Source organism: Prionailurus viverrinus, chromosome C1 (assembly GCF_022837055.1).
Source record: "Prionailurus viverrinus isolate Anna chromosome C1, UM_Priviv_1.0, whole genome shotgun sequence".
Lineage (NCBI taxonomy): Eukaryota > Metazoa > Chordata > Mammalia > Carnivora > Felidae > Prionailurus > Prionailurus viverrinus.
Genome location: NC_062568.1, coordinates 141,194,918 through 141,267,006, shown reverse-complemented (window position 1 = coordinate 141,267,006; position 72,089 = coordinate 141,194,918). Strand labels below are relative to the sequence as shown.

The 72,089-nt window shown below is 35.5% G+C and overlaps 1 protein-coding gene and 1 pseudogene across 1 annotated transcript; both read left to right on the top strand.

Annotated features, from left to right (window-relative positions):
• Nucleotides 1-33,529: 33,529 nt before the first annotated feature.
• LOC125171561 (60S ribosomal protein L10-like) lies at nucleotides 33,530-34,079 on the top strand (annotated as a pseudogene).
• Nucleotides 34,080-43,463: 9,384 nt separating this feature from the next.
• On the top strand, nucleotides 43,464-63,383 carry LOC125173795 (calcium-activated chloride channel regulator 1-like). The gene is made up of 14 exons (XM_047873358.1): nucleotides 43,464-43,622; nucleotides 44,640-44,780; nucleotides 44,978-45,125; nucleotides 45,483-45,591; nucleotides 47,820-48,000; nucleotides 51,776-52,003; nucleotides 52,829-53,053; nucleotides 55,447-55,624; nucleotides 56,475-56,575; nucleotides 56,932-57,156; nucleotides 57,446-57,716; nucleotides 58,479-58,649; nucleotides 59,184-59,423; nucleotides 63,043-63,383. The coding sequence occupies exons 1-14, from the start codon at nucleotides 43,464-43,466 to the stop codon at nucleotides 63,381-63,383; spliced, it is 2,718 nt and encodes a 905-aa protein (XP_047729314.1).
• The last annotated feature ends 8,706 nt before the right edge of the window (nucleotides 63,384-72,089 follow it).

The window sequence follows — 72,089 nt, the reverse complement described above, 5'->3', positions numbered from 1 at the left end:
CGGTCGCTCAGCTGACTGAGTCACCCAGGCACCCCTCGAACATTCTTATAACAAAATCTTAATTTATATCTTTAACTAATTTGTTAGTAAGAATTTCTAAAAGAGCATTTTCAGAGACCAGAACTTTTTTCAGGTTTTTAATTGGCACTGGCAATTTATTCACAAGAAAATATTAGCGACCCTTCTTTTTTGTATCAACTATCTATGGCAGTTATTTGCTTCTAAACACTCACCAAAAATAGATAGACTGTCTTTTTAAGATTTTTGTCAATGTTGCAAAAATATGTGTCATTAACTTATTTTTACAAGTGTAGTATCTTTTCCTTGTTTATTAGTTGAACAAAAGTTAATCCTTGGTCTCCTCAAGTTTCCTATGACTGATTCTATTTATCTAGTAAAATTTTCCATTTTATTGAGAGGTTTTAATGGGTTAGTGGAATCTTGTGGTTTTAATTTGCACTCCCTTAATGACTAATTCATTAACATTTTAAAATAGAACAGCAATATTTTCAAATTCTTCTCTGAATCTGACATTAATTCCTGATATTTGTTAAGACCTTATCTATATAATTACAAATGCTTTGTTTGCACATATAAGAAATACATTCTATAACCAAATTTTATCTTTCAAATTTTCATGCAGAAAATAGAAAAACAAATATGTATTAGAGAGCATTCTGGTTTCAAAATGTGTCATTTTCATTGCCCTAAATCAAGCTCATCCAAAGGGCCATGCAAACAAACATTTTGTGGCCATAGTTCCAAAACTGAATTCCATTGAAAAGTAAGATCTAATAGAGGACTATGGTAGGAAAAGAAATGAGGTGTCAGTAATGTCAGTAAAGGAAGCTATCTGGTAGGATAAACAAAAAATGAGGAAGGCTTTAGAGCATAGGTCTGGGAAATGGAAGGGTGTGTAATTTCAGAGATTTAAATTATTAGAATATTTTCTAGGGCCAAGAAAAGAGAAATAATGTTACAAATAGTATTATTTCTTTTTAAATTAGTCTTTAAAAATCCAGATTTATAGAATAATGAACATAAAGGCAGGATTCTATTCAGCAAAGTAAAGGATAACTTTTAATGTCTATGATCATTACATTTTACATTTAAAAAAGGAGAGAAAGTGGGTTTCAGTGAGAATATATTTACCAAAAATGAGGCTTGTTAAGTTCTGAAATGTATTACTTTAATATCTTATGAAGAATTTTCTTGGGCTGCAATTGAAAAATTATGTCAGAGGTGACTTAAATGTTATACAAGTTTATGTAGAAGCTGAAGTCACTTCCAAAGCAATCTACATATTCAATGCAATCCCTGTCCAAATAACACCAGCATTCTTCACAGAACTAGAACAAATAATCCTAAAATTTGTATGGAACCAGAAAAGACCCCTAATAGCCTAAGCAATCCTGAAAAAGAAAACTAAAGCTGGAGGCATCACAATTCCAGACTTCAAGCTGCATTACAAAGCTGTAATCATCAAGACAGTATAGTACTGGCACAAAGCCAGACACATAGATCAATGGAACGGAATACAGAACCCAAAAACGGAGTCACAAACGTATGGCCAACTAATCTTCGACGAAGCAGGAAAGAATATCCAATGGAATAGAGACAGTCTCTTCAGCAAATGGTTTGGGGAAAACTGGACAGTGACATGCAGAAGAATGAAACTGGACCACTTTCTTACATGATACAGAAAAATAAATTTAAAATGGATGAAAGACCTAAATGTAAAACAAGAAGCCATCAAAATCCTAGAGGAGAAAACAGACAAAACCTCTTTGACATTGGCCGCAGCAACTTCTTATTTAACATATCCCCTGAGGCAAGGGAAACAAAAGCAAAAATGAACTATTGGGACATCATCAAGATTAAAAGCTTCTGCAGAGCAAAAGAAACAATCAGCAAAACTAAAAGGCAACTGATGGAATGGGAGAAGATATTTGCAAATGACATATCAAATAAAGGATTAGTATCCAAAATCTATAAAGAACTTATCAAACTCAATACCCAAAAAACAAATTATCCAGTGAAGAAATGGGCAAAGGACATGAATGGACACATTTCCAAAGAAGACATCCAGGTGGCTAACAGACATGAAAAACTGCTCAACATCACTCATCATCAGGGAAATACAAATCAAAACCACAATAAGATACCAAGTCATACCTGTCAGAATGGCTAAAATTAACAATTCAGGCACAACACATGCTAGCAAGGATATGGAGAAAGAGGATCTCCTTTGCCCTGCTGCTGGGAATGCAAACTGGTGAAGCCACTCTGGAAAACAGTATGGAGGTTCCTCAAAAAATTAAAAATGAACTACCCTACAACCCAGCAACTGCACTACTAGGTATTTATCCAAAGGATACAGGAGTGCTGTTTTGAAGGGGCACATGCACCCCAATGTTTATAGCAGCACTATCAACAATAGTCAAAATATGGAAAGAGCCCAAATGTCCATCCATGGATGATTGGATAAAGATGTAGTAAATATATACAATGAAATATTACGTGGCAATCAAAAAGAATGAAATCTTACCATTTGCAACAACATGGATGGAACTAGAGGGTATTATGCTAAGTGAAATTATAGAAACACAAATATCATATGACTTCACTCATGTGGAATTTAAGATACAAAACAGATGAACATAAGGGAAGGGAAGCAAACATAATATAAAAACAGGGAGGGAGACAAACCATAAGAGATTCTTAAATACAGAGAAAAAACTGAGGGTTGCTAAGGGGTTTGGGGTGGGGGAATGGGCTAATTGGACAAGGGGCATTAAGGAGGACACTTGTTGGGTGAGCACTGGGTGTTATATATAGGTAATGAATCACTGGATTCTACTCCTGAAATCATTATTGCACTACATGTTAACTAACTTGGATGTAAATTTTTAAAAATTTATAATTAAAAAATGAAAAAAAATAAGAAGCTGAAGTCATTTTTAAAAGAGAATTTCATGTACAAATTTTTATTTTTCAAGTGAAAAACAATCTTCAAGTTATTTTTGTTTAGGATAAAACTGACAAAGTCACTTTTCATAAGAGTTTTATGTGCAAGTAAATGCAGTTTCATAAGCACCTTTTTACTTGAAAAAAAAAACTACTGACAAACTGTGGTTTTTTCAGACTTAGATATTTTGCAGATTTTTTTTTCAAAAATTTCAATGAGGAGGAAGACAACCAACAGTATTTGTTGCCAATGATAAAATTTGAGTTTTCAAAAATTAGTATTTTGGAAAACTTGCATTATTGCATTCTTGACCGCTTTCTAATACTTAAAGACTTATCTGATAAAGTTGGTGGTGGTATTAATTATTGTGAGTTTTTGATGTTGTATAACAAAATATATCAACATTTGAAGTTCTACATATCTTAGTGAACCAATATTTTTCAAATTACCAATGCATGATATTAACAAATTGTGCAAGGCTAAAAGATCTATTCAAAATATAAAATACACCAATTGATATTTATTTAGCAGAGAATCAATTTCATTGATTTGTGATCTGATTTGTAAATCAGTGGATGTTTAAAAATACTTATTTCTAAAATTTCAGCAAAACTGGTATCACTTAAAATTTAATTACCAATTAATAAATATTTTATTTGTACTATCTTTTCATTAAAATACTCAAAAAACTATTAATAAACAGTAAACAGTTTCTAAGAAGCCATACTTGGCTTGAATTTTAACAATTCATACCTTAACAGCCAGGAAACAATTTGTCGTTGTTGTTGTTGTTATATATATGAACATGTTTGTAGATGAAATGAGGAGCAGTTTAAAAAATTTGAAAGAAGAAAACTAAGGGAAGGATATACAGTATTGAACTATTGAATCACTTCTTCATAGTTATTTATCAAGAATCGATATTTGCTACCTCCCTGAAATGAACTCAGTTTGGAAGTTTGAAATGTATACACATATACATGTAAACACATACAGTTTATATATATCATAGGCGTGATGGGTTAGAAAGACAATTTATGGTATAGGAAAATAAGCATCTTGAAAATTAAATATTTTATAAGACATTATGATTAAACTTCTTTTGGAGAAATTTAGTCAAGTGGCAACTTGGGAATATTTTAGAGGGTTTAATAGGCAGCCAGAAGAATAGTGTTTGAAGTCTATATATACTACTAGTTTACTTTGTACAAATTATTTCAACTTGTATAGCCTCTATTTCCTCATTTATAACATCAATTAACATCTGCCTCTAAGAGTTTCCATGGAAATTGAATGAGATCATATAAGTACTATTTGTGTATACAAAATGCCATTGAAATAGGAAGTGTGGTTATTTAGGATAATTGGAGTCCCAAGAATTGTATATACCATACAATAGGTCTAAGAATCAGGGATAGCTCTTGGTCTGTAAAGAGACCTCACTGTTGAAAAGGTCATGTGGTCTGAGTACTTTTTGAAGTAGTAGTGATACATTTGTGCTGGAAGTAACGCATTATTTTTTTTATATCTACTCAAACAATAATTTAATTATACCTGCTTAACAGGTATTTTACCTTAGTTTAAGGTCCAAATTGTCCAGCCATAAAACAAAATGTTCTCTCAGTAAGTCAACTGTTCTATATACAATAAAACTCACAGAAGCAGTCTTTCTTGTGGTGGGCCTTAACCAGTTAAGCTAACTGGCTGGGCTCAAGACCATCAGCCAGTTCCCTTGCCATTTTTTCTCCTCTAGCAGTTTGGAAGCTATATGCTCTATTTATATTTGTTCTAGAAATTGTAACATGCATGTTTGTCTTAACAAGCTCTAAAGTTAATAAAATTATCTTTTGTTCCAATTAAACAAAGACCCTAGAAAACTTGAATTTCAATCACGCTCCCAATTTATGTTATCATTTTCATATATCCTAAGTCCACATATTTAAAACCACAAGACTTTATTTTTGTTTACAAATAATCAGTGTTTGTTTTTATTTACTCACATTCTTGGATAACTTTGCTCTTCATTCCTTTTTATCTCTCAGATATTCTAACTATAGTTATTTCCTTACCCCCAAGTTGTATTCTTAATAATTATCTTTCTCTCAATTCTTACCTCACAAAATATCCTTTTTACTCATTCTTAAAAATATCTTAAAATCTCTTGGTACATTTAAAAGTGTTCAGCTATATTCTGGTTTCCATTGTTGCTAGTGAGAAGTCATCTGTCACTCTAATTGTTATTTTTGAAAGCATTCTGTCTATTATGCCTTCAGTGTTCTGCCACTTTCACTGTGATGTAATTAAGATTTGGCTTCTTTTTATTTATCTTGCCTGGGATTTTTGGAGTTGGATTGTTTAATATTTGGATTGATTCTTTAATCAGTTCTAAAATTTAGCATCTATTATTTTTTTCCCATTTGTTTCTGCTTCATCTCCCTCTACCTTCCTTTTGGAAGGGTTTAATTGTGTATTAGCACTTCTCCCTCTATCTTCCATGATTTGTGAATATTGAACCATCTTTGCATTCTTAGAATAAATCCTACTTGATCATGGTGAATGATATTTTTAAAGTATTTTTGAATTTGCTGCTAAAATTTTGTTAAAGTTTTTACATCTATGTATATCAAGGATATTGACTTATAATTTTTTGGTAGTGTCTTCAACTTGTTTTGGTATCAGCGTTATGTTGGCCTCATGGAATGAATTTGGAAGCACCCATTCCTCTCCCATTTTTTGAAATAGTTTGAGAAGAATAGGTATTAACACTTCTTTAAATGTTTGGTAGAATTCACCTGTGAACCCATCTGGTCCTGCATCTTTGTTGAAAGTATTTTGATTACTGATTCAATTTCATTACTAGCAATCGGTCTGTTCAAATTTTCTATTTCTTACTGATTCAGTCTTAGAAGACTATACATTTTTAGGAATTTATTTCTCCTAGGTTGTCCAATTTTGGGGGATATAATTTTTTGGTATATACTTTTTAATAGTAGTTTCTATAATCTTTTGGATGTCTGTGGTGTTTGCTTCTCTTGCATTTCTGATTTTATTTATTTGGGTTCTCCATTTTTTTTCTTGATGAATTTGGCTAAAAGTTATCTTTTTTAATATTTTCAAAAAATACTTTTTAGATTCATTGATTTTTTTTCTATTTTTGTCTCTATTTCATTTATTTCCAATCTGATTTTTATTATCTTCCTTCCCATAACATTGAGCTTTGTGTGTTTTTCTTTTTCTAGTTCCTTTAGGTGTAAGGTAGATTGAGAGTTTTCTTGTTTCTTGAGATGGGCATGTACAACTATAAACTTCATTCTTAGAAGTTTTTTGGGAGTCCCAAAGATTTTGAAACTGTGCATTTCTATTTTCATTTCTCTAAAGGTATTTTCAAATTTCCTCTTTTATTTCTTCATTCACTCATTGGTTGTTTAATAGCATGTTGTTCAACCTCCACCTGCTTGTGGGTTGTTTGTTTTTCAATTTTTTTTCTTGTGGCTGATTTCTAGTTTCACATCATTGTGGTGGAAAGGATGCTTGGTATTCAATCTTCTTAAATTTTGTGGCCAAAACAAATTATATATCCTAGAGAATGTTCCATATGCACTTGAAAACAAGGTGTATTATCTTGCTTTTGAGTTAAATGTTCTGTATATATCTGTTAAGGCAATCCAGTCTAATGTGTCATTCAAAGCCATTGTTTCCTGAAAGTTATATTTTCTGAGACAAGATGGTGGCCTAGGAAGATGCTGGGCTCACCGCGTCTGGCTGATCACTTAGATTCCACCCACACCTGCCTAAACAACCCAGAAAACCACCAGAAGACTAGCAGAATGGACTCTCCAGAGCCAAGTGTAGACAAGAGGCCCACGGAAGAGGGTAGGAAGGGTGGAGAGGCGGTGAGTGCTACGCGGACTGCTGGGAGGGAGCCGGGACAGTGGAGGGGCAGCCCGCCCGCAAGGCAGAGCCCCCAAGTCTGGCTTGCAAAAGCCGAGGGGCCAGACTGCGTGAGTTCTGACAGCCAGTGGGACTTAACATCTTGAATGTTAAAAAAGGAACAGCTCTGCTGGGAGAACGGGAAGGCGAGAGGACACCAGGAGGGAGAGGTGTTGAGCCCTGGAAGACAGAGCTCAGCTCAGCAGGGAACAAAGGCGCTGGCCAGCGCCATCTCCCTTGCCCAACCCCTGCCGAAACCACAAAGTTTCTGTCACCAAACTTGCTTGCACCCATGCAAACACCCAACGCTGTGCTTCTGTGGGTCCATCCATAAGATGGGTCTGCCTGCCCCCCTCCCAGTGCTGCAGGGCCCCTCCCGCAGGGGACCACCATGGGCAAGAGAGCTAAGCCTGCCCCTCCCACCCCTGTGCTCTTTGCAGATCCACCCCAGCTAATACACCAGATCCCATAGAAGCAGCACCACAAGCCTGGCAGTGTGCAAGTAGCCCAGACAGGGCCCACACCACTCCACAGTGAGTCCTGCCCCTGGGAAAGGGGAAGATAAGGTACACACCAGTCTGAATGTGGCCCCAGCGGTGGTCTGGGGACAGACATCGGGTCTGACTGTGGCCCTGCCCACCAACACATTTTACTCCAGAGAGCACAGCGGAAGTGCCCTGCAGTTCTGCGCCAGTCCAGGGACTATCCAAAATGATGAAACGGAAGAATTCTCCTCAAAAGAAACTTCAGGAAGTAGCGACAGCTAACGAATTGATCAAAAACTATTTAAGCAATATAACAGAACATGAATTTAAAATAATAGTCATAAAACTAATCGCTGGGCTTGAAAAAAAGTATAGAGGACAACAGAGAATCTATTGCTACAGAGATCAAGGGACTAAGAAACAGTCAGGAGGAGCTAAAAAATGCTATAAATGAGATGCAAAATAAAATAGAGGTGACCACAGCTCGGATTGAAGAGGCAGAGGAGAGAATAGGTGAATTAAAATTATGGAAAAAGAGGAAGCTGAGAAAAAGAGAGAGAAAAAAATCCAGGAGTATGAGGGGAGAATTAGAGAACTAAGTGATGCAATCAAACGGAACAATATCCGTATAATAGGGATTCAAGAGGAGGAAGAGAGAGAAAGGTGCTGAAGATGTACTTGAACAAATCATAGCTGAGAACTTCCCTGATCTGGGGAAGGAAAAAGGAATTGAAATCCAAGAGGCACAGAGAACTCCTTTCAGATGTAACTTGAATTGATCTTCTGCATGATATATCATAGTGAAACTGGAAAAATACAAGGATAAAGAGAAAATTCTGAAAGCAGCTAGGGATAAACACACTCTAACATGTAAAGGGAGACCAATAAGACTAGTGACGGATCTATCTACTGAAACTTGGCAGGCCAGAAAGGAATGGCAGAAAAAATACGCAGCCAAGAATCCTTTATCCAGCAAGTCTGTCATTTAGAATAGGAGAGATAAAGGTCTTCCCAAACAAACAAAAACTGAAGGAATTCATCACACTAAACCAGCCCTAAAAGAGATCCTAAGGGGGATTCTATGAGTGATATGTTTCAAGGACCACAAAGTACCAGAGACAACACTACAAGCATGAACCCTACAGACATAACAATGACTCTAAACCCATATCTTTCTATAATAACACTGAATGTAAATGGACTAAATGCTCCAACCAAAAGATATAGGGCATCAGAATGGATAAAAAACAAGACCCATCTATTTGCTGTCTACAAGAGACTCATTTTAGACTGAGGACACCTTCAGATTGAAAGTGAGGGGATGGAGAACTATGTATCATGCCACTGGAACTCAAAAGAAAGCTGGAGTAGCCATACTTATATCAGATAAACTAGACTTTAAATTAAAGCTGTAACAAGAGATGAAGAAGGGCATTATATAATAATTACAGGGTCTATCCATCAGGAAGAGCTAACAATTATAAATGTCTATGTGCCAAACACGGGAGCCCCCAAATATATAAAACAATTAATCACAAACATAAGCAACCTTATTGATAACAATGTAGTAATTGCAGGGGACTTTAATACTCCACTTACAACAATGGATAGATCATCTAGACACAGGATCAATAAAGAAACAAGGGCCCTGAATGATACATTGGATCAGATGGACTTGACAGATATATTTAGAACGCTGCATCCCAAAGCAACAGAATATACCTTCTTCTCGAGTGCACATGGAACATTCTCCAAGATAGATCACATACTGGGTCACAAAACAGCCCTTCATAAGTATACAAGAATTGAAATCATACTATGCATACTTTCAGATCACAATGTTATGAAGCCTGAAATCAACCACAAGAAAAAGTCTGGAAAACCGCCAAAAGCATGGAGGTTAAAGAACACCCTACTAAAGAATGAATGGGTCAACCAGGCAATTAGAGAAGAAATTAAAAAATATATGGAAACAAATGAAAATGAAAATACAACAATCCAAACGCTTTGGGATGCAGCGAAGGCAGTCCTGAGAGGAAAATACATTGCAGTCCAGGCCTATCTCCAGAAACAAGAAAAATCCCAAATACAAAATCTAACAGCACACCTAAAGGAAATAGAAGCAGAACAGCAAAGACACCTCAAACCCAGCAGAAGAAGAGAAATAATAAAGATCAGAGCAGAAATAAACAATATAGAATCTAAAGAAACTGTAGAGCAGAACAATGAAACCAAGAGTTGGTTTTTTGAAAAAATAAACAAAATTGATAAACCTCTAGCCAGACTTCTCAAAAAGAAAAGGGAGATGACCCAAATAGATAAAATCATAAATGAAAATGGAATTATTACAACCAATCCCTCAGAAATACAATCAATTACCAGGGAATACTATGAAAAATTATATGCCAACAAACTGGACAACCTGGAAGAAATGGACAAATTCCTAAGCACCCACACACTTCCAAAACTCAAACAGGAAGACCTAGAAAACTTGAACAGACCCATAACCAGCGAAGAAATTGAATCAGTTATCAAAAATCTCCCAACAAATAAGAGTCCAGGACCAGATGGCTTCCCAGAGGAATTCTACCAGACATTTAAAGCAGAAATAATACCTATCCTTCTCAAGCTATTCCAAAAAATAGAAAGGGAAGGAAAACTTCCAGACTCATTCTATGAAGCCAGTATTACTTTGATTCCCAAACCAGACAGAGACTCAGTAAAAAAAGAGAACTACAGGCTAATATCCCTGATGAATATGGAGGCAAAAATTCTCAATAAGATACTAGCAAATCAAATTCAACAGCATATACAAAGAATTATACACCATGATCAAGTGGGATTCATTCCTGGGCTGCAGGGCTGGTTCAACATTCGCAAATCAATCCATGTGATACATCACATTAATAAAAGAAAAGATAAGAACCATATGATCCTGTCAATCGATGCAGAAAAAGCATCTGACAAAATTCAGCATCCTTTCTTAATAAAAACCCTCGAGAAAGTCGGGATAGAAGGAACATACTCAAACATCATAAAAGCCATTTATGAAAAGCCCACAGCTAATCTCATCCTCAATGGGGAAAAACTGAAAGTTTTCCCCCTGAGATCAAGAACACAACAGGGATGTCCACTCTCACCGCTGTTGTTTAATATAGTGTTGGAAGTTCTAGCATCAGCAATCAGGCAACAAAAGGAAATCAAAGGCATCAAAATTGGCAATGATGCAGTCAAGCTTTCACTTTTTGCAGATGACATGATATTATACATGGAAAATCCGATAGACTCCACCAAAAGTCTGCTAGAACTGAGACATGAATTCAGCAAAGTCGCAGGATACAAAATCAATGTACAGAAATCAGTTGCATTCTTATACACTAATAATGAAGCAACAGAAAGATAAATAAAGAAACTGATCCCATTCACAATTGCACCAAGAAGCATAAAATACCTAGGAATAAACCTAACCAAAGATGTAAAAGATCTGTATGCTGAAAACTATAGAAAGCTTATGAAGGAAATTGAAGAAGATATAAAGAAATGAAAAAACATCCCATGCTCATGGATTGGAAGAATAAATATTGCTAAACTGTCAATACTACCCAAAGCTATCTACACATTCAATGCAATCCCAATCAAAATTGCACCAGCATTCTTCTCGAAGCTAGAACAAGCAATCCTAAAATTTGTATGGAACCACAAAAGACCCCGTATAGCCAAAGTAATTTTGAAGAAGAAGACCAAAGCAGGAGGCATCACAATCCCAGACTTCAGCCTCTACTACAAAGATGTAATCATCAAGACAGCATGGTATTGGCACAAAAACAGACACATAGACCAATGGAATAGAATAGAAACCCCAGAATTAGACCCACAAAAGTATATCCAACTAATCTTTGACAAAGCAGGAAAGAATACCCAATGGAAAAAAAGACAGTCTCTTTAACAAATGGTGCTGGGAGAACTGGACAGCAACATGCAGAAGGATGAAACTAGACCACTTTCTCACACCATTCACAAAAATAAACTCAAAATGCATAAAGGACCTGAATGTGAGACAGGAAACCATCAAAACCCTAGAGGAGAAAGCAGGAAAAAACCTCTCTGACCTCAGCCGCAGCAATTTCTTACTTGACACATCTCTAAAGGCAAGGTAATTAAAAGCAAAACTGAACTATTGGGACCTCATGAAGATAAAAAGCTTCTACACTGCAAAGGAAACAATCAACAAAACTAAAAGGCAACGAACGGAATGGGAAAAGATACTTGCAAATGACATATCAGACAAAGGACTAGTATCCAAAATCTATAAAGAGCTTACCAAACTCCACACCCGAAAAACAAATAATCCAGTGAATTAATGGGCAGAAAACATGAGTAGACACTTCTCTAAAGAAGACATCCGGATGGCCAACAGGCACATGAGAAGATGCTCAACGTCGCTCCTCATCAGGGAAATCACGCCAGTCAGAGTGGCTAAAATGAACAAATCAGGAGACTATAGATGCTGGAGAGGATGTGGAGAAATAGGAACCCTCTTGCACTGTTGGTGGGAATGCAAACTGGTGCAGCCACTCTGGAAAACAGTGTGGAGGTTCCTCAAAAGATTAAAAATAGATCTATCCTATGACCAGCAATAGCACTGCTAGGAGTTTACCCAAGGGATACAGGAGTGCTGATGCATAGGGGCACTTGTACCCCAATGTTTATAGCAGCACTCTCAACAATAGTCAAATTATGGAAAGAGCCTAAATGTCCATCAACGGATGAATGGATAAAGAAACCGTGGTTTATATACACAACGGAATATACGTAGCAATGGGAAAGAATGAAATATGGCTTTTTGTAGCAACGTGGATGGAACTGGAGAGTGTTATGCTAAGTGAAATAAGCCATACAGAGAAAGACAGATACCATATGTTTTCACTCTTATGTGGATCCTGAGAAACTTAACAAAAGACCATGGTGGAGAGGAAAGAAAAAAAAAAAAAAAAGAAGAAGTTTGAGAGGGAGGGAGCCAAAACATAAGAGACTCTTAAAAACTGAGAGCAAACTGAGGGTTGATGGAGGATGGGAGGGAGGGGAGAGTGGGTGATGGGTACTGAGGAGGGCACCTGTTGTAATGAGCACCGGGTGTTGTATGGAAACCAATTTGACAATAAATTTAATATTTAAAAAATAATAAAAAATAAAAATAAAAAAATAAAGTTATATTTTCTTCTGCTTCTGATCCAAAAAGAAAAACAAAAAACAAAAAACAAAAAACAAAGCCATTGTTTCCTTATTGATTTTCTATTTGGATGATCTGTCCATTGCTATTGTATTACTGTCACTTTCTCCCTTTATATCTATTAATATTTGCTTTATATATTTAGATAGTCCCATGTTGGGTGTGTAGATGTTTGCAATTAGTTATATCCTTTTGTTGGATTGATCTCTGAATCATTATATAATGCCCTTTGTCTCTTGTTATGGTCTGGTTTTTTTTTTAATGTCTATTTTTTAGAGAAAGAGAGTGTGCACAAGCAGAGGAGTGGCAGACAGAGACAGAGAATCCCAAGCAGACTCCCCACTGTCAGCACAGAGCCCAACGCGGGGCTTGAATTCATGAATTGTGAGATTATGATCTGAGCTGAAATCAAGAGTTGGATGCTTAACCGCCTGAGTCACCCAGGTGCCCCTACAGTCTTTGTTTCAAAGACTATTCTGACGTAAGTATTTCTACCCCAGCTGTTTTTTTTTTTCATTTCCATTTGCATGGAATATCTTTTTGATATTCCTTTATTTTGGTTTCTATGTGTTTTTAGGTCTCAGGTGAGTCTTCTATAGGCAACATATACACGGCTCTTGTTTGTTTGTTTTTTTTAAATACACTCAATTATCCTATGTCTTTTGATCTGAGCACATAGTCCATTTACATTTAAGGAAATTATTGATAGGTATGTACTTATTGCCATTTTGTTGATTGTTTTCTGATTGTGTTTGTAGTTCTCTGTTCCTTTCTTCTCTTGATCTCTTGTCATTTGATGATTTGTGTTATGCTTGGATTCCTGTCTCTTTATTTTTTGTGTATCTATTACATTTTTAGTTTGAGGTTACCATGAGGTTCATACATAACATCCTATGTATATAGCAATCTATATTAAGTTGAAGGTTCTTAAATTTGAACACATTCTAAAAGCACTATGTTTTTACTCCTCCCCTCCACATTTTGTGTATATGATATCATATTTTATATCTTTTTTATTTTGTTTGTCCTTGAGTAATTATTGTAAATGTAACTAATTTTACTACTTCTGTTCTTGAACCTTTGTACTAGCTTTAAAAGTGATTGATCTACTACCTTTACTATATCTTTCCTTTTAATGTTTAATTATATATATGACCTACAATAGTGAGCTTTTGTAAACAAGTTCTGATTGTGTGATTCCTAATTACCGTATGATAAAGGCCAAAATCCTTAGTGAAATTAGCAAGGCCTCCACCACATTAAAATCCATTTACTTCATTTTTAGCCTCATCTCTCACTCTGATCAGCTAGTCTTTCTATTTTTCAACTGCCTGAAGCTCTCCTGCCAAACTTTTAGCACATGCTGTTTCCTTTGCTTGAGACACTATTTTCTATTCACCTCTTGAGTTTTAGCTAAAATTTTCTTTCTCAGAGAGACTTTCTTAGAGTAGGTTAGTTCTCCCTGATAGAAGTACCCAAATCAGTTTATACACTAAAATGGTGTATTCAGTGCTCTCTTTTGCATTAGACTTCATGAGTATGTCTGTCTTTTTCAGTTATATCTCCATTAATTAAGCACATGTCAGGTACTTCAATATATTTGCTAAATATTTCTGAACAAAATAAATGGGAGAATAAGTTTAAAACTTCATTTTGAGACAAGCTTTCTCACTTAACTCACTCTCCAAGTGCCTATATAATGCCAGACATAGAACAGGCATTCAGTGCTATCATTAAATTCTATTTTCATAAACATGTTTTATTTATGACTTTCTTGCAATTGAGTACTAAGAATTTAAAATAAAGTTGTTCCAATTCTATACTTTCACATACTTGAATATTTTCTCTAAATATCTTGTGGAATGTTCAGGATTTTTTTCAGACCTACTGATCCAATCTTCTCAAACACCTTTGTTTTCTCCCTCTAGTCTGCCTGATCTCCGACATTTGGAGACTCCTCTCTACCCAGAGTTCTATCTAGCTACATTCTCTGCCTAGGGTGATCTCATCCACTCTTGTAGGTATAAATACCATTTATGGGCTGATGACTCTTAGGCTTGATGTGTATGTCCTGGAGATTCCATATTGATATAACCTATTTCTTCCTGTCATCTTTATCACAGTGACTTTATTGGTATAAGTATCTCAAACCTGACATGTCCTAAGCAGAGTTTTTAAATTTTGTTTCTTAACAATAACAAATTCTTATTCCTTTATGAAGAGATGGAATGATTTTTAGTTACAATAGAATGTAGCAACAGAACAGATATTACATTCATCCCAACTGGTCAATGAAACTTCCTACTAGAAGATATATACCTCTTGGAGCACCTGGGTGGCTCAGTCGGTTAAGCATCCAACTTCAGCTCAGGTCATCATGTCAAGGTTCGTGAGTTTGAGCCCTGCATCAGGCTCTGAGCCTGGAGCCTGCTTCGAAATCTGTGACTCCCTCTCTCTCTGCCCCTCTCCCACTCATGCTCTGTCTCTCTCATCTCTCAATAAATAAATAAATATTTTTTTTAATTAAAAAAGAAGATATACCTCTAAAAGTCAACCAAGCAGCAACAGCCTTACTCCAATAACCACACTTCTGTGGCTGTAGGTCAGTCAATCCTTAAACACACACACTTGTAATATTCCACTATATTCTGAATGCCATGCTCCCAGAAACCCAAAATGATATCAATAGTTTGTTTCTTCAGGGGATACACTTGTAAACAACATTCTCCTTTGCATAACACACAAAAAACTCAAATTTTGCTTTCACTTATTTATGGAGGCCTCTTCCTTTAACAACATCCAAACATGATACTCTCCCAATTTTTCTCATCCTATTATGGCATCATTTTCTTTGAACATTCGCTATAGGTTGTTTAGCACACATCAGTAACTTATATATCAGTAACTCTTAGCAGATCTACCTTCCTAATTTATTCTTCATCTATCTAGTAGAGCATAATGATTAAGTATGTGGATTGAAGCCAGACTACCAGGTTTTCTAGTTACTACACAAGTCACTTAAGCTTTTTTAGCTTTAGAATAATAACAGTACCCACTTCATAGGCTTGGTGAGGGTTAGATAAATCAATACACATAAAATATAGAGAACAATGCATGGCACATAATAAATGGCATATGCAAATTATCATTGTGATTATCACCCTAATCCAAGCCTTAGTATCTATGCAATAACTTCTTAATTAGTGTACCTGCTTCCACCCTTGTCTGGCCAAGATCTAATTATCATGTTGTAGCCAGAATGATCTTTTAAAAAATGAACTCTATTGAATTTACATTTAAAAATATTCCATTTTAAGCATGCATTTCTATAAATCTTGAAACACATACCCATGTAACTATAACCATAGCCAAGATATCGACAAGATATAGAAAATTTTCATTATGCTATATTAAGTTGGCCCTTGAACAACACAGGTTTGATTTCTGTTGGTTCATTTTTTAATAAATAAATTGTAAAATTTATTGGAGATTTGTGGCAATTTTTTGGAGATTTGTGACAATTTAAAAAAACAAATAAGCTGCATAACCTGAAAATGGTGAAAAAATTAATAAAAGTTATCCATGTAATGAATGCATAAAATATGCATGATATATGTACATAATAGTCCATTTTACCATTTACTACCATAAAATATACACAAATCTATTATAAAAAGTTAAAATTTATCAACTCTTATGCACATAAACACCAGACCACATATGGTACCCCTCACAGTTGAGAGAAATCTAAACAGATACAAAGGTGCAATATGAAATAATAACTGCATAAAAGTAACTGTAGCACATCCCATACTGCTGTAATAAGTTTATATTCATTTGTGAGCTCCAGTGTTGTATCTATGTAAAATGTTGTGTGACGCTAATCATCTCTGCATGAGCCATTCATCTCTCCAGTAAATTGCACATCATAGTAAAAAGGGATCTCTCACAGTTCTCATGTATTTTTCATCATGTTTGGTGCAATGCCATAAACCTTGAATAACACATGGCACCCATATGATGTGCTATATAATGTTGCTGGAAGTGTTCCCAAGAAGCAGAGAAAAGTCATAACCTTACAAAAAAAAGTTGAATTGCTTAATATGTACCATAAATTGAGATATATCAGTTAATCCATAACAAATGAGGCAAGAATACAGAATGGAGAAAAGACAGTCTGTTCAATAAATGGCATTGGGAAAATTGGACAGTTACATGCAAAAGAACGAAACTGGACCACTTTTTTTTAATGTTAACTTATTTTTGAGAGGGCAGGGGAGGGTCAGAGAGAGATGGAGACACAGAATCCAAAGTAGGCTCCAGAAAAGACCAAATTGAGACCTGAAACCATAAAACTCCTAAAAGAAAACATAGGCAGTAATCTCTTGGACATCCCTTAGCAACATATTCATGGATACGTCTCCTCACCTAAGGAAAACAAAAGCAAAAATAAACTACTGGGGCTACACCAAAATAAAAAGGTTTTGCACAGCAAAGGAAACGATCAACAAAACAAAAGTCAACCTGGTGCATAGAAGATATTTGCAAATGATAGATATATCTGAAACAGGCTTAATATCCAAAATATATAAAGAACATAAGTTCAACCCCCAAAAACAAATAATCCAATAAAAAATGGGCAGAGGACCTGTTGTCCAAAAAGGACATATAGATGACCAACAGACTCATGAAAAGTTGCTCAGCATCACTAATCATCAGGGAAATGCAAATCAAAACCACAGTATCATTTCACACTGGTTGAATGACTAATATGAAAAAGAAAGAAAAAACAAGTGTTGGCGAGGATGTGGAGGAAGAAGAACTCTCACATACTGTTGGTGGGAATGTAAATTAGTGCAGCCACTCTGGAAAACAATATGGAGTTCCTCAAAAAATTAAAAATAGAAATACCATAGATCCAGTAAATCTACTACTAGGTTTTTACTTAAAGAAAATAAAAATACTAATTCAAAAAAGGTATATGCACCCCTATGTTTATTGCAGCATTATATACCAAAATATGGAAGCAACCCATTAATAGAAGAAGGGATAAAGAAGAAATGGTACTATGTATATACAATATATGTACATACACACATGCACGTATACATACAATGGAATATTACACAGCCATAAAAATAGAATGAGATATTGTCATTTGTGACAGCATGAATGGATCTAAAGGGTATTATGTTAAGTGAAATAAGTCAGATAGAGAAAGGCAAATACCATACAATTTCACTTATATGTAGAATCTAAAAAACAAAACAAATGAACAAACAAAAAGACTCTTAAATACAGAGAAAAAACTGTTAGTTGTTGGAAGGGAGATTGGTGGGGGGATAGGTGAAATAGATAAAGGGAATTAAGAGGTATAAACTTGCAGTTATAAAATACATAAGTCATGGAGATGAAAAGTACAGAATAGAGAAAATAATAATACAGCAATAATGTATGGTGACAAATGGTAACTGTCTTATTATGGTCAATACTGAATAATGTATAGAATTGTTGAATCAAATTAATACAACATTACATGTTAATTATACTTAAATAAAAAATGAAATGACCCAATGAGGAGAAAAAAGATATAACACTGTTTCTAATACTGTATTAGGAATATGACTGCAATAATACTGTGTGCCATAAACATTTTGTAACCATTCATTAGTGTATGGGCAAGGCTGCCATGACGCAATCAGATGACACTAGACTACCATAAAGCAATCATATTACTACTTTGTTATCAATGCATGGATCATTTTACCCATAAATAAATATGACTTTTTCACATTTTCATTTTTGATGTCTAGTGTTCGTAATATGTATAACATCTACACTGTTTTGTATCATATAAGACAACACTGACATATGTACTGGCAGATAGATGATTAATCTTATAAACAGACAACGTAAACTTACACTATGGATAAATACAGTATAGTACTGTAAATGTGTTTTCTCTTACATATGATTTTCTTAATAACATTTTCTTTTTTCCAGCTTACTTTATTGAAAGAATACAGTATATAATACCTATAACATACCAAGTATGTGTTAGTCAACCGTTTATGTTATTAGTAAAGCTTCCAGTAAACAGTAGGCTCTTAGTAGTTAAGTTTTAGGGGAGTCAAAGGTTATATGTGGATTTTTGATTGCCTAGGAGGTCAGTATCCTTAACCCCCACATTGTTCAAGGGTCAGCTGTAGTTTTATTATTTCTTTTTAATCAGTCCTCTTCTCCAATCTTCATCCCCAGGCCACCACTAATTTAATTTCTGTCACTATAAATTAATTTATACTTACTAGAATTTCACATAAATAGAATAGCACATTATGTGTTCTTCAGTGACTGGCTCCTTTTATTTGGCATAATGTTTTGAGATTCATCCATAATGTTGCATGTATCAGTTATTCATTACTCTTTATTGATGAATAATATTCTACTATACAAACACACTTCAATTTGCTTATACATTTACCAGTTGATGAACATTTATTTTTTTCCCTTACTTTATTGGCTATTTTTGTTATTCCCTATTTATTTGGAGTTTGGGGTGGGAAGGGTTATTTATAAATAAATCTCTAATGGACATTTGTGTAGAACTCTTTGAGTGAACATATGTTTTCATTTTACTCAGGTCATTCCAGGAGTGGTATAATAGTAAGTGCATATATTACTTTATGAGAAACTACCAAACTGTTTTCCAACATAGTTTTACTATTTTATATTTCTACCAGGAATGTCTGAGAGTTCCAGTTGCTTCATATTCTTGTATACTTTTGTTATTGATGTTTTTTAAAATTGTAGCCATTGTAATGGTTATATAGTAGTATCACCTTGTGGTTTTAATTTGCATCTCTCTGACGATAAATTATTTTGAGCATCTTTTCATTTTCTTATTAGCTATTTGTATATCTTCTTTTATGAAGTGTCTTTTCAAATATTTCCCCATTTAATTGCTTGCCATCTTATCATTGAATTGAGTTACATACTGAGTTACTTATATGTTCTAGGAATAAGTCTTTAGTCACATATGTGTAATAATATATGTATGTGTCTTTATATATAATTATTAACTATTATATACAGTATTAATATATAATATATAATACATATAAAGTATTTTATACACAATATGTATAATTTTAACTTTCTAAAAAATGTATTTTAAGTATATTTATTTATTTTGAGAAAGAGAGAAGGGGGTAGCAGGGGAGGAGGGACAGAGAGAGAGGGAGAGAAGACCAAGCAAGCTCTGCATTAATAGTGCAGAGCCTAATGAGACTCTAACTCATGAACTGAGGGATCACGACCTGAGCCAAAATCAAGAGTTGGATGCTTAACAGAACAAGCCACCAGTGCCCCTATAATTTTCAATTTTTACTGATGAGCAGAAGGTTTTAATTTTGGTGAAGTCCAATCAATCTAATTTTTATGGTTTGTAATTTTTATGTCCATCTAAAACATTTATCTACCTGAAGGTCATGAACAATTTCTCCAGTTTTCTTCCAGAAGTTTCATAATTTTAGATTCTATATTTAGTTATGTGATCATTTGGAGATAATTTGTTTTTGTATGGCATGAGGTAAGGCACAAGGTTCACTGTGCTTCCATATGGATATTCAGTTATTCAGTATCATTTGTTGAAAAGATAATATTTTTTTTCCTTCTATACATGTCTTTATTTTTTTAAGTTTAGTTTTAAATTTTTTACATTTCTTCTTTTTTTATTAAGTTTTTTTTGTTTAAATTCCAGTTAGTTAACATACAGTGTAATATTAGTTTCAGATATAGAAGAAAACACTATTTTCAATTGATTTATCTTGGCATTTTTGTCAAAAGTCAGTATATGTGTGGGTTTACATCTGAACTCTTAATTTGTTTCATCAATATATATATTTTTCCTTATACCATGTACCAAGATATATGCATCCCTATGTGGTTTTGATTACTTTGACTTTCTAATAAATCCTGAAATCTGGTAGTCTAAGTGTTCTAACTTTGATTTCCTTCAAAACTGTTTCAGCTATCATAGGTCATTTCTTTTCATGTAAATTTTAGAATCAACTTGTCATACCTACAAAAGACTGCTACAAATGTTAAAATTGCATTGAATCTATAGATCAGTTTGGGAGAATTGACTGAGTCTTCTAATCCATGAACATGGTATAATCCTTCAATTATTTTGTACTCTTATTTCTCTTAGCAATGTTTTATAATTTTTAGTGTACAGATCTGGAATATACTTAATTTATTCCTAAGTATTTCATGTTTTTTGAAGATATTATAAGTGATATGACTACGCCAGAATTTGTTTATCCATTCTACTGTGGATTATATTAAAATTGTTGAAAGCTTTTGGTTTTCATTAAGAACACAACCATGTACATTTTTGGCAAGTCTTTTAGTGCATACGTACACACATTTTTTTGGGTTATAAAATTAGGAATAAAATTTCTGATTTTATTCACTGATATGCACATGTTAAACTAGAATAGGTAATGCTCAGCATTTTTCCAAAGTTTGGTTCCCAAATTTGAGGAAAGACATGAATCTACATACTCTAGAAGCTCAATGAGCCTTGAATAGGATAAATTCAAAGACATCCACATTGAAACACATTACAATCAAACAGCTGAAATCCAGAGACAAAGAGAGAATCCTGAAAGCAGCAAGAGAAAAGCAACTCAACATATAAAAGGGATCATCCTAACAAGGTCAATAGCTCATTTCTCATCAGAAACCATAGAAGCTAAGAAAGAAAGAAAGAAAGAAAGAAAGAAAGAAAGAAAGAAAGAAAGAAAACATAAAGGCTAAAAGAACGTGGATGACATATTTAAAGTGCTGAAAGAGGGGCACCTGGGTGGCTCAGTTGGCTAAGCATCCAACTCGACTAGGTCATGATCTTGTGGTTGATGGGTTCGAGCCCCATATTGAGCTCTGTGCTAGCAGCTCAGAGCCTGCAGCCTATTTTGGATTCTGTGTCTCCCTCTCTCTCTTTCCCTCCCCCACTCATGCTCTCTCTCTCTCTCTCTCTCTCTCAAAAGTGAATAAACAAAAAATTTATTAAAGTGCTGAAAGAAAAAACTGTCAATCAAGAATTCCATATAGAGCAAAACTATCCAGAAGAATTGGAAACAAACTAAATGTTCATTAATTGATGAATGGATAAACAAAATGTGGTATATCCATACAATGGAATATTATTTAGCCATAAAAAATTATAAAGTACTGGTACATGCTACAATATGGATGAACCTTGAAAACATTAGGCCAAGTGAAAGACGCTGGACATCAAAGGCTACATATTGAAAGATGCCATTTATACGAAATGTCCAGAATAGGCAAATCTGTACTGATAGAAAGCAGATTAGTCATTACCAGGGCGGGGGGAGGGGAGAAGAAATGGGAAGTTACTGCTTAATAAATATAGAGTTTCCTTCTGGGATGATGAAAATGTTCTAGAATTAAATAGTGATTATTGTTGCACAAGGTTGTGAATGTACCAAAAAGGCATGGACTCAATTATCTACATTCTAGATAATTATTTAAAAAAATGTAATAAAAATAATGTTTTAATGGTAGCTTTGAAGGACACTGTAGCACCTGCAATTAACTCTGGCTACAATGTTTTTCTAAATTTTTTTTTAGTGTTTATTTATTTTTGACAGAGAGAGACAGAGCATGACCAGGAGGGGCAGAGAGAGAGGGCGACACAGAATCCGAAGCAGGCTCCAGGCTCTGAGCTGTCAGCACAGAGCCTGATGCGAGCCTCAAACTCACAGACTGCAAGATCATGACCTGAGCCGAAGTCAGACGCTCAACCGACTGAGCCACCCAGGCACCCCTACAATGTTTTTCTAATTGCAAGTCTTAGCTCATGGATGCCTATCTAATGTATAGTTAAGGCTTTACACTTTAAAATGGTTACAATGGTAAATTTTAAGCTACATGAATTTTACTTCATTAATAAATATGATAGTATTGTATTATAAATAAAAGAATAAAATAAATATTTCTGAGTTCATATGATATGGATAAAAATGAGGAGAAAGGACAAGTCTTACCTAAAGCATTGCTATTAAGAAATATAGAAGGAATGAGGAAATAAATCACCGTTAGAACATCATGGTAATATTATTACAGGAAAAGCCCATATTTTCATATGCTTATTTGCCACCTGTATGGTTTTTTTTTAGTGAAGACATGTTCAGAATATGTTGCTCACTTTTTAAATAGTTATTTGTGTATTTACTGTTGAGATATAAGTTATTTTTTGGATACATGATTTGAAAATATTGTTTTCTGGCACAAAAACAGACACATAGACCAATGGAATAGAATAGAAACCCCAGAACTAGACCCACAAATGTATGGCCAACTCATCTTTGACAAAGCAGGAAAGAACATCCAATGGAAAAAAAGACAGTCTCTTTAACAAATGGTACTGGGAGAACTGGACAGCAACATGCAGAAGGTTGAAACTAGACCACTTTCTCACACCATTCACAAAAATAAACTCAAAATGGATAAAGGACCTGAATGTGAGACAGGAAACCATCAAAACCTTAGAGGAGAAAGCAGGAAAAGACCTCTCTGACCTCAGCCGTAGCAATCTCTTACTCGACACATCCCCAAAGGCAAGGGAATTAAAAGCAAAAGTGAATTACTGGGACCTTATGAAGATAAAAAGCTTCTGCACAGCAAAGGAAACAACCAACAAAACTAAAAGGCAACCAACGGAATGGGAAAAGATATTCGCAAGTGACATCTTGCGACAAAGGGCTAGTATCCAAAATCTATAAAGAGCTCACCAAACTCCACACACAAAAAACAAATAACCCAGTGAAGAAATGGGCAGAAAACATGAATAGACACTTCTCTAAAGAAGACATCCGGATGGCCAACAGGCACATGAAAAGATGTTCAGCGTCGCTCCTTATCAGGGAAATACAAATCAAAACCACACTCAGATATCACCTCACGCCAGTCAGAGTGGCCAAAATGAACAAATCAGGACACTATAGATGCTGGAGAGGATGTGGAGAAATGGGAACCCTCTTGCACTGTTGGTGGGAATGCAAATTGGTGCAGCCGCTCTGGAAAGCAGTGTGGAGGTTCCTCAGAAAATTAAAAATAGACCTACCCTATGACTGCTAGGAATTTATCCAAGGGATACAGGAGTACTGATGCATAGGGGCACTTGTACCCCAATGTTCATAGCAGCACTCTCAACAATAGCCAAATTATGGAAAGAGCCTAAATGTCCATCAACTGATGAATGGATAAAGAAATTGTGGTTTATATACACAATGGAGTACTACGTGGCAATGAGAAAAAATGAAATATGGCCTTTTGTAGCAACGTGGATGGAACTGGAGAGTGTGATGCTAAGTGAAATAAGCCATACAGAGAAAGACAGATACCATATGGTTTCACTCTTATGTGGATCCTGAGAAACTGAACAGGAACCCATGGGGGAGGGGAAGGAAAAAAAAAAGAGGTTAGAGGGGGAGAGAGCCAAAGCATAAGAGACTGTTAAAAACTGAGAACAAACTGAGGGTTGATGGGGGGTGGGAGGGAGGAGAGGGTGGGTGATGGGTATTGAGGAGGGCACCTTTTGGGATGAGCACTGGGTGTTGTATGGAAACCAATTTGACAATAAATTTCATATATAAAAAAAAAGAAGAAAATACTGTTTTCATTTTTTCTTAATGTCTTTTGCAGAGAAAAAATCTTTAACTTTTATAAAGTCAGTTACAATTTTTTCCTTTATAGGATAAGCTTTGGTGTCATAGCTGAAAAATCGTCTCTAAACCCAGGGCATACAGATTTTATCATCTGTTTTCTTCTAGAAATTATATATTTAAATCTATGGTGGATTATTGAGTTAATTTTATATAAGGTTAACAACTTATCTAATGATATGCATCAAGAATAATATTACCTTTTTGCATATTGCTGTGCAATTTTCCCAATACTATTTGTACTTTCCCTTTCAAATTGTCCTTGCACATTTGTCAAAAATTAGTTGACTATATTTGGTGGGTCTATTTCTGGGCTCTCTGTTCTATTATTCTTTGTGTCTATTATTTTACTAACAATACATTCTCTTCATTATTGATGTTTTCTTCACTTAACTATTTTTAATTAATTAGGGATCAATTTATTTCCCCTCAACTTTGTTGAGATATAATTGACAAATAAAACTGAGGATATTTAAAGTAGGCTTCATCATGGTTTAATATACAGGTACATTGTGAAAGGATTTCCTCCATCTAGTTAATTAACACATTCATCTTATCACATGTTTATTGTTTTTGTTTGTGAGAGCATTTAAGTTCTATTTACTGACCAAACTTCAATTATACAATACAGAGTTACCAACTATCATTGCCAATGTATACATCAGATCCTCAGACCTTATGCATTTTAAAGCTGAAAGTTTGTAACCTTTTATCAATCTATCTATGTTTTCCCCATCCCTCAGGCCCTGGCAACAACTTTTCTGCCATCTCTTTATATGACTTTGACTTAAAAACAAATAAGATTCCACATTACAATTGATACCATGCAGTATTTGTCTGGCTTATTTCATTTAGTGTAATGTCTTCAAGGTCCATCTGTGTTGTTTCAAATAACAGGATTTCCTTCTTTCTCATAGCTGAATATTTTATTGTATATTTATCAATGGATAAAGAAGATGTGGGATATATATATGTATCCCACATCTTCTTTATCCATTGATCTTTGATGGACACATAGATTATTTCCATATCTTGGCTCTTGGGAATGCTGCAATGCTGCAGTGAACATGATGGTGCAGATATCTCTTCAAGATCCTGTTTTTTTGTTTGTTTGTTTGTTTCTTTCCTTTGGATATATATCTAGAAGTAGATCATATAGTAGTTATATTATAAATTTTTCAGGGACCTCTATCATGCTTTCCATAGTTGCTGTACCAATTTATATTTCCACCAATAGTGCACAAGGGTTCCTTTTTCTTCACATCCTTGCCAACTTATGTTATCTTTTGACTTTTTAATGATAATCATTCTAAAAGGTTTGAGATGATATCTCATTGTGGTTTTGATTTGAATTCCCCTGATGATTAGCAGTGTTGAGCACCTTGCTATGTACCACTTGGCCATTTGTATATCTTCTTTGGAAAAATGTCTGTTCAGTTCCTCTCCCAATTTTTTTTTTGAGTAGGCTTCATGCCAAGCATGGAGCCCATTACAGGGCCAAACTCACAACCCTGTGATCAAGACCTAAGTTGAGACCAAGAGTCAGATGCTTAACTGCATAAGCCACCCTGGTGTGCCTCTGCCAATTTTTTAATTGGTAATTTTTGCTACTGAGCTGTGTAAGTTTATAAATTTTTTATTTTAACCCTTTATCAGATATATGAATTGAAAATATTTCCCATATTCTGTAGGTTTCCTTTTTATTTTGTTGACGGCTTCTTTTGTTGTGTAGAGGCTTTTTAGTTTGGTATAGTCCCACTTATTTATTTTTGCCTTTGTTGCCTTTGCTTTTACATCATATCCAAAATCATTGTGAAACTGAATGTCATAGAGCTTACTATGTTTTCTTCTAGCTTTATGGTTTCATGTCTTTAATCCATTTTAGTTGATTTTTGTGTATGGTGTAAAACAGGGGTCCAGTTATATTCTTTTGCATGTGGGTGCCCAGTTTTCCCACCACTGTATATTTTGGTTTCTTTGTCATACACTAATTGAGCATGCATGCATGAGTTCATTTATGGGTTCCCTATTCTGTTTCTTTGATCTATGTGTCTGTTTTTGTCCAATATCATACCACTTTGATAATCATAACTCTATGCTATAGTTTTAAGTCAGGATGTGCACTATCTGCTGATTTGATCTTTTTCAAGATTGCTTTGGCTATTCAAGGTCTTTTGTGGTTCCACACAAATTTTAAGATTGTTTTTCTATTTCTTTGGAAAATGACATTAGAATTTTGATAGGGATTGCATTTAATTGCTTTGGGTAGTACGGATATTTTAACTTCCAATTCATGTACATGAAATATCTTTTATTTGTGTCTTCTTCAATGTCTTTTATCAATGTCATAGTTTGCAGTATACTGTGGTTTTATAATAAGTCTTGAAATCAGATGATGTAAGTCCTCTAAGTTTGTTCTTTTTCAGAAAAAAATTTCTTATTATTCTAGTACCTTGGAATTTCCATACAAGTAAATATAAATTTTAGAACAGTCTTCTCACTTTCTACAAAAAAAATTGCTGGAGTTTTGATTGGGATTTTCTAAAATACTTAAAGATCAATTTGGGGGGAAATGGCCATCTTAACAATATCGTGTCTACTGGCTCATAAATGTGATATATCTCTTAATTTATTTAGATCTTAATTTCTCAAAGGAGAGGTTAAGATGGTGGAGGAATAGGGAGACACTAAGTTTGCCTCCTCCCCCAACACAGCTGGATAAATATCAAATTATTCTGAACACCCAAGAAATCAAACAGAAGTTTAGAGATCAAAGCTACAGGTCTACAAACAGAAAAAATGAAGGTAGGAAGTGTAGGGAGTTGATTTGTGAGAGAAAAGAGCTGTAGGTGCTTCAGGAGAGAGGGATCATGATTGTGGAGAGGTGAGCTAAGAGTGAAGAAAATAAAAGAATGAAAACACATGCAGGGGACTGCATAAGAAAGCTGTTACCCAAAAGCATTGATGGGAAAAAGGAGAGGGTTTCAATACTGCCAAGTTTTTTGTTTTTGTTTCTTTTTGTTTTTGTTTTTGCTTTTTTGAGAAAGAGAGAGATCAAGAGCATGCATCAGTTTATAAGAAGGGAAAGAGAATTTTTTTTTTGAGCAAGGGAGAAAGAAAATCTTAAGCAGGGTCCATGCTCAGGGCAGATCCCAACATTGGGCTTGATCTCACAGCCATAAGATCATGATCTGAGCCAAAATCAAGAGTCAGACACTTAATTGACTGAGCCACCCAGGCACACCTACCACTTTTTTTTTTAATAAACAATGGAGTGCAGAGTCTGAAGTTGCGGAGTTAGCACCTATTGCAGCATGGTTGTGACTTCCTGGGATAAGCTGGCACCAGCAACAGTGCAGTGAGACCCCTCACCAGAGATTGGCATAATCTAAGCCATGGAGTTCTCTGAAGTGTGAGGTTTTGAAACACAGCTGCACCTGAGGTAAAACCCAGGAAGGAGGTGCCACAGCTCCCAGGCAGACAGCTCAGACACAGGGTGAAGGCAGGGATCTGATGAAGCTGAGGACACAGGTGGGTGACTACATGTCTGTGAGGGCATGAACTTCCTACTCCAGAGACAGAGAGCAAGGTGAAGCCATTTTCACCCCTAGCCTACTAGCACTGATGGATCTCAGTGAGCTAAACAATGCCACCAACTGGAGAATGGAGCCTTTACACCAAGCCCCGCCCCCCTGCACCCTCCAGGCACATCTCCATTGGGGCAAGTGTAAGAATCAGAGCAGCCAACTTCTCCCTCAGAAGACCAGCACAAGGCCCTTCCACACACTAAGTCTACTGATTATAGAGTGATGCAAAGCTTCAGTCTAGGGGAAACAGGATCCAGCTTCCTTTGGGTGTCATTGATTTGCTTGTTTCTGTTTTTTCTTGGATACAAAAAGAGTACTTTTATTTTATTTTATTTTTTTGATTTTTATTCTTTTTTTTTTGTCTATCACACTTTTCTTAACAAGCAGACCACAACTTACCTAAGATCCAACTTCCTTTATTATTTTTAAGTTACTATTTTTTAATCTTTTATATTATTTTTGAGAGAGAAAGAGACACAGATTGTGAGTTGCAGAGGGGCAGAGAGAGAGGGAGACACAGAATCCAAAGCAGGCTCCAGGCTCTGAGCTGTCAGCACAGAACCCGACTTGGAGATTGAACTCACAACCTGTGAGATCATGACCTGATCCAAAATCAGACACTTAACCTACTGAGCCATCCAGGTGCCACTTTTTAAATTATTAAATTTTTATTTTATTAATGTTATTTTTTCCCTGCAAAGTGACAAGATGGAGGAATTCACTCCAAAAGAAAGAACAGGAAGAAATGACAGACAGGGATTTAATCAATACAGATATAAGTAAGATGTCTGAACTAAATTTAAAACAACAATTATAAGGATTCTAGCTGGGCTTGAAAAAAGCATAGAAGACTCTAGAGAATTAGTTACTGCAGAGATAAGAGTTAAATCTACTCAGGTCAAAATTAATAATGCTATAGCCAAGATGCAAAATCAAATGAATGCCATAACAGTGAGGATGGATGAAGCAGAGAAAACAATTAGTGATATAGAAGAAAAATTTATGGAAAATAGTAAGCTGAAGAGGGAAACAATGGTAAGAGATCATGAAGGCAGACATAGATAACTCAATGACTTATTAAAATGGACTAACATTCATATCATAGGAGTTCCAGAAGATGAAGAGACAGAAAAATGGACAGAAGGTTTATTTGAGCAAACTATAGCTGAAAACTTCCATAATCTGGGGAAGGACACAGACATCAAAATCCAAGAAGCACAGAGAACTCCCACTAAATTAAAAAAAAAAAAAGCCTACCATTGCCAAGGCATATCATGGTCAAATTCACAAAATACACAGACGAGGAAAGAATTCTGAAGGCAAAAAGGGATTAAAAAGGTCCTTAAACTACAAGGGAAGACAGATCAGGTTTGCAACTGACCTGTCCACAGAATTGTGGCAGGCCAGAAGGGAATGGCAGGATATATTCAATGTGCTGAATAAGAATAATATGCAGCCAAGAATACTTCATCCAGCAAGGCTGGTATTCAGAATAGAAAGAGAAATAGTTTCCTGGAGAAACAAAAACTAAAGGAGTTTGTGACCACTAAACCAGCCCTGCAAGAAATATTAAGGAGGACTCTGAGAAGAGGGGGAACAAAAGGCCAAAAGCAACAAAGACTAGAAAGGACTAGAAAGTATCACCAGAAACACCAACTCCACAGTTTAGGTTATGAATACTAAATTCATATCTTTCAATAGTCACTCTGAATGTAAATGGACTAAATGTTCTAATCAAAAAAGAGAGGGTATCACAACGGATAAAAAAAAACAAAAACAAACCAATACATATACATACAATACAATACATACATACATACAATACAATAGGTACATACATACAATACATATACATACATACTGCCTACACAGACTCATTTTAGACCTAAAGATATGGGCAGATTGAAAGTGAAGAGAAGGAGAACCATCTATCATGCTAATGGACACAAAAAGAAAGCCAGAGTATCCATACTTATACCAGATAAACTAGATTTTAAACCGAAGACTGTAACAAAAGATAAAGAAGGGCATTTATCATAATTAAGGGATCAAGCCATCAAGAAGATCTAATCATTGTAAATATTTATGCCGTCAACTCGGAGACCCAAATAGAAGTCGATTAATCACAAACATAAAGAAACTCACTGCTAATAATACATTAATAGTAGGGGAATTTAATAACCCACTTAACAGCACCTACTTGACAGATAATCTAAGCAGAAAATCAACAAGGAAACAATGGCTTTGAATGACACACTAGACCAGATGGACTTAACATATATTTTCAACACATTCCACCCTAAAGTAACAGAATACACACTCTTTTCAAGTGCACATGAAACATTCTCCAGAATAGATCACATACTGGGTCACAAATCAGGCCACAACAAGTACAAAAAGACTGAGATCATACGATGCATATTTTGAGACCACAATGTTATGAAACTTGAAGTCAACCATAAGAAAATTTGGAAAGACCACAAATACATGGAGGGTAAAGAACTTCCTACTGAAGAATGAATGGGTTAACCAGGAAATTAAAGAAGAATTTCTTTTTAAAAAAATACATGGAAGCCAATGAAAATGAAAACACAACAGTTCAAAACCTTTGGGATTCAGCAAAGGCAGTCCTAAGAGGGAAGTATATTGCAATACAGGCCTAACCTCAAGAAGCAAGAAAGGTCTTAAAAACACAACTTAACCTTACACCTAAAGGAGCTAGAAAAGGAACAGCAAACAAAGCCCAAAACCAGCAGAAGAAGGGAAAGCATAAAGGCAGAAGTGAAATAAATGATATGGAAAACAAAAACAAAAACAGAAGAGATCAATAAAACTAAGAGCTGGTTCCTTGAAAGAATTAATAGAATTGATAACCCACTAGCCAGACTTATCCAAAAGAAAAGAGAAAGGACCCAAATAAATAAAAGTCACAAATGAAAGGGGAGAGATCACAAACAACACCTCGGAAATATAAACAATTATAAAGAATAATATGAAAAATTATATGCCAACAAAGTAGGCAACCTAGAAGAAAAGGATAAATTCCTCGAAACATGAAAACTACCAAAACTGAAACAGGAAGAAATAGAAAATTTTAACATACCCATAATGAGCAAGAAAATTGAAACAGAATCAAAAATCTCTCTACAAACAAAAGTCCAGGGCCAGATGGAAATTACACCAGACATTTAAAGGACATTTATTTTTTTTTTAATTTTTTTTTAGCGTTTATTTATTTTTGAGACAGAGAGAGACAGAGCATGAACGGGGGAGGGTCAGAGAGAGAGGGAGACACAGAATCTGAAATAGGCTCCAGGCTCCGAGCTGTCAGCACAGAGCCCACATGGGGCTCAAACTCACGGACCACGATATCATGACCTGAGCCGAAGTGGGAAGCTTAGCTGACTGAGCCACCCAGGCACCCCACTGAGCCACCCAAGTACCCCTTAAAGAAAATTTAATACCTATTCTTCTCAGACTGCTTCAAAAAAAATAGCAATGGAAGGAAAACTTCCAAACTCATTCTACAAGGCCAGCATCACCTTGATTCCAACACCAAAGACCCCACTAAAAAAGAGAATTACAGGCCAATATCCCCGATGAACATGGATGTGAAACTTCCCAACAAGATACTAGCAAATTGAATTAAAAGAGTACATTAAAGGAATTATTCACCAAGATCAAGTGGGATTTATTCCTAGGCTACAAGGCTAGTTCAATACTTGCAAAACAATCAACATGATACACCACATTAATAAAAGAAAGGATAGAGGAGGAGTCAACATGGCAGAGAAGTAGGGGGACCCTAAGTCCCTGCATCCTTCAAAGACAGCAGTACTGAGGCCAGAAGACTTGGAATTCCAGGAATCTGGGCTACAGAGTGACAGAAACATCTGTTGCCCATGGGGACAACTTGGCAGGCCATAGACATTTTTAATCTATTCTACACCTCTTCTGTATCTCTTTCTTTATTTTTTTTTTCTCTCTCTCTCTGGATTAAGCCATGTTGTTTCTCTCATTCTCTACATAGTCATTTTTGTTTCTTTTCTTTTTCCCCACCCCTGTCATTTCTCTCTTTGTATGGGATAAGACATGTTCCACCACCTCCCCCTTTTTTAAAAATTTTCCAGTGTTATTTCAATGAACAAATCAAAGCACACCGGGTGAAGGTCCAAACCACCACTACAAGTAGGAAGATAGAGGAACCAGAGTCACAACAACAGCACACAACACATTCCAAAAAAACACCTCCTAAAGGGCCAGGCCTGGACAGAGTATGACCCCTTATTAATTTAGTAGTGCTTGCAGATGCAGGATACATAACAAGCTATTAAAACACATAAATGACAGAAAACTAGCCAAAATGATGAAATGGAAGAATTCTCCTCAAAAGAAATTCCAGGAAGAAATGACAGCTAGAGAATTGCTCAAAACAGATATAAATAACATATCTGATCAAGAATTTAGAATAATAGTCATAAGATTACTAGCTGGGCTTGAGAAAAGTATAGAAGACAGCAGAGAATCTACTGCTCAGAGATGAAGGAACTAAGACTCATGATGAATTAAGAAACATAAATGAGGTGCAAAATAAACTAGATGCATTGACAGCAAGGATGTAGGAAGAGAGGGGAGGATAAGTGAAATAGAAGATAAAATTATGGAAAATGATAAAGCTGAGAAAAAGAGAGAAAAGAAAATACTTCACCATGAATGGGGAATTAGAGAATTAAGTGATTCGATGAAATGTAATAATATCCATATCATAGGAGTTCCAGAAGAAGAAGAAGAAGAAGAAGAAGAAGAAGAAGAAAGAGAGAGAGAGAGAGAGAGAGAAAGAGAGAGAGAGAGAGAAAGGGGCAGAAAGTTTACTTGAACAAATTATAGCTGAAAACTTCCCTAATCTGAGAAAGGAAGCATACATCCAAATCCAGGAGGCACAGAAAACTCCCTTCAGATTCAACAAGAATAGGTCCTCTCCATAGCATATCATGGTGAAACTGGCAAAATACGAAGACAAAGAGAGAATTCCAAAAGCAGCTAAGGACAAATGGTCCTTAACCTACAAGGGTAGACACATAAGAGTAGTAGCAGACCTGTCCACTGAAACTTGGCAGGCCAGAAGGGAGTGGCAGGAAATATTCAATATGCTGAATAGGAAAAATATGCAGCCAAGAATCCTTTATCCAGCAAGGCAGTCATTCAGAATAGAAAGAGAGATAAAGGCTCTCCCATACAAAAACTGAAGGAGTTCATGACCACTAAACCAGTCCTGCAAGAGATCTTAAGGGGAACTCTGTGAGTGGAATGCTACAAAGACTACAAAAGCCCAGAGACATCACCACAAGCATGAAACCTATAGATAACACAGTGATACCAAATCCATATCTTTCATTAATAACTCTGAATGTAAATGGACTAAATGCCCCAATCAAAAGATATAGGGTATCAGAATGGATAAAAAAAACAAAAACAAAAACAAGATCCATCTATATGCTGTCTATAAGAGACTCATTTTAGACCTGAGGATACCTTCAGATTAAAAGTGGGGGGATGGAGGCTCTTTTCCTTCGGCGCACCACTCAAGATCTTGGTGTCGCCATGGGCCACCGCCCCACCTGGTGTTACTGGTATTGTAAGAACAAGCCATATCCAAAGTCTCATTTCTGCAGAGGTGTCCCTGATGCCAAGTTCCGCATTTTTGACCTGGGGCGTAAGAAGGCAAAAGTGGATGAGTTCCCACTGTGTGGCCACATGGTGTCAGATGAATACGAGCAGCTCTCCTCTGAAGCCCTGGAGGCTGCCCGAATTTGTGCCAACAAGTACATGGTGAAAAGCTGTGGCAAAGATGGTTTTCACATCCGGGTGCGGCTCCACCCTTTCCATGTCATCCGTATCAACAAGATGTTGTCCTGTGCTGGAGCTGACAGGCTCCAGACAGGTATGCGGGGTGCCTTTGGAAAGCCCCAGGGCACAGTGGCCAGGGTCCACATTGGCCAAGTCATCATGTCCATCCGTACCAAGTTGCAGAACAAGGAGCATGTGATTGAGGCCCTATGTAGGGCCAAGTTCAAGTTCCCTGGCCGCCAGAAGATCCACATTTCCAAGAAGTGGGGCTTTACTAAGTTTAACGTGGACGAATTTGAAGACATGGTGGCTGAAAAGCGGCTCACCCCGGTTGGTTGTGGGGTCAAATACATCCCTAATCGTGGCTCCTTGGACAAATGGCAGGCTCTGCACTCATGCGAACCTCAGCACTGCCCTTCCCCATTCATGCCCACCAATAAATCCTGCTTCCTGTCTAACAAAAAAAAAAAAGTGAGGGGATGGAGAACCATCATGCTACTGAAAGTCAAAAGAAAGCTGGAGTAGCCATACTTATATCAGACAAACTAGACTTTAAACTAAAGGCCATAACGAGATGAAGAAGGGCATTATATCATAATTGCATCAAGAATGCTAACAATTATAAACATTTATGTCCCCAACTTGGAATGACCCAAATATTTAAATTAATTAATCACAAACATAAGCAATTGTATCAATAAGAATATGGTAATTGCAGGGGACTTTAATACTCCACTTACAACAATGGGCAGATCATCTAGGCAAAAACCAATAAACAATGGTGTTGAATGATCATTGGACCAGATGGACTTGACAGATGTATTTAAAACTTTTCATCCAAAAGCAGCAGAAAATACATTCTTCTCAAATGCACATGGAACATCTCCAAGATAGATCACATACTGGGTCACAAAACAGCCCTCAATAAATACAAAAGAATTGAGATCATACCACGCATATTTTCAGATCACAATGCTATGAAACTTGAAATCAACCACAAGAAAAATTTGGAAAGCCTCCAAATGCATGGAAGTTAAAGAATATCTTACTAAAGAATGAATGGGCCAACCAGGCAATTAAAGAAAAAATTTAAAAATACACAGGAGCAAATGAAAATGAAAATGCGACACTCCAAGCCCTTTGGAATGCGGCAAAGGCAATCCAGGCCTACTTCAAGAAACAAGAAAAATCCCAAATACAAACCTAACTGCACACCGAAAGGAACTAGAAGCAGAACAGCAAAGAAACCCCAAAGCCAGCAGAAGAAAAGAAACAATAAAGACTAGAGCAGAAATAAATAATATAGAATCCAAAAAAAAAAACAAATCAATGAATCTAAGACCTGGGTTTTTGAAAAAATAGACAAAATTGATAAACCCCTAGCCAGATTTCTCAAAAAGAAAAGAGAGAGAGCCCAACAGATAAAATCACAAATGAAAGAGGAGAGATCACAACCAACACCACAGAAATACAAAAAATTATTAGAGAATACTATGAAAAAGCACATGCCAATAAATTGGACAACCTGAAAGAAATGAACAAGTTCCTAGACACCACACACTACCAAAACTCAAACGGGAAGAAATAGAAAATTTGAACAGACCCATAACTAGTGAAGAAATTGAATCAGTTATCAAAAATCTCCCAACAAATAAGAGTCCTGGACCAGATGGCTTCCCTGAGGAGTTCTGCCAGACATTTAAAGCAGAGTTAATATCTACCCTTCCTCAAGCTGTTCCAAAAAATAAAAAGGAAAGGAAAGCTTCCGTATTCTATGAAGCCAGCATTACCTTGATTCCCAAACCAGACAGAGACCCTGCTAAAAAGGAGAATTACAGGCCAATATCCGTGATGAACATGGATGCGAAAATTCTCAACAAGATACTAGCAAATCAAATTCAACAGTATATCAAAAGAATTATTCACCATGATCAAGTGGAATTCATTCCTGGCCTGCAGGACTGGTTCATTATTCGCAAATCAACCAATGTGATACGTCACATTAATAGAAGAAAGGAAAAGAACCATATGATCCTGCCAATAGCTGCAGAAAAAGCATTTGACAAAATACAGCATCCTTTCTTAATAAAAACCCTCAAGACAGGGGGCGCCTGGGTGGCTCAGTCGGTTAAGCGTCCGACTTCAGCTCAGGTCACGATCTCGCGGTGTGTGAGTTCGAGCCCCTCCTCAGGCTGTGGGCTGATGGCTCAGAGCCTGGAGCCTGCTTCCAATTCTTTGTCTCCCCCTCTCTCTGCCCCTCCCCGGTTCATGCTCTGTCTCTCTCTGTCCCAAAAATAAATAAACGTTAAAAAAAAATAAAAAAAAAACCCTCAAGACAGTTGGGATAAAAGGAACATATCTTAACATCATAAAAGTCATATATGAAAATCCCACAGCTAATATCATCCTCAATGGGGAAAAACAGAGTTTTCCCGAGATCAGGAACATGACAGGGATATCCACTCTCACCACTGTTGTTTAACATAATGTTGGAAGTCCTAGCCTCAGCAATCAGACAAGACAAAATAAAATGCATCCAAATTGGCAAAGAAGAAGTCAAACTTTCACTTTTCACAGATGACATGATATGCTACCTGGAAAACCAGAAAGACTCCACCAAAAAGGTGCTAGAACTGATACATGAATTCAGCAAAGTCGCAGGATACAGAATCAATGTACATAAATTGGTTGTATTTCTATATACCAGTAATGAAGCAACAGAAAGAGAAATCAAGGAATCGATCCCATTTACAATTACACCAAGAACCATAAAATACCTAGGAATAAACCTAACCAAAAATGTAAAAGATCTATACACTGAAAACTATAGAAAGCTTATGAAAGAAATTAAAGAAGACACAAAGAAATGGAAAAGCATTCCATGCTCATGGATTGGAAGAACAAATACTATTAAAATGTCAATACTATCCAAAGCAATCTACACATTCAAGCAATCCCAATCAAAATTGCATTGGCATTCTTCTTAGAGCTAGAACAAATAATCCTAAAACTTGCATGGAACCAGAAGAGACCCCGAATAGCCTAAGCAATGCTGAAAAAGAGAACCAAACCAGGATATATCACATTCCTGGACTTTAGCCTCTACTACAAAGCTGTAATCATTAAGACAGTATGGTATTGGCACAAAAACAGTCACATAGACCAAAGGAACAGAATAGAGAACCCAGAATTTCACCCACAAAATGTATGGCCAACTAATATTTGACAGGGCAGGAAAGAGTATCTAATGGAAAAAAAGACAGTCTCTTTAGCAAATGGTGCTGGGAGAAATGGACAGCAACATGTAGAAGAATGAAACTGGACCACTTTATTACACCATACACAAAAATAAATTCAAAATGTATGAAAGACCTAAATGTGAGACAAGAAACCATCAAAACCCTAGAGGAAAAAACAGGCAACAACCTCTTTGACCTCAGCTGCAACAACATACTCAACACATCTCCAAAGGCAAGGGAAATAAAGCAAAAATGAACTATTGGGACCTCATCAACATAAAAAGCTTCTGCACAGGGAAGGAAACAATCAAAACTAAAAGGCAACTGACGTAATGAGAGAAGATATTTGCAAATGACATATCGCATAAAGGGTTACTATCCAAAATCTATAAAGAAACTTACCAAACTCAACACCTGAAAAATAATCTAGTGAAGAAATGGGCAGAAGACATGAATAGACACTCTTCCAAAAAAGACAGATGCTCAATATCACTCATCATCAGGGAAATACAAATCAAAACCACACTGCAATACCACCTCATACCTAGGTCAGCGTGGCTAAAATTAACAACTCAGGAAACAGATGTTGGCAAGGATGTGGAAGAGCAAAACCCTTTTGCACTGTTGGTGGAATGCAAACAGGTGTAGCCACTATGGAAAACAGTGTGGAGGTTCATCAAAAAATTAAAAATAGAATCAGCCTATAACCCAGCAATAGCACTACTAGGAATTTATCCAAAGGATATAGGAGTGCTGATTCATGGGGACACATGTGCCCCAATGTTTATAGCAGCACTTTCAACAATAGCCAAATTATGGGAAAAGCCCAAATGTCCAGCAACTGATGAATGGATAAAGAAGATATGGTTTATATATAAAATGGAATACTACTTGGGAATGAAAAAGAATGAAATCTTGCCATTTACAACAATGTGGATGGAACTGGAGGGTATTATGCTATGTGAAATAAGTCAGAGAAAAACATATCATATGTTTTCACTCATATGTGGAATTTGAGATACTTAACAGAAGACCATGGGGGAAGGGAAGGGGAAAAATGGTTTCAAACAGAGAGAGAGGCAAACCATAAGAGACTCTTAAATACAGAGGGGTTGATGGTGGGGGGGAGGGAGGGGAGAATGGGTGATGGGCATTGAGGAGGGCACTTGCTGGGATGAGCAATGGGTGTTGTATGTAAGCGATGAATCATGGGAACCTACTCTCGAAGCCAAGAGCACACTGTATACACTGTATGTTAGGTAACCTGACAACAAATTTCATTTAAAAAAACAATAGAACTACCCTATGATCCAGCCATCACACTACTGGGTAAACACGAATTTGAAAGGACACACGCACCTCTATGTTTATAGTAACATTATTTACAATAGCCAAGATATGGAAGCAGCCCAAGTGTCCATCCATAGATGAATAAATAAAGGAGATGTGTGTGTGGGTGTGTTTGTGTGTACATAAAATGTAATATTATTCAGCTATAAAAAAGAATGAAGTCTTAGCATTTGTAACCACACAGATGGAGCTAGAGAGTACAATGCTAAGTGAAATTAGTCAAAGAAAGACAAATGCCATATGATTTCACTCAAATGTGGGATTTGAGAAACCAAACAAAAAGAGAGAGAGAGAGAAGCAGACTTTTAATTATAGAGAACAAAATGATGGTTACTAGAGGGGATAGGATTGGGGAGATGGCTGAAATAGGTGATGGGGATTAAGAAGTACACCTGTTGTGATGAGCACCAGGTGATGTAACAAATTGTTGAATCATTATATTGTGTACCTGAAACTAATATAACACCGTATGTCACTAACTGGAATTAAAATTAAAACTTTTTTTAAAAATTAAAAAAAAAAAAAATAAGAACCATATGATCCTCTCAATAGATGCAGAAAAACCATTTGACAAAATACAGCATCTATTCTTGATAAAACCCTCAACAAAATAGGCATTGATGAAATATACCTCAACATCACAAAGGCCATATAACAAAAGATCCATAGCAAATATCATCTTCAATGGAGAAAAATGGAGGGCCTTTCCCCTACAGTCAGAAACAAAACAAGGATGCCCACTATCACCATTACTATTTAACATAGTACTGGAAGTCTTAGCCTCAGCAATCGGACAGCAAAAGAAAAAAACCATCCAAATCAGCAAGAAAGAAGCCAAAATTTCACTATTTGCAGATGACATGATACTCTATGTAGAAAACCCAAAACACTCCACCAAAAAATTGCTAGAACTAATACATGAATTCAGCAAAGTCATAGGTATAAATTCAACATACAGAAATCAGTTGCATTTATTTTTTTATTTTTTTAAATGTTTATTTATTTTTGAGAGAGAGAGAAAGAGAGCACAAGCAGGGGAGGGGCAGAGAGAAAGGAGGAAACAGAATCCAAGGCAGGCTCCAGGCTCTGAGCTGTCAGCATAGAGCCTGATGCGGGGCTGGAACTCACAAGCGGTGAGATTGTGACCTGAACCCAAGTCAGATGCTCAACCAACTTAGCCACCTAGGAGCCCCAGAAATAGGTTACATTTCTATACACCAATAACAAAGCAACAAAAAAGAAATCAGTCCCATTTGCAATTTCACCAAAAACAGTTAGATACCTATGAATAAACCTAACCAAAGGGATAAACGGTCTGTACTCTGTAAACTATAGAACACTTATGAAAGAAACTGAAAAGTACACAAAAAAAGTGGAAAAGCATTCAGTGCTCATGGATTGGAAGAACAGACATTGTTAAAATGTTGGGGCACCTGGGTGGCTCAGCCAGTTAAGCATCTGACTTCAGTTTGGGTCATGATCTCACAGTTTGTGAATTCAAGCCCTGCATCAGGTTCTTTGCTGTAAGCACAGAGCCTGCTTCAGATCCTCTATCCCCCTCTCTCTCTCTACCCCTATTCTCTCTCTCTCTCTCTCTCTCTCCCTCCCTCCCTCCCTCAAAAATAAACAAACATTAAAAAAAAGTATTTAAGATGTCTATACTACCCAAAGCAATCTACATACTTAATGCGATCCCCATCAAAATACCACCAGCATTTTTCACAGAGCTAGAACAAACAATTCTAAAATGTGTATAGAACCACAAAAGACCCCAAATAGCCAAAGCAATCCTGAAACAGAAAAGCAAATCTGGAAGCATCATGACTCCAGACTTCAAGCTATATTACAAAGCTGTAGTCATCAAGATAGTATGGTACTGGAACAAAAACAGACACATAGATCAATGGAACAGAATAGAAAACCCAGAAATGGACCCACAACTATATGGTCAACTAATCTTTGACAAAGCAGGAAAGAATACCCAATGGAAAAAAAGACATTCTCTTCAACAATTGGTGTTGGTAAAACTGGATGATGACATGCAAAAGAATGAAACTGACCACTTTCTCACACCATACACAAAAATAAATTCAAAATGATGAAATACCTAAACATGAGACACAAAACCATTAAAATCCTAAAGAACATAGGCAGCACCCTCTTTGACCTGAGCCAGAGCAACTTCTTACTAGACATGTCACAAAGGCAAGGGAAACAAAAGCAAAAATGAACAACTGGGAACAACTGGCACTGCAAAGGAAACAATCAACAAAATTAAAAGACGGCCTACAGAATGGGAGAAGATATTTGCAAATGACATATCAGATAAAGGGTTACTTTATAGATCCAAAATCTATAAAGAACTTATCAAGCTCAACATCCATAAAACAAATAATCCACTGAAGAAATGGGCAGAAGACATGAGTAGACACCTTTTCAAAGAAGAGATCCATATGGCTAACAGACACGTGAAAAGATGCTCAACATCACTCATCATCAGGGAAATACAAATCAAAACCATGATGAGATACCACCTCATACCTGTCAGAACAGCTAAAATTAACAACACAAGAAACAAAAGGTGTTGGTGAGGATACGAACAGGAAACGCTCTTTCACTGTTGGTGGGAATGCAAACTGATGCAGCCACTTTGGAGAACAGTATGGAGCTTCCTTGAAAAGTTAAAAATAGAGCTACCCTATGATTCAGCAATTGCACTATTATGTATTTAGCCAAAGGATACAAAAATACAGATTTGAAGTACACGTACCCCAATGTTATAGCAGCATTATCAACAATAGTCAAACAATGGAGAGAGCTCAAATGTCCATCAACTGACAAATGGATAAAGGAGATGTGGTGTATACACACACACACACACACACACACACACACACACACACACACACACAATGGGATATTACTCATCAATCAAAAAGAATGAAATCTTGCCATTTGCAACAATGTGGATGGAGCTAGAATGTATTATGCTAAGCAAGGTATGTCAGAGGAACACAAATACCATATGATTCACTCATATGTGGAATTTAAGAAACAAACAGATGAACATGTAAGTGGGGGGAAGAGAGAGAGTGGGAAACAAACTATGAGACTCAAAGATAGAGAAAAAACTGAAGGTTGATGGAGGAAGGTGGGTAGTGGGGAATGAGCTAGATGAGTAATGGGTATTAGTGAGGGCACTTGTTATGAGCACTGGGTATTGTATGAAAGTGATGAATCACTGAATTCTACTCCTGAAACCAATACTGCACTATATGTTAACTAACTAGAATTTAAATAAAAAATTGAAAACAAAAAAGGTATAATGAAAAACAAGGTATAAGCATTAATTGAAGGCCTACTATGTACCAGGCACTTGTACACATAAGTACTTTCATATATGTTATTTCATTTAACCTCCACAACATTCCTTCCAGATGGGTATTACTGTCTGCATTTTACAGTATAGAGAATTCAGATTGAGAGAGGTTGAACCAAAAAAAAAAAACTCTTCCCTCCAAGGAGTTTACATACATATTGGGAGGCAGGGGAGGTATACTATGTGTCTTAATAATAACAAATGCAATACAAGTAGTATTGCAATACAAGTGGTATGTAATAAGTGACTAAAATGAGTACAAAAGAAAGATTACTTCTATTTTATGTTTATGTATTTATTTTGAGAGAGAGCGTGCACACACGAGTAGGAGGGGGCAGAGAGAAAAGGCAAGAAAGGATCCCAAGCAGGCTGTGTGCTGTCAGCACAGGGGCTCAATCTCACAAACCATGAGATCATGACCTGAGCCAAAATCAAGATTCAAGCACTTAATCGACTGAGGCACCCAAGTGTCCTGAAAGAAAGATTACTCCTACTGCAGATAGTTTGAGAAGATTTATGGGTGAGACAACATCTAAGCTTGACTGGCAGGGAAAGGACATTGTCAAGAGATGGAGATTGTTCAAGAACATTCCATTGAACTTACAGTTTCACTTCTGACATTCCTTACTCAAGTCGTTTTTGGGTAGGTTCAGAGACTCTTTATTCCCCAGTTAAACACTGGAAGACTATATATAAAGTTTTACAAAAGAATCCAATGAAAACACAGAATTGGTAAAAATTTACAAGAAGCTTTGTATTCATAATATAATATATAATGTTTAATAATAATGGCTAATATTTAGTGAGTGCTCATTAGGTGCCAGGACTCTTGTATGAAGTGATTTCCAAAGAACCACACCCTGTTATTAAGGATCGAGTGCCTGTCAGTGACCAAGGCAACAGTCAGGCTTAGATTCATCTGACTCCAAAGCCAGCTCACAATGTTATGTGTACAACTATTTTAAGCTAAGGGACATGGGCAGATTTGTGTTCAGTCCAAAAGAGAAATCTCAATTAAAGCACAGTAAATTGTCAAGTTATATAAGACTTAAAGCATCCACTGCTTCTTGAAAACTGAGATACACAAGTAGCCATCACAGAAGGTAACCAAAAACCCATTTTCCTCTTGACCCATAGTTGTCCCTGACTACTGTGATTATGTCACTCTCATCTACAGGAAGAAGGTAAACCCTAATTCATTGCCACTCCCATTCCAGTTCCTTCATTCGTTTTGTTTTGTTTTGTTTTGTTTTGTTTTGTTTTGTTTTTTAAACAAACGTTTTTCACCTGCTTTTTCCTGGAGCTTCTTATTTCACTTCCTCATCCTTCCATAGAGTGCTTTTCTATAAAAAGATCCCAGGATCTGACAATTTCTTGATGATGAGGATGATGACGATGACTAACCACCATAATGAGAATGACAACTACACAATATAAGGAATTACTCAATTCGGTGAGTACTTAAGACTTAAGCTGTTTTAGAAAGTATGATAAATGTGTTCAGCATAATCTCCATTGCTACTTAACAACTTAAATCTTTAGGATGAGGAAGTAAGATAAGGAAGTTCATCAATATGTTTTAGTAATTCATCATGTTATATTTATGCAAATATTTTGGGCTAGATTCAAATTCCTGAGTTAAGGACATACATAAATACTCTCCTTGCATTTCCACAAGGTTTATTGTAACATGCAAAAATGGTGCTCAGTCTGTATGCTATTCTATTCCTAGCTTTACATCTCTTGCCTGGAATGAAAAGCTCAATGGTACATTTAAATAAGAATGGATATGATGGCGTTGTCATTGCCATTAACCCTAGTGTACCAGAAGATGAAAAACTCATTCAAAACATAAAGGTAAGAGAGAAATTTTTATTATCCACTTATTTTAATTTCAGTAAGTATTTTCCATCCATGTTGCCAAGACACATACACATGCTCACACAGAGTTGTAACTTTCCAAAATTGCTTTGACAGGAGTCATCATTTATGTAGTATGTATCTAAACTGTCAAGATTAATATTTGCTTAGTTTAAGTATGATTTAGCACATATTAATAGTATTAGTCATTCCCCTAATAAATTATTAAAAGGCCAAGCCACAATATTTTTTCAACTTGTTTAACAGAAAGACTTTAGAGCTAGTGGAGAATTCTTTCCAAGTTTTACCTTTATAAAGTTACTTTTTTGTTTAAATAGTTAACCTACACTGAAGCGCTAGATTGTCATTATACATTTTTTCAGTTTTCATACTTGTTCAACTCTAAAACATTTTAAAACTTTCATGTATTTGATTTTGAAGAAAATATTGCATATTCTTTGAAGTTGATTTACTTCTTAATTTTATTGGGATTAGTCAGTATAATAAAACACTTTATATATATAGCATTTTAATATATACTATCCCTTTTGATCTCCTCAATATCCCTATGAGGTAAATTATTACCCTTGTTGCATAAGGGTAACACAAAATAAATCTAACAAAGTGGTTTTTTTCAATTAACAAGTATAAAATCTACTAAGCTTTAAACTTTCAACCCGATTGTAAGCACTTCTCTTTGATTAAATAAGCAACTTACCAACAGGCTCCAAGTCTTTTATCACCTTTATATCTCACCCAGAACTCTTATGCCCCTCTCCAATCCATAACAGTGAATGTAGGTCTGGATAGGTAGAAAATAGCATTGATTTTTGAGCATATGGAAATGAGGAGTTTACAGAAAAAGAGACGGAGTAAAATTCAACGTATTTTTCAATTAATCTTTGACAAAATATTTGGAGAAAGGGAGCTTAGATTTGCTTCTTCTTGTTTGTATATATACTTTCATGCTTATTTCACTGTGAAATTGTTACAATTTATTTTTAATTTCTTCAGGAAATGGTAACCGAAGCTTCTACTTACCTATTTCATGCCACCAAACGAAGAGTTTATTTCAGGAATGTAAGCATTTTAATTCCAATGACCTGGAAGTCAAAATCTGAGTACTTAATGCCAAAACAAGAATCATATGACCAGGTAGAGTATTTTATCTAGCTCTTACATTGTTTTTTTCTTCCTGTGCTTCCTAAAAATTAATACTCAAATTTTTTTTAGTAATTCCTAATCACTACTTTAGTAATTAAATTAGAAATATTACTTGTCTTAATTGAGATAGAATAAATCTTTGTTTCTATCACTCTTGTGATGTTTTGGTTTGTTCCTCTGCTTTTTAGGCAGATGTCATAGTTGCTAATCCTTACCTAAAATATGGAGATGATCCCTATACACTTCAATATGGACAATGTGGGGAAAAAGGAAAATATATACATTTTACTCCAAACTTCTTGTTGACTAATAATTTGCCTATCTATGGGTCCCGAGGTAGGGATAGCTATTTTATTCTTCTACTTGTATTTCCGTTGGAAACAAATATAACACTACGATTAATATTTTTAAAGAATTAAAAAGAGAGAAATAAGTACTGATTAATACCTTTGTCTGGAAATATAGTAGTTATGTTTAACATAATTACACTTCTTTGTGTGTCTGTCAATAATAAATTTAGTCATTCATTGATACTAACCCATTTCAACATTTTTGACCTAATGAAAGGTGTCAATCTCTGAAGTTCTTTGACTCAATGATGCTATGGATATGGGGTAGGGAGATGTAAATTACATGGACACTGTATTAAAATATTGTAAATATAAATTTATGAATGGCAATATTCTTTTATAGGCAGAGTGTTTGTCCACGAGTGGGCCCATCTCCGATGGGGAATATTTGATGAGTATAACGTGGATCAGCCATTCTATATTTCTAGAAGGAACACTATTGAAGCAACAAGGTATCATTGTATTGAACAAATTTGTTTTCAAAACTTTTCACTTATGACTTCTAAATTTTCTATACTTGGCAAACAAAGGCTATCTTGGTGATTGAATGTTTAGTTAATTGCAATATCCAACCTCGCCCAATATGTATATGTCCAAATATTTCTGGGGATTCTACCTAGAAATCAAGATCAATCAGGAATTGGGACTCATTTCAGTATTCATGGGAATTGTACTAAAATATGTTATTGCCAGAGGAGAAAGGAAAAAGTTGTAGCCTAAACCTTATATCTGAGAACTGGAGTTCAAGTTCCTACCCAATCTTTTATTTTTCCCAATCTTTTATTCCATTTGATTCATAACTCTTTAAGGTGAATCTGTTTCATGGAACTCAGTTAACCTACTAGAGCTTCATGTTACATATATTTTATTTTTAATTTAATCTTAAGCTGAAAAAAGTACTGTTCATAAGGATAAGTGAGTAAATGACTTTTGAAACATAAATATATTATTATTATTATTATTATTATTATTATTATATTCTTTAAATATAAATATAATTCTGGGTAGATTTAGACAGGTCCTATTAAAAAAATAGATGAGATATTTAAATACGGAGTATTTAAAGAGTATTAAAGAACAATAGAGGGGTGCATGGGTAGCTCTGTCGGTTAAGCATCCAACTTTGGCTCAGGTCATGATTTCACAGTTTGTGAGTTCAAGCCCTGCATCAGGCTCTGTGCTGACAGCTCAGAGCCTGCAGCCTGCTTCAGATTCTGTGTCTTCTCCTCTCTCTGCCCCTCCCATACTCATGCTCTGTCTCTGTCTCTTAATAATAATAAATAAACAATAAAAATTTTTTTAAATAAAGAACAATAGAAATCAGTGTAACTGGAAATAAGTCCTTGGGGTAAAAAAAAAAAAAACATATTAGAGAACAGAGGTGTGAGAGAAACATGCCTCTCCCCATATCTTTCATGTTGTTTGCTTTATCCCCACTAAGCTGCCTGGATTCTCATGCAGACAGGGTTCTCATGCCATGCAACTCCTCCCTGAACCACCTCCCTTATCTAAACAATGTTTGTTCATTCTTCCAGACTCAGTTTAAACGTTCTTTTCCCCAAGGGCCTTTTGCCTCTCCCAACATTTGGGGTCATATGTGAGAGTATCCTCAAGCAGTACACATGGGTTTCTCTCACACTGAGTAGCAGTGGTCTGTGTAATTTTATTTTCCACACTAGACTGTAATATCCTTGAGGATTTTTTAATCCCCTAGCCTTGGGCCTGGCACAAAGTAAAAGGTAAACAAATGTATCAAACAACAAATTTTTGATAAGTCAATGAAAAATGAGTAAGTTCTCTTATCAGTCATAAAAAAAGTTATGAACTCCAACTGTGTGCCAGGTACTTTTGAGGCAGTGTAAGTTTAATTTTCAGGCTTACTCTAGAGCTAACCGTCTTGGAATATAAAACTCACCATCTTCTTTAATTCTTATAATACCAAAAAATATATCAAAGTAGATTAATATCATGACACATAATATTAATGTAGAATAAAAGTAAATACTACAGATAAACAGGCATTCTTTAGAATCTTTTACCCATACCCCATCTCCCACTCCTTGCCAAGGACTTCACAATTATCTTACTTATCATAAAGACTAAATGGTTTGTTTGAATGCACAAGCATTTCCATGTAGGGTTTATTTTTATTTCTTCCTTCAATCTAGCTCAATGGTTTTCAAAATGTAAATTTCAAGATGCTATAAACACAAAATCACATGTGGTTTTGTATGTATGGTACACACGCATATATGTATATATGTATACATCTATATAGCAATAGTTGTGTGTGTGTTTCATACATAGAAATTTAAGAGGGTTTTCAGCATAATGTTGACTCCCTCATTCCCACTATGAAGCAACTCCTCTATATCTCTTAACTCATTTAATCTTTACAACATCCCTATAGCTTAGGAATTATCTTTAGCTCAAGGTCACACAGATAATAGACTTATTGGTCACATTAGTGAGCAATGAATGTTAATAAATATGAAATGGAATCATTGTTCTTGTTGACAACAATTGTAAATAGGGGTAGAACACTGTGCCTACTCTGTCAAAATGAAATGTTTGTCTGTGATCTATAGCAATTATCATTAAGGAAAGATTTTAGGATGTTAGTCTTTTTTCGTGATTTCTGGTCTTTATATGTAAATGTAATTTAATTCTTTCATCATAGATGTTCAACTCATATTACTGGCATTAATGTGGTTTTCAAGGAATGTCAGGGAGGCAGCTGTATAACAAGGCCATGCAGGCGTGACTCATTGACAGGGCTGTATGAAGCAAAGTGTACATTCATCCCAGAAAAATCCCAGACTGCAAAGGACTCCATAATGTTTATGCAAAGTCTCAGTTCTGTAAGTACCTTCTTTTTCTAGTGTCACAAAGGAACACTTCAGGAAAAAGCATTTATGGAAGCTGGATTTAGAACTATGAAATTATGTATACTAACAGAAATGAGGGAGATCATGCAGACAATTAATTAATGGCCATTTTCTCCAGCCTGTGTCAAGGTGTGTCTGGAAATGAGTCCACCTTTTTTTATTAACCGGTTTCTCTTCTTCACAAGTAGAACTGTACCCTTTTCATTGATGTCACACAATTTCTTACAACATCCCTTCTGTCATTTGACTTCCATGGATTTGTGTAGTTCTAGAACTATAACCTTACTCTTAATTCTCTCTTCTAAGTGCTGGTCATACTACTTTCCTAAAGTAATTCATTCTATAGCTTTGGAAATGTACTGACATTCTAAATTTTCTATTACCTTCACACTAAAGTACATCAAGCTATTGCAAAGTGATGTTGTGCAAATGTACATGGCTCTACATAAAAAATTAAGGGAAAATTTCACAATTACCAGTCCGACCAATTATAAAATATTAACAAAATAATTCAAGTTTTAAAGCTAATGTTTGACCTGAAATATCTGGTTTCAATGTATAAAACGTGGCAGATAAGAACAGGTGCCTTGGAGTCAGAAAGACTTGATATCATAATGCAGCCGACCATTTTCAAACTGGGTCATTGTAAGCAAATTGCTGAATCTTAGATTTAGTTTTCTCTTCTCATAAATGGGAATTATAACACTTCATGATGCCATTGTTGTTAGGTTTATAAGAGGCAGTATAAATAAAGCATGATCATGGTGCTCAGCACAAGGTGAGTACAAAATAATTTTTTTAAGTTTTATTGTTTTAATGTATAAAATATTTGGATAATAGTCAATTGTCTCTTACCCTAGATATGTCCAGTCTCAATTAATGTAAACATATACATATTATAGTTACCTAATGAAGGTTTCCAAACATGTAAAAAAGATTTTTAAATATGAAAGTTATCAAAAACAAATCAAAATAAAGCATACCAGCTCTAGAAAGTAAGACTAACTTATTTAAAAGAAGTAAATTTCAATATACTAAATCACTAGCAACAAATACTTCCATGGGTAGAGGTTGGAAAGACCTATTATTTCCAATAAAATTTAAAATTGTTTTAGAGCCTATGGCATTAATGATGAAGAACTTGAGTAAAAATAAAGATCTGATATTTTCTTCTAAAACTCTTAAATGAACTCAATTAGATATTGAAGTAGAAGTTGTTTTCCAGTCTAATAAAGCTCCCTCCTGGAAATAGTTGGAACACAAGCCAAGAAAGTTCATTTTAACCTGCTGAATCTGGATCTGCAAAGGCTAACCAAAGAATTCAACATCCAAATAGACATCAGATCAGGTGACACAAGAGGATAATTGGAATATGTACTGTCTGTACCAAGCTATAAATCTCAAAAGCATCTGTCAAGGAGATAACTCATGCTGCCTACCTGAGACATAAATAATAATGAAAAATATCATGTAGCTGAAATATGGAAGGCATTTAATTATATAAGCCATGTCTCAGAGATAAATGCTGAACATCTTGTCCAGAATAACACTAATTTCTAATTATCATAACACAGATTAAATGAATTGCATAGCATCTGTATTCAAGGCATAAACTCAGACCCAAAAGAGATATGATTTGAAATACCGAATGCTCAATTCCATGATTTCCTTCCCTGAAACGTCGAATCCCACATCATGCCCAACACTGTGTTAGGAGCTGGAAATACAGAAATAATTAAAGATAACTGTTCCTAAGTGACTCAATTTAATGAGAAAGGTAGAGATATAAGAATACATACAGAGAGAAAGATTTATGAGCCAAGTTCTGTGAGAGCACAGCAAACATCAAATGGAGGTCAGAAAATGGTTCCTAAAGAGATGAAAAAAATTTGTATTTGAAAAAGAATGAGTATTAATTTGCCAAAGCAGGAACAGGAAGGGCTATTTTAGGGGGAACAAAAGTTTATAAAAGCAAAGAGTGGGAAAAAGTTCAGGGATATTATGCATGATTACACAGTTGAGCACTGCCCAAATTATCTGCATCATGGTCACTAAAAAGTTTAACATTTATTGGACTAATTTTCAAGTAAATAGCTGTTGAAACAAAATAAAACAAAACCAAAAACTTGAAAACAGGTCCTTTTCTAATTTGCACAAAATCTCCTGTCCCTTTTCCCACTTGGGTTAGCAGAGACCCTTGTGAAAATTTCTAGCATACTCTAAGAACAGGAAAAAATTCAGTGTGGTATAAGCAGAGCATGGTGAGCAAGGACCAGGAAGCCAGATTGAAAGAAGGAACTGGGACCTACAAAGCTAAGGTGTTTGGATTTTATCTAACTAGTTTCAGACTGGTGATATGATCAGCTTAATTCTTTCAGGAAGATAACCATACTAATAGTGCAGGGGAAAACAGAGTGAGATGATTGAGGAGGTAGAGAGACCGGTCAGAAGGCCATGGCCGTAGGCAGATAAAAGAACATGAACTCTGCAAATAAAGCCAGTGACAGTGGCAGTGGCAGGGGAAAGAGGGCCCAGATTTGACAGGCATTTCATTTCAGCAAGACTTGATTCTCAGTCACCACTTTGACTGACACTGTGTTTTTCTCCCATCCAATAAACCCCTTCTGGGAAATGTAAATCATTCTATAGTAAATGTAAGTCCTCCATATGAGAAGGAAAACAAAATCTTAAAACTTAAATAAAAAGTATTCAAATTTAATAATTTAGTTCTAAACTTGAGCTTACATCTGGAGACTATATCGGGAGGGCATTTTTAAATTTATAAAAATATTTAGGGGTGCCTGGGTGGCTCAGTCGGTTGAGCGACCTACTTCGGCTCAGGCCATGATCTCACGATTTGTGAGTTTGAGCCCCGCGTGGGCTCTGTGCTGACAGCTCACAGCCTGAAGCCTGCTTCGGATTCTTTGTCTCCCTCTCTCTCTGCCCCTCCCCCACTTATGCTCTGTCTGTCTCAGAAAAATAAAAATAAATTTATAAAAATATTTCTAATAAGCTGAGGCTTATTGCAAGATGAATTCCTTCCTGAATGCTGCACTAGCTTATGGGAGAATTTTTCCAAGTTACAAAGTTTTCAAAACTTGGAGGATTTTCACAGATTCAATAGTAAGGAAACATCATTTGGCAGAATTACTGGATACAACTCACCACTTGCAACTGCAAGAAAAGCAATCACATTTCCTCATTTTCTCCCTATATTTTCATTACTTTGTCAGGAGTATTATTTTATGTCAGAGTTCACTGGAGCCAGTAACAATCCAGTTTGTTAAAATATCTGTTCTCAAGTTTTTTGGTCAACTATAAAGATATAGAAAACACTTGGGCAATTAAAGAAGGTCATTTTCTTTATCCCACTTTTAAAGGGCAGCTAGAAATCACTGCAAATCCAGTCCCTTTTCCATTAAACTAATTCACGCTTGAGTCACCCAGGAGTTCAGAAGGGAAAATAAGAAGTTAGCTTAACCAGTGGGAGTCACCACACTCCCCCCACTTCTACGATCTCCCTATACCTAAAAGGATCACCAAAAAACTTTCCAGTGATGGTTTCACCTTGCTTCCTCTCTACTGAGGTATGCAAAATGGATGTCAGATTGTTAGATTACGGCATAATTTTTCATTGTCAGGAGGTGAAATCTGTGGAGGATGTATATGGAAACCAGCTGCATATTTGGAATGGAAAGTAGTGATTACCAATTATTGTAATAGTGTCCTCTCATCGATTTTTTTCCAGGTAACTGAATTTTGTACAGCAGAAACACACAATATGGAAGCTCCAAACCTACAAAACAAAATGTGCAATCGCAGAAGCACATGGGATGTAATTAAGGATTCTGATGATTTTCAGAATGCACCTCCCATGACAGGAACAGATTCACCACCTCGTCCTACATTTTCATTGCTGAAGTCTAAACAGCGAGTAGTCTGTTTGGTACTTGATAAATCTGGAAGTATGGACTCAGTAAGACATTTATTTGTTAGCTCTCTTAAATTAAGTATTTGAGCTACTAGAAACATAATTTAATCTTAGGTTTAGTTCTACGAAACTAACTAAAATATATATTTATTACTCTAAGTTTAGTACAGTGATTCTATATGAACAACTACTAGAAGATAATACACTAAAATGAAAATAATTGTTATGTGAAGATAATTGGAGTATGGGTTATGTTTATTCTTTAACTTTTAGGCCTAACAAACTAGAAACAATGTAAATGAACAAAAAAATTTATACATACTGCCACCACTGAACATATGTCATTCCAGTCATTTTTCTGTTAGTGTATTTGTTTTTCCTCAAAAATGTTATTATATTTTTTATAGTATAATATGATTTTTTTACTTACTATACCTTGAACACTCTCTATGGAAAAAATGATTTAATGATATGATTTTTAATGGTTGTATCATATGCATATACCGCAACTTAGTCAAATAACCTCCTGTTATTGGACATTTTAGAGTTTTCAACTTATTAGTGTTAAAAATTATGTTGCAGTGAACATCTTTGTATGCATTTTAAAATTATTTTCTTAGCAGGAATTCTTGAATATAAATAAAACTGTTAAATAAAAAGGCATAGATTTTAAAGGCTTTTCTAAGTATAACATAACTGATTTTTAAATTTTTTCTTCAACATTATTTCTTCTTAATAAAATAAAGGAGTTTAACTCTAAAATACAGTAATCAATTACTATCATGATCTCTGGCCCATGAACAACTTTGTCTTTCACCAATCTGTTAAGACTTGAGACTCAGAAGTTATGCAGACATCTTTTTCTTACAGGAAGACCGTCTCTTTCGAATGAATCAAGCAGTAGAACTATACTTGATTCAAATTATAGAAAAGGGATCCTTGGTTGGGATGGTCACATTTGAGAGTTATGCTACAATCCAAAATTATCTAACAAATATAACCGATGAGAATGCTTATGAAAAGATCACGGCAAACCTGCCTCAAGCAGCTGATGGTGGAACTTCAATTTGCAGTGGTCTCTCAGCAGGATTCCAGGTAAAATAAAAATGCTTTTCCAAATACCATTTGCCATTTACCATTGCTTTTCTTTTTGTCCCACTATCTTTTAAAAAGGGTCATGAGCTCACAGGGCCCTTATCTAAATAATTTATAATATCTAAATAACATACCACCTGTGGTTTACAGCTGGAGCCTCTCTGAAGGTGATCATTCCACCAGCACACTCTTGAGGTACTGAGTTGCAATGGGAGTGGTTAAATAAGGGGGAAAATCCAGTGCACACATAATCACCGTGATTTCCTTAAGGAGCTCCCCATTTCTTTAACACTGCCACAGCCTGAACTTCTATGAGTGGACAATAATGCTGTGGCGGAGACTGTGCAGGGAAGAGGGAATTTAGCAATATTTCTATGTTATGGATAAAGAAAACCTTAGTTCATCGAGTTAAGTTGACAATTAAAAATCACAAAGGTAGAGGTAGTTCCTCAAGCAGTATAGGACCAAACCCAAGATACACAGGTGGAAGTTTAAAGAAATGAAAATTGTGGAATAAAATATTGGGAGAAATTTCTGAGCACTTTATTAAACTGCCTTTATGGTATGCATTTGAATTTCTTCCAACCTAAGATAGCCTCTATCTAAGCCTATTTATTGTCATTTTTTTAAGTTTATTTTTATTTATTTTGAGAAAGAGAGAGAGAAAGCAAGCAGGGGAGGGGCAGACAGAGAGGGAGACAGAATCCCAGTCAGGCTCCGCACCATCAGCACAGAGTTCTATGCGGGACTCAAACTCACAAACGCGATATCATGACTGACAGAAGTCAAGAGTCGGTCGCTAACTGACTGAACCACCCAGGTACCCCTAATATCATTTTTTAAGTCACAAAAACTTCGCTTCACTGATCCTCCCATTGCTTCACCTGAAAGTGGAGATTATTACTCTTTTCCAGGCCACTAACTAATACCATCTCTTAGCTTTCTCATAGAGTCTATTTTTTATAAAGCATATCAGTTTAAGGATAAACACAAGCTCTGAATTTAGACAAACCTAGGATTCTGGCTCTATTATTTATTACCTAAATGACCTTGGGTAAGTTATCCACTCAGAAAATCTCAGTTTACTCAAATAAGGAAATGTGGAAAACAATAATACCTAATTCATTTAATTGTGAGAATTATGTAAAATAAGTAAGTGCTCAAGAAAGGATTCCTATTACTATAATAGACATAATTCTTATCTATGTCTATTCAGTTCAAAAATATGACAGTAATATATCTTCGGACTGTGTCATAATGTTTGCACATATTGGTTGGTATGTTTTTCTTAATGTATTTTGATATACATCTTATGATCTTTTGACCACAGAGTCTATTGCTAAATAGATTATGTCAAATCACATTCAGTTATGAATACCTCTTAATTACTTTTATAATTAAACATAGCAATATATAAGCATTTTCTTAGATAATCATGATCATAATCATAATCACAATAGCTAAAATTTATTCAGCATATACTAACTACCTTATTGCCTATGTTAAATACTTTACATGTATGATCTTATTTATCCTTACCATTATGTTTCCAGTCAGGTATTATTACTACACCTATTTTGTACGTAAGGAAACTGAGGTTCAGAGTAATTAAACATTGTTCTTAAGATCACATAGTCAGTAACTGGCAAATCTCGGATTCAAAACCTGTTCTTACCCCCAAATCCAAAAAGCTAATCACTACACTGAGTTATGAGGGGAGGGGGATGGAGAACTAAACTCTAGCTATTCTATTTAGCAAATGGCAGAACGAGAATTTACTCCCAATTTGTCTGACTAAAGAGTTGAACTCTTACTAGAAGTCAGGAAAAGACAAAAACAAACAAACAAACAAAACTTGTAATACTTGATAAATTTATAAACTTCCTACTTTATGTTGTTGTTTTTTTTCCCCAGGAAATCCTGAGATCCTTCAATAATCAACTAAAATACATAAAAAGGCGTATCATTTAACTTTGCATACCTGCCTTTAGTCATGACTTTGCAAGTGCTGTCTAGTGTGCTGCCAAAATCGCCTGGGTCATTTGCCTCCACCCCAAGCATCTCCTGGAAAACAATAATAACAACTAACATTCACTTAGTACTTACTATTTGCTAGGCGTTGTTCTAAGTGTTTTATTCTCCTTTCTTGGGTAGCTTGAATGTATATTGAAAGGACTAGAAGAACGGTTAACACTCTGTCTTTGAAAACCTAAAAGACCATTTACACATTACACTTATTTCCATGCCAACGACAATGCAAAAAAAGTTTCCTTTTGCCTACTCTGATGCATGGGCCTAAAGACTTCTCCAAGACTAAATAACAGGCTTATTCTTATTTTAAATTGATTTAGATATGACATTCTATAACTCACAATCTGATTTTTCACTACCAGGCAATTATCCAGAGTAACCAGAGTACTTCTGGTTCTGAGATCGTATTACTAACAGATGGGGAAGATAATCAAATAAGCTTATGCTTTGAGGAGGTAAAGCAAAGTGGTTCGATCATCCACACTATTGCTCTGGGACCTGCTGCTGCCAAAGAACTGGAGACCCTGTCAAATATGACAGGTAAACCTTTGGAATGTGGCTTGAATAGAAAATACATTTTCAGTCTCTCCCATTCCAAGAGTTCTTTCCCCTTTAAACCACAAAACTGCTGAAAATTTTCCTATCCTAAAAATTAATCTTTGTCCCTTCCTTGTCCTTCTCTTTCAAATTAATCTTTCCTCTCTCCCCTCCCCCGCCACCTCTCTGCATTCCTACCTATACCAGTTTCTTCTAATATTAAGTCAACATTTACTGTCTTCATTCACTTCTCACCACTTTCTACCAAAACCACCAAATCGAAATTTCTTTCTCCATGGTTATTAATGACTTCTTCGGCTGTGATTCCAAAATTCTTGCTCATATTTGTCATGTTCAACCCTACGGTCCAGGTTCAGATAGCCCTAATTCATAGAAGAAGAAATGGAATCCTACAGAGTACAAACAATTTGCCCAAGGCTGTAGATAAAGTACTGATTACCAATTTTTACCCTCAGCAATCCATCCTTTTCCATTCCTTATACCTAAGTAATTTCTCTTTTTGTTACTTCCTATGTTATTTATTTTCTCACTTAATTTTTACTTAATTCTAAATTGTCATTCTCTAAATTACTTTAGTATACTTTAGTCACAACTAAAAAATAAGCAGCCAGTTCAAAAAATTGTCTTAAGTTTCATCTTTATAACATTATTGAGTGATTAGATCAGCTTTGTTACTGTGGCAGGCCCTTATATCTAATGAGTGATATAAAAACAATAATATTTGGCCAGTTCTTTAAGTTTTCTTCAAATTTTATTGATAACAGCACAAGAACAAGTATGATTTTTCCCAACTAAAATTAATATTATAAAAGTAAATACAATTCCATTTTAGGAGGACATCGCTTTTATGCCAATAAAGACATAAATGGCCTCACTGATGCTTTCAGTAGAATTTCATCTAGAAGTGGCAGCATCACTCAGCAGGCTATTCAGGTTGGTATCTGAGAAAAATTACTTGCCTTTTCACATTTGTAATAAATCTCCATTATCCTAAATAGTCATCTCCTTCTGTAATAAATAATTTTTGCCTGAAAATATTTCAGGGGTAGAGAAAAACATTCTTACTGTTTTTCCTTTTTTTGTGACACTTATAGCCATCTTTTCTTTTGATTCTTCTATTATTTATAACTACAAATGCTTTTATTTGCAACATTCTTCAAAGTAATTATTTTACTGAAATCTTATACATAAATTTAGAATTACTCTGAACTGACAAAACTTTGAAATTTTATTAACTAATTTTATTAACAAATTTGTTCTCTGTGTTCTTTGTTTTATTTACATAACAGTTGGAAAGTAAAAGCTTGACTATTACAGGAAAGAAATGGATAAATGGTACAGTGCCTGTGGATAGTACAATTGGAAATGACACTTTCTTTGTTGTCACGTGGACAATACAAAAGCCAGAAATTATTCTCCAAGATCCAAAAGGAACAAGATATGAAACCTCAGATTTCAAAGAAGATAAACTAAATATTCGGTCTGCCCGTCTTCGAATACCAGGAATTGCAGAGGTAAGAATATTCTTTTTTCTCCATGATTTATCAATCAATTTTGAGGGGAAAAAATGAAGATAACATGTACTACATTGTCAATATTAAAGCAGTGACAGATCATCTGTCATAAAAAAAAGAAGCCAAGTAGAATGGTAAGAGATTCATATCTATACTATTTACTAGCATATAAAATTGAATATCAAAAACCATTACTATTGCCCTGCTTAAATTTCTAAATAATTTTGTATTCCAAACAAGAATAGGAAAATACCACAGAAGCTCTCAAATAGATATGTTGGATTTTCAGACAGGTACTTGGACTTACCACCTTCTAAATAAACAAGCCAAATCTCAAGTGCTAACAGTGACAATGACTACTCGAGCAAGAAGTCCTACTACACTCCCAGTAATTGCAACTGCTCACATGAGCCAAAGTACAACACATTACCCTAGCCCAATGATTGTTTACGCACAAGTCAGTCAAGGGTTTTTGCCTGTTCTGGGAATCAACGTAACAGCCATTATAGAAAGTGAAGATGGACATCAAGTAATACTGGAGCTCTGGGACAATGGTGCAGGTAATAAGAATCTGCATCAACTTCCACTGAACCTAAAATCCTACTACAGTCAGGTAACTTAGAAATAACGTGAATGGGGGCGCCTGGGTGGCTCAGTCGGTTAAGCGTCCGACTTCAGCTCAGGTCACGATCTCACGGTCCGTGAGTTCGAGCCCCACATCGGGCTCTGGGCTGATGGCTCAGAGCCTGGAGCCTGCTTCGGATTCTGTGTCTTCCTCTCTCTCTGCCCCTCCCCCGTTCATGCTCTGTCTCTCTCTGTCCCAAAAATAAATAAACGTTAAAAAAAAAAGAAATAATGCAAATGAATCAATTTTAAGTAAATCAAATTTGATTTTAATGTTTTTAGTACTTTCTACCCATTTATCTTGACCAGGCATAGATATGAGCACATTTATTTTCTTTACATCTTATGGACAGTTTTACTTGCCCCATGGAACTTGAGTACAATTTTTCTCCATTTTCATTAGTGTCAATGTTTTGCATATGTTTCTTCCAGTTTACATTTTCCTTATTTTAAGATTCCTATATGATATAATAATAGCTAATGTTAATTGAATACTTACTATGAATTACTTTTCCAAGGTTAAAGGTTAGCAAGTAGCCACGCCAGTCTTTGAACCCAAGCAGACTGATTCCAGGGTTCATGTACTTCTACTCATTTCCAAAATTATTGCTAACATTAGTGCTCATGAACAATTAGGACTGTCATTGTTACTCTGTTGAATGGCTAATTATTACATTTTATTACATTGTATTATCTAGGTGCTGATACTGTGAAGAATGATGGCATCTACTCAAGATATTTCACAGATTTCCATGGAAATGGTAGATACAGTTTAAAAGTACATGCCCAGGCAAAAAAAAACACAGCTAGACTAAGTTTAAGACAAAAACAGAACAGAGCTTTATATATGCCAGGCTACCTTGAAAATGGTAAGTGTCATTAAGATCGAAATGTGTCATTTGTTTAGATACGTTACATATGGCAAGCACTGAAATTATCATGTACTATGGAAAACAGAAGTATACAGTTATATATATAATCATCTGTGTATTTCAAAACCATATTCATGTTAATAGACCTAACACAAGACTATGCTTCCAATATGTTTTGTTTACATCCCCCTCAGTTCATTTCATTCACATTGAAAAAAAATGACTGAGCACCTCCCTAGGTGACAACCACTGTGCTAGAGGCTTGAGCTACAAAGCTTTATAAGACACGATCCTTGTCCTCAAAGGGTTTACAGTTAAGTAATAAATACAGATATGTTAAGAGATAGTTCTAATATTGTCTAATGTCTCCTCAACTTTTAAATGACACCAATAAAACAAGCTTTTTTCACTAAAAGCTGTTACTTCTCAATGTCTGCTATCAGTCAATATTAACCCTCTACAGCTGCAAGATGAGATTACAAGATAAAGAAACAGCATTATGAAAAGTCACAAAATTACTTTTTTTGGCAGGTAAAATTGTACTGAACCCACCCAGGCCTGATGTCAATGATGACATGGCAGAAGCTGAAGTAGAAGACTTCAGCAGACTAAGCTCTGGAGGGTCATTTATTGTATCAGGAGCTCCTCCTGCTGGTAGTCATACTCATGTGTTCCCACCCGGTAAAATCACAGATCTTGAGGCTAAGTTTAAAGGAGATCAAATTCAACTTTCATGGACTGCCCCTGGCAATGTCCTTGATAAAGGAAAAGGTAAGTTTCAAATTATGTTTTAAAATATGAAAAAGAAACCCCTTTGGCTTTCATCTGCTAAGAATTTTCTAATGTCCTATTTATAAATAACATGTATAGAGTGTTTATTATGAGCCATTACTCACCTACTTTCAGATGGAAAAATTGAAGCTCCAAGAGACAATGAACTGGCCCAAACTATTTCTATGTTTAATAACTTGGAAATCTAACCCACTCTTTTCAATTCTGTTGGGTCAAACAGCCTCTCACAATATGAATTGTCTTAGAAATGACTTTGAGAAGACTGCTCACACCTTTCTGTTGCATTTTCTTCTCCCTAACAAAGAAAAGATTTTCTAAGTGTTTATGTACTTGTATAATTTTATTCATTGATCTTTTGTTGAATTTTCAAACACAGTACTAAGTTCCTAAGACATAATCCCTACTCTCAACAGTCAGTTGAGTGCAGAAGACACTTTCTGCAAGTAATGGCAGTCCATTGGAAGGCCAGAAACTCCTGGTTGGGGGTTCAGATCACAAGGTATATCATAACTTCCTAGGGAAGACTATCCCTGACCTAACTTTTAAAGAATGAGAAAAGTTAGCCAAGTTAAGTGAAGGTGTCCCATGGAGAGAGAGGATCACATGCAGGGAAACTCACCAGTTAGAAGAGACTTGGCCATGGACTTTGAATAAAATTGAAAGCTGAAATAGCTCATTCATTCAAAGTTCGTTCTAATAAATTGCCCTCGTTTCTGAAAGGTAAGGAACTTTTATCTATACTTTAAACTGAATTTAATTAGTATTTATTGAATGCCTATCATATTCCAGTATTGTGCTAGACTAGTAGATTCTTATGAGATAAAGCCAATCTTGCTATTTTCCCTTTAAGGTTGGAAAGTTATCATTATCAATATGAGATAATGCCTCTCAAAAGAAAAGATGCTTTTAAGTCTTTCATTTCCTATACAGCATTTTTCAAAGCTGTATTTCTTTTTATCATATTACATAAGGAAAAAATCATTCTAAAAAAACAAAGGAAACATAGAATATGCAAAAAGAGCTCTTTTGTACTTCAGTGTTGAAAATTCTTATCATGACAACTTCTGAAATATATTATTTTTTCATGCTATGATCCTTAAAATTATGGCAGAATAAAATTTTTAAAAATACCTGCACTGAAAAAGCCACAAATAAAATTACCTGACCAAATGTTTAGTTCCGAATTGAATTCAGTCAAGACCAAGTCTTCAGTTCAAGATTGGGTTCATAATGCTGATTATAGGAACTAAAAGAAGGAAGAATGCATTACATATGGACACTGGGAGAGAAAGAACTTCACTATATTTAACCACAAATGCCTAAAATTAGGTGGACCTAATCTCTATCTTTCCTTGTGACAAATAAGAAGAGGTTGTAGTTGCTATCAAATGTTAACCATCAAGCATTGCAAAAGAACGTAGTAGCAGTATCTCATTCTTAAAGAATAAATGAATATCTACATAATCTCCAATGAAGTATTTAAATTCTGAGGGACCCAATTTCCATATCTGTCAAATATAAAAATTACTAGGTGACCTAGAAGTATTAAAACAAGTTGATGTAATTCTAATATTTTATAATTCTCTAATTCAATTATTTTGGGCATCAACTTAATAACTATATTGTTGGTCAACAAGAGGTCAAATACAAACCCAACACTGTGCCACATACTCTAGTTGATAAAAAAAAAGGAATGTAAAACCTCCTCTTTGTCCTCAAGAATATAATCAAATTAAAAAGATAAATTGAACCTCCATAAAATAATATGGAAAACTCCATTCTGTGCAATAGGAGTCATCTGAGTGGATAAGATATGTGAACAAGTCTTCATGAAGACATTGGGATTCCTGTTGGGCCTTGAAGAATGAGTACAATTTGCATAAGTAGGGAGAGGGAGGAACATTCAGGGAGTCAGACCAAATAATATGATCAAGTTCAAAAAAGCAAGAATTCATAATAAAATATCTGAATTAAAAATAAAGGTTAGATAGATAGATAAACAGACCCACCTAATTGGAATGCAAGGTATATGTGAAGAGTAGTAAAATGGATTGATCAGGCCTATTACCAAAAAACTAGAATGCTAAGACAGAGGGTCTGAATTTTTATTAAAACCACTAAATCGAAGTTATTCACCACACACTTAAAACACCTTCAACATTTCATGATAAAATAGTTTTCACTTCAAACAAAGACATGTGATGTTCTTACTGCTCATGGCATTTTGGAATATGAGAATATATTTTTATATTGATAGCTCTGGTAGATCTCTAAAAGCATTTTGGAATAAAAAAATATGTCAGGATCTTCCTTTCTTTTCTTGACAAAGTAGCAGTTATAATAACTAATATTTCAAACATTTAGGTCCCAGACACTTTGCTAAACACTTTTCATGCATTATCTTATATAATTCTTACCAGTCAAGTACTAGGCATTCAATAAATATTTAAATGAATTGAATGATTGAATTTCCATTTTATACATAAGAAAACTGAAGGTAAAAAGGTTAAATATATTTTTCTTTGTTACACAACTAGAAAGTAGTAGAATTGGGGTACTAATCAAAGTCTGCCTAGCTCTTAAGCACATTTTAACTAGTACACATTCTAGACTCTCTTCTTCCTTTTGCCCTTTATCCTTATCCCTGTCCCCCATACTACTGATGTCTACTCTCCCTTCTAGTCCTTCCTTTCAGCTTAATGAGAAATAACACAGATGTGGAATACTGGATGTCTCTCCTAGACTTGAGCGTTATTGTGTTCCTTGTTCTAAAAATAGATTTAGCTCCTTATATTTCTATTTCTTAAAAAAAACCCTAGATTTCATTTTTTAGTACTATATGATTTTGAATTAATTTTTTGTGATTAGATAACTAGATAAAAACTGCTCGCATATTTGCTTTTTTTTTTTTTAATTCTCAAGTTAGTTAACATACAGTATAGTCTTGGCTTTAGGAGTAGAACCCAGTGATTCATCACTTACATATAACACTCAATGCTCATCCCAACAAGTGCCCTCCTTAATGCCCATCAACCATTTATCCCACCCATCCCCAGCCCCCATCAACCCTTAGTTATTCTCTGTATTCAAGAGTCTCTTATGGTTTGCCTTCCTCTGTGTTTTTATCTTACTTTTCCTTCCCTTCCCCTATGATCATTTATTAAGTTTCTCAAATTCCACATATGAATGAAATCATATGATATTTGTCTTTCTCTTGACTGACTTATTTCGCTTAGCATAATGCACTCTAGTTCCATCCACATTATTGCAAATGGCAAGATTTCATTCTTTTTTATCACCAAGTAATATTTCATTGTGTATATATACCTCACCTTCTTTATCCATTCATCAGTTGATGGACATTTGGGCTCTTTCCATAATTTGGCTATTGTTGATAGCACTACTCTAAACATTGGGGTGCCCCTTCAAATGGGCATTTTTGTATTAAGATGGAATGACCAGATAAAATCTACATCTGCAATTTCTATACCCAAATCCTAGTGTGTGTTTCTGATAGGCCCCTAAATGTAAGACAGTGTGGTGGTAATACGGCATCCTAGTGATTTTAATATACATGAAATTTCTATTTGTTTTCCAGCCAACAGCTATATTATAAGAATAAGTGAGCATTTCCAGGATCTCCAAGAAGATTTTGACAATGCTGCTTTAGTGAATACTTCTAGTCTGACACCTAAGGAGGCTGGCTCAATAGAAGTTTTTGAATTTAAACCAGAACCTTTTAAAATAGAAAATGGCACCAAAATCTATTTTGCAATTCAAGCCATCCATGAAGCTAATCTCACTTCAGAGGTTTCTAACATTGCACAAGCAATCAAGTTTATTCCTGCACAGGAATCCAGTGTCCCTGCCCTGGGTACCAAGACTTCTGCAACCAGTTTGGCAATTTTAGGATTAGCTGTGGTTTTATCTATATTTTAAACTACAAAATGTATTAGAAATAAAATTCAATGTTATACATACTCGGTTAACATTTATTTAGAACTTAATTTGCAATACTTGTTTATTACAAAACTCTGTGTAATAGAAATGTACAAAAGTTGTATATTTCCTGTTTGAGTTCATTAATAGTGATTAGTTGTTAAATGTAAATCAAAATGAATATACCATTTCCTATCTTTGAAAAATCCATTTATTAACTCAATATAAAAAGAAAATGCATATTTTACTTAAGGGTGTTTTAAGAAACATTTTCAAAGTGTGTTACAAATTAACTTGATGTAGTAACAAAATCAGAATTTACCTAAGCCCTTTGAAAAAAACGTATTTATCCACAACAGGAATAATTTTATAGCAGAATTATTTAGGCTTTATTCTTGCTTATGAATACTTCATGTTTACATAAACTATAGGAAACATCATAATAAAGTTCTACTTATATCCTGAGACCATTGTTAGGTCCTAAGAATATCATCACCATGATGCCCCATCAGGACAGGGATTTTTTTTTTTCAATGCTATATCCTCAGCTTTTAGAATGTCTTCTACCTGACACATAGTAGATATTTTGTTAAACAAAATTAACAAATATAGGGAAGTACGGGAATAGGCAAAATGGGTAAAGGGGAGTGGGAAATACAGGCTTCCAGGTACGGAGTAAGTCATGGGGGTAAAAGGTAGAGCATAGACGGGACAAAAGGAAAAAATTAATGAATATTTTCATAGCATCAGAGATAACCAGATTTGACCTGTTACAACAAAAAATAACCACAAAATATAATGTGCATGTGGTATCGTGAGGACTGATATAATGAAAATAACCACTTAAATGGTGATCTGAATCAACACATAGCCTTTCAGGAAATTAACTGAATTATGTCAATCCAATTTATAACCCTCTAATAAAATGTAAATTCAGCTATCAATATAGCAATAGTGTGATTTTTTTTCTGAGAAATACAGAGAGTAACTGTTATATTAGAAGAAAATCCTTTGGGGGCGCCTGGGTGGCTCAGTCGGTTAAGCGGCCGACTTCGGCTCAGGTCATGATCTCACGGACAGTGAGTTCGAGCCCCGCGTCGGGCTCTGGGCTGATGGCTCAGAGCCTGGAGCCTGTTTCAGATTCTGTGTCTCCCTCTTTCTCTGACCCTCCCCTGTTCATGCTCTGTCTCTCTCTGTCTCAAAAATAAATAAATGTTAAAAAAAAAATAAAAAAAAAAAAAGAAGAAGAAGAAAATCCTTTGTTTCTAGGCAGAAAGATTTCAAAAACTCTTTGAATGTGTGAAAGGAAGAAGCTATATATGATAGATCTGGAAAAGTCAGGAAAAAAATCATAAAACATTAGTAAACCAAATCCAGAAGAATATATAAAAAATTATTATATATTATGACCAAGTTGAATTTATACCAAGAATCCAAAGATGGTTCAATATTAGAAAATTAACATAACTCATCTCATTAACAGATTAAAAAGAAAAATTGTCATCTCAATACACAGATAAAAGTATATTATAATTTAACTATCATTCTTCACTAAAAATAGAACCTTTGAGGGCATTCTGGGTGGCTCAGTCAGTTAAGTGTCCGAGATCATAACAAATCTCACAGTTTGTGAGTTCAAGCCCTGCATCAGGCTCTGCACTGACAGTGTGGAGACTTCTTGGGATTCTCTCTCTCCCCTCTCTCTCTCTCTCTGTCCCTACCCCACTTGCTCTCTCTCTCTCTCTCTCTCGAAATAAATAAATTTTAAAAAATAACTAAATGATACAAAAATAATTTTAAAAAAATGAAACCTTTGAAAACTTTATTAACCTGATATTGTGAGCCTTAATGTCAAATTCTGATCATTTAAAAATAAAAGGGGGCATTAAATCTTCAAGTAAGGATAAGAAATTAGGTACCAGGGAGGTAAAATTCTAAATTCCTAGGAAAATAAATTATTTAAGAGCCTAAAAATCATTAAAAAAATTATCGTTTACTATGAAAGTCTCAAAGGGTCAGGAGATAATTTGTTTTCAGCTATCTGGCCACTATACTGAGAAATCATTTATAGAACTTTAGTAGCCACTAAGGAAAGATTCTTATGTGGTAAGAAAACAAAGGAATAGAAGAATCAATAATTTGAAATAAATATACAAAACTGTAATTATTTGTAGATGACATAGAAAATCCAATGGAATTAACAAATAATTCAATCTAGTAAGAGAATTCTGTAAAGTTACCAGACACAAGGTCAATTTATAAAAATCAACAGCACTGGTCTCACATGTAAACAGCTTAGAGGTCATCACCCCATTCTCATAACAAGAAAAAAAATAAACAACTGAAAATCAACAGTTCTTTTTAGATTTCACCAGAAAAGTAAGGTCACACCACAACTACTTTCCAGATACTATTAGGAAAATTAGCGCCATGTATCTAGTAGAATAAAGTAGTAGTCCCTAATTCATGCTATACACAAAGCACATGCCATATTCACTGGGGAATCCTATCTGGAATGAAGTCTCAATTAGATAAGACAAATTTTAAAAGGTAATAGAAGAAAATGAAGAAAAATACCTGAGTGACCTTAGGGCTTAAAGGATTTCAAGAACTAAAGGCTTGAAACATTAAGAAGGAAAAAAAAACCATGATGGGTTTACATACATCAAAATTGAGAAATTGTGCTCACAAAGAACATCATAGGCAAAATTAACAGCTGACAGTCCAGAGAAGATATTTGCAATGTTTAAAACCTGCTAAGGAATTAATACATGGCATGTGTAGGAAAGAGCTGCAAATGAATAACAAAAGCAAAGGAAGCCTCAATAGAAAAATAGACAAAGGTTATAAGTAGGCAAATCATTGAAAGGTAGTTCAAAGGCAAATAAGTGTATAAATCAGACAAATGCTCTAGAATCAGAGAAATACCAATTGCAACAGTATCAAAATATGCCTTAACATCCATTGGATTAATACAAATTAAAAATCAGATAGATAATACCAATTATAGGTAAGAAAGTAAAGAAATAAGACTTCTCATCCTCTACTGGAGGAGTGTAACTGAAGCAGTATTATAGAAAATAGTCTGATGGTACTTAATGAATTCAATATACACCTTGTCCAATGTTCTAACAATCACACACCTGGGTATAAACATCAAAGAAACCAGCACACCAATCAAAAGGCAATTCACCACAGTATTATTTTGTAGTTACAGAAAGTTGAAAGTTACTTTAGGTGTCCATCCCTAGAGGAGTAGAGAAGTAAATGCAACGGATACAGAATCTGAAATACTATACTACACTTAGCAATAATATAATAGACGCATATACAGCAACAAAATTTATCTTAAACATACACTGTTGAGTGAAAAGGGTTGAAACAAAGTGCGGTCTCTAAGACAATACCATTTCTATACATTAACACATAGACATATGCAAAAAAAATAACACTTTAGTTTACCAGCATATATTACAAACATCATAAAACCTAAGCCTTTGAAGGAAGGAGAAATGGAAAAGGGTAGTGGATAGTGAAATAAAAATAAGTAAAATTATACAATGGAGACAGAGGAGTTAAGATGGCAGAATAGTAAGAAGACCCTGGACTTGTCTCGTCCCTCAAACACAGATCAACATCAAGCCATTTTGAACACCTAGGAATTGATCTGAGGATTAACAGTACAATCTGCATAACTTAAGGGAAAGAATGTGGCAGGTACATGGTATAGAGAGGTGAATAGGGAGAGAGAAGAGCCGTGGTGCCACAGAGGAGAGGGAACCCTTCTTGTGGAGATGAGAAAGACAAAGGGGAAGAGAGAGCAGCACATTGTGTTTGCATAAGAAAGCACTCCCCCTGGGGCACCTGGGTGGCTCAATCAGTTAAACATCTGACTTCAACTATGGCTCAGGTCATGATCTCATAGTCCATGAGTTTGAGCCCTGTGTTGGGCTCTGTGCTGACAGCTCAGAGCCTGGAGCATGTTTCAGATTCTGTGTCTCCCTCTCTCTGACCCTCCCCCATTCATGCTCTGTCTCTCAAAAATAAATAAACGTTAAAAAAAATTTTTTTTAAATAAAGAAAGCACTCTGCCTGAAAGCAGCTAGAGAGAAAGAGTGAAAACACACACAAGAGCCTACAGTCTTTTATAAACAGGGGAGCACAGAGTCTGAAGTTTCAGAGGTCAGGCCCTGGTGGTGCTCTGGTAAGGAAGCAGGGCAGAGCCCTGGGAACAGGCAGCAAGGTCTGAGGATCCCATGGGTCACATGGGGAGACAAAAATGGAAAGTCCTCAAATACATGTAGGTTGAAGAACATCTGACTAAAACATGAATGGGTTAACCAGGAAATTAAAGAAGAAATTAAAAAATAGATGGAAGCAAATGAAAATGAAAACACAACAGTCCAAAACCTTTGGGATGCAGCAAGGCAGTCCTAAGTGGGAAGTATATTACAATTCAGGCCAATCTCAAGAAGCAAGAAAGGTCCTGAATACACAGCCCAGCCTTACACCTAAAGGTACTAGAATATGAACAGTAAATAAAGCCTAAAGCTAGCAGAAGAAGGGAAATAATAAGGATTAGAGCAGAAATAAATAATATAGAAACAAAAAATACAGGAGAACAGATCAATGAAACTAAGATCTTACTCTTTGAAAGACAACAGAAATGATGAACCCCTAGCCAGACTTACCAGAGAGAGAGAGACAGAGAGAGAGAGAGAGAGAGAGAGAGAGGACCCAAATAGATAAAACCACAAATGAAAGAGGAGAGATCACAACCAACACCACAGAAATATAATTAATTACAAGTGATGACCATGAAAAATTATATGCCAACAAACTGGACCATCTGTAAGGAATGGACAAATTCTCAGAAACTCACAAACTACCAAAACTGAAACAGGAAGAAATAGAAAATTTGAACAGACCCATAACCACCAAAGAAATTGAATCAGTAATCAAAAATCTCCCAATAAACAAGAGTCCTAGGCCAGATGGCTTCCCAGGGGAATTCTACCAAACATTTAAAGAAGAGTAAAGGGGTATCTGGGTGACTCTATCAGTTAAGCATCCAACCCTTAGTTTCGGCTCAGGTCATGATCTCAGTTTGTGAGTTCAAGCCCCACATTGGACTCTACTCTGACAGTGCTGAGCCTATTTGGGATTCTCTCTGTCCCTCGCTCTCTGCCCCTCTCCCACTATCTATTTCTCTCTCTCTCTCTCAAAATAAATAAATGGACACTTAAAGAAGAGTTAATACCTATTCTTTTCAAACGGTTCCAAAAAATAGAAATAGAAGGAAAACATCCAAACTCATTCTATGAGGCCAGCATTACTTGATTCCAAAACCAGACAAAGACTCCACTAAAAAGGAGAATTACAGGCCAATATCCTTGATGAACAGGGATACCACCTTCACTCCTGTCAGAATGGCTAAAATTAATAACACAAGAAACAATGAGTGTTGACAAGGATGCAGAGAAAAGGGAACCCTCTTGCACTGTTGGTGGGAATGCAAACTGGTGTAGCCACTCTGGAGAACATTTTGGAGGTCCCTCAAGAAACTCAAAATAGAACTACCATATGACCCAGCAATTACACTATTAGGTATTACCCAAAGGATAACAGAAATACAAATTCAAAGGGGTACATGCATCCCAATGTTTATAGTAGCATTATCAACAATAGCCAAACTATGGAGAGAGCCCAAATGTCCATGGACTGATGAATAGATAGAAGAGATGTGGTGTGTGTGTGTGTGTGTGTGTGTGTGTGTGTGTGTGTATACATATACATACAATAGAATATTACTCAGACATGAAAAAGAATGAAATCTTGCTATTTGCAACAATGTGGATGGAGCTACAGTGTATTATGCTAAGTGATACAAGTCAGTGAGAGAAAGCAATACCAGATGATTTCACTCATGTGGAATTTAAGAAAACAGATAAACATAAGGGAAGGAGGGAAGAGGTGAGAGGGAAACAAAGCACAAGAGACTCTTAATGATAGAGAAGAAACTATGGGTTGACAGAAGGTGTGTGAGAGATGGGCCATATGGGTGATGGTATTGAGGGTACTTGTTGTGATGGGCACCGGGTGTTGTATGTAAGTGATGAATCACTAAATTCTACTCCTGAAAACAGTATTTCACTGTATATTAACTACAATTTAAATTGAAAATAAAAGGTAGGCCAGAAGGCATCAAAGACAACTTTGTCATCCTTATAATTTTGGCTGGTCCCCAGAACACAAACATCTATATAGGGCCAGCCTGTTCACAATATTAATTTTGTTTTAATTGTGTTGCTAACATATTATGCTCCAAGGCAATAAATAAGGGTACCACTTCAAAGAAATGATAGAGGAGCCATGCTCCAGTGATGATAGGTTATCCTCAACTAAGGAAAATTATTAATTGAATTTTATACCTGAGCTCTAAATGAAATGAAGAAACTAATAATAATTAAAAAAACTAAAACTCATAATAATAACAAAGGAGAAACCCTATCAAAGCAATTCATCATATTAATAAATTCAAGGAGAAAAAATGCTGAATATCTCCAGAGATGCAGAAAAGGCATTGGATATATTCCACCACCTAGCTGTGATTTTTAAAAAAGAAAAACTTGGCACATGGGTGGTTCACTCGGTCGAATGTCCCACTCTTGATTTCAGCTCAGGTCATGATCTCACCATTTGTGGGATCCAGCCCCACATCAGGCTCTGAGTTGACAGACAATAAATAAGTAAACATTTTTTAAAAAGAAAAACTTGCAGAACTGGTTTTTGAAAGGAACAAGTATCTAGACAGTTATTTTTAATTAATTTATTTATTGCTTAATTCACATCCAAGTTAATTAGCATATAATGCAACAATGATTTCAGGAGTAGATTCCTTAATGCCCCTTACCCATTTAGCCCATACTCCCTCCCACAGCCCCTCCAGCAACCCTTTCTTTGTTCTCTGTATTTAAGAGTCTCATGTTTTGTCCCCCTCCCTGTTTTTATATTATTTTTGCTTTCCTTCCCTTATGTTCATCTGTTTAGTATATTAAAATCTTCATATGAAGTCATATTATATTTGTCTTTCTCTAATTTCACTTAGCATAATACCCTCCAGTTCCATCCACATAGTTGCAAATGGCAAGATTTCATTCTTTTTGATTGCCGAGTAATACTCCTTTGAATATATATACCACATCTTCTTTATCCATTCATCTGTTGATGGACATTTGGGCTCCTTGCATACTTTGGCTATTGTTGATAGTGCTGCTATCAACATTGGGTTGCATGTTCCCCTTTGAAACAGCACACCTGTATCCCTTGGGTAAATACCTAGTAGTGCAATTGTTGGGTCATAGGGAAGTTCTATTTTTAATTTTTTGAGGAACCTCCATAATGTTTTCCAGAGTGGCCACACCAGTTTGTATTCCCACCAGCAGTGCAAAAGAGATCCTCTTTCTCCACATCCCCATCAACATCTGTTGTTGCCTAAGTTGTTAGCTAACTTGTCAAATGTTAGCCATTTTGACAAGTGTGAGGTGGTTTCTCATTGTGGTTTTTCCCTGATGGTGGTATTTCTCTGATGACAAGTGATGTTGAGCAGTTTTTCATGTGTCTGTTGGCCATCTGGATGTCTTCTTTGGAGAAGTGTCTATTCATGTATTTTGCCCATTTCTTCACTGGATTATTTGTTTTTTGGATGTTGAGTTTGATAAGTTCTTTATAGATTTTGAATACTAACCCCTTATCTGATATGTCATTTGCAAATATCTTCTCCCATTCCATCAGTTGCCATTTAGTTTTGCTGATTGTTTCCTTTTCTGTGCAGAAGCATTTTATTTTGATGAGGTTCCAATAGTTCATTTTTTCTTTTGTTTCCCTTGCCTCTGGAGGAATGTTGAGTAAGAAGTTGCTGTGACTGAGGCCAAAGAGGTTTTTGACTGCTTTATCCTCTAGGATTTTGATGGTTTCCTGTCTTACATTTCAGTCTTTCATCCATTTTAACTCTATTTTTGTTCATGGTGTAAGAAAGTGGTCCAGGTTCATTCTTCTGCATGTTGTTTTCCAGTTTTCCCAGCACTTGCTGAAGAGACTGTCTTTATTCCATTGGATACTCTTTCCTGCTTTGTCAAAGATTAGTTGGCCATACGCTTGTGTGTCCATTTCTGGGTTCTCTATTCTGTTCCATTGATCTGAGTGTCTGTTTTTGTGCCAGTACCATACTGTCTTGATGGTTACAGCTTTGTAATACAGCTTGAAGTCCAGAATTGTGATGCCTCCAACTTTGGTATTCTTTTTCAAGTTTTCTTTGGCTATTCAGGTCTTTACTGGTCCTAAACACATTTTAAGATCATTTGTTCTAGCTCTGTGAAGAATGCTGTTGTTATTTTGATAGGGATTGCATTGAATATGTAGATTGCTTTGGGTAGTATGGACATTTTAACAATGTTTGTTCTTCAAATCCAGAAGCATGGAATCTTTTTCAATTTTTTTGTGTCTTCTTCAATTTCTTTCACAAGCTTTCTATAGCTTTCAGTGTATAGATTTTCTGCTTCTTTGGTTATGTTTATTTCTAGGTACTTATGGTTTTTGGTGCAATTGCAAATGGGATTGATTCCTTGATTTCTCTTTCTGTTGTTTCATTATTGGTGTATAGGAATGCAACCAATTTCTATGCATTGACTTTATATCCTGAAACGT

Bases quoted from the DNA above. Each gene is read 5' to 3' on its own strand.
- LOC125173795 (XM_047873358.1), top strand. From the start codon at position 43,464: ATGGTGCTCAGTCTGTATGCTATTCTATTCCTAGCTTTACATCTCTTG. The intron at 48,001-51,775 runs GTAAGTACCTTC...ATTTTTTTCCAG, and splicing joins TTATGCAAAGTCTCAGTTCT to GTAACTGAATTTTGTACAGC. The intron at 57,157-57,445 runs GTAAGAATATTC...TTGGATTTTCAG, and splicing joins GAATACCAGGAATTGCAGAG to ACAGGTACTTGGACTTACCA.